This window comes from Biomphalaria glabrata, chromosome 6 (genome assembly GCF_947242115.1).
Source record: "Biomphalaria glabrata chromosome 6, xgBioGlab47.1, whole genome shotgun sequence".
Classification (NCBI taxonomy): domain Eukaryota; kingdom Metazoa; phylum Mollusca; class Gastropoda; family Planorbidae; genus Biomphalaria; species Biomphalaria glabrata.
In genome coordinates this window covers 30,930,965-31,003,053 of record NC_074716.1, presented here as the reverse complement: position 1 = coordinate 31,003,053, position 72,089 = coordinate 30,930,965, and the positions used below count along the sequence as shown (strand labels likewise).

Below are 72,089 nucleotides of genomic sequence, written 5' to 3'. Positions count from 1 at the left end.
TATCGACCAGTGACGTCATTTGACATGGACAAATATGTCATCGGTGAAAGCATTCTTTCCTCCTCAATAATCTCGAGATCAATACACTTCAATCAATCTAGAGTTCAATCAACTCTCGTTTAGAAAGGAAATATGCAAGTACTTTAGAAAACTGTTCGATCCAATTTTCTTTGAAAGTTTGTATTACATGATTGCGTTTACATGGGAGCGGTAGGCTGTTAAAAGACGTTTCCATGTATAGATCTATTATGTGACAGCATTGACATCTGAAGTGCTTTCCTTTGGGTCATGACAAACAACATGCTACAGCTAATCAAGTAGATCTAGACAAGTAGTCCCCTAGCTTCATGGGCCTGCACGCTCTAATAGGACATCCCAGTATAGTCTTACAATGTTACTTATCGTCGATGTGCAACGCTGAAGTTGAATCTTCCAAAAAGTTTGTGTTATTCAATAGCTGTACAATCTTAATGTAATCCATAAAGTCTGAAAGATTACAAAAGAAGTTGGCCAAGCGCCTTTTTGTTTTCTCTTTTAAAAAAATAATTATATTGAACGGTTTCGTGTTTTTCTTTTCATCTTATTTCGATGTCAATTTGTGGTAAACGTAACACATGAGAAGGAATAGCCCGCTGGGGGCTGCTTAAGTTGCCTTACTTTATGTATGTTTGTGGCGTACCAACTAGGGCGCTATGGGGCTCATTGCGCCTGCACCTATGTCTAATATTTGTTTTCTAATTATATTTTCAATGTTTAGGGTGCTCTTTAAGAATAGAAGATTTGTGTATATCCTAGCACAAACCTGTCACAAAACGGCAGCGGATAACAGGGCCGCCTTTAGGCCCCACTCTTTAATAGGCCCCGCGCTAAATCTAGGTGTACATTATCACATTAAACTATGAAATTGCAAAATATACGAAAAAATCCATAAAATCTCATGAAAACTCATACAAAATTGTCATTTAATATGGAAGACGCCAACTATACGCGCGAGAGAAAAAAATGTCATTGTCAGTTTTCATGTAATAGAAATGTTTATAGAAAAAAGTCTAACCAAAAGTTCTCGCGCCTTATCAACAATGACTTGAGGTCAACATTTCACGAAGATTGATTGAATAATTTGGCAATTCTAGCTATTGAGCGTGATTTAGGAGGAAACTGAAATTTGATTATATACTGTATGACTTCGCTACACGCAAGGCTCATAAAGTAAAATTAATTTGATCATGATTTTGTGCTTAGTAAAGATTGAATAAAACGCATAAGCGAAATTATTGTATAATACAAAATAACTTTTTAACTTATTATTATCCTTATTCCTACCCAGACTGGGCCCCGCGCAATTCGTTTCGCATACGGCCCCGCAACTGTTAGACCAGGCAACCATCCATTTGTGACAGTGCAATCAAAGCGTCATGAATGATTCCACTGGTATTAGGAAATCAACCTGTTCAAAGATATCCGTTTCTCGTCAGTCCTGGTACCAGTGTGATCGTTACTTGCTAGCTGCACCCATTTCCCAGATACACATTGTCCTAGTCCATTACAAGTATTGAATATTGTTTATTAAATCAAAATACTTATCCAAAAAGAGATATCCTTTAAATCAAAGCTAATTGGCACACCTTAGGACTTCTTGACACAGTTGACCTGGCACGAAATGTTTAGGGTACCATTGTACATATTAGGTCATACATACATGCTTAAAAGTAGGCTACAGGTTACCTGCTCCAAGTGCAATCCTTACAAAGCCAAGCCTCCGAATACACACGCTGGACTAGAACAGTTACATCGAAATAAGTTTAAAAGGAAACAAAAGCATTAAATGAGAATAATTGTCATCCTGTAATAGACTCTATGTACACTATAGAAAATAAATGATGCAAGAGTGAAGTGTGCGATACATTGAAGCTCCGGAGGGTCCAACCAGCATGCCCATAGTTGGACGCGCTTCAAGGTGCAGAGCATACACTAGCAGCATTGGAAGCAACATCACCTGCTCTTGTTTAACGGTCGTTGACTTATAGCACCAGACTGCTGGTAGACAACCTCATTGCTGTTGGCAAATTTTATTTTAACTTATCACCTCCACATTGGTTTGTTCCTTAGTCTGTTGGGGCACCACATAAGATCTGTTGACCGTCATTCTCCATTCCTTTCTGTCTTTTGCCTTGGACAGACTCTCCCTCAATGGCAAGCCTGTCCATTCCTTTATGTTGTCTGACCATCGCTCTGTCTGTCTGCCTCTTCTTCTTTTTCCTGGTACTGTTCCCTATAGGAAGGTCTTTGCGAGCCCTGAGAACCTTGTAAAGTTTGATTTTTGGAAGTAGTTAGCAGGTCATCGTGGGGTCCAATCGCTGTACTAATCCTGTCTCTTCCTTTGTGATGCGGTCTTTGTATAAACTTTTTTTTGAACAAAAGTAACTACAAGGTTTAGGGCAATATGGCCTACTAACAAAGTCTACTTGAAATGAAATGAAACAGACTGAGATTTAGGGCAATATGGCCTACTAACAAAGTCTACTTGAGATGAAATGAAATAGACTGAGATTTAGGCCTAAACAAATCTAACCCACAATAAAATCGCGTCCTTACGCTCTGGCAACCTGGAATCGTCTGCTGCCTTTCTTAACACAGCTTAAGACGGCGCCGCTTATCTTGCATAACTCTACAAGTCTAACAATAATTAATGCGCTCTCTCCACAACTAACAATAATTAATGCGCTCTCTCCACAACTAACAATAATTAATGCGCTCTCTCCACAACTAACAATAATTAATGCGCTCTCTCCACAACTAACAATAATTAATGCGCTCTCTCCACAACTAACAATAATTAATGCGCTCTCTCCACAACTAACATTAATTAATGCGCTCTCTCCACAACTAACAATAATTAATGCGCTCTCTCCACAACTAACAATAATTAATGCGCTCTCTCCACAACTAACAATAATTAATGCGCTCTCTCCACAACTAACAATAATTAATGCGCTCTCTCCACAACTAACAATAATTAATGCGCTCTCTCCACAACTAACAATAATTAATGCGCTCTCTCCACAACTAACAATAAATACTCCATTTCTATACAACCTAGGAAACACACACAGACATACTTCATAACAAGCTTCCAATACAGACGATAAATATTTAAATAACCGTAACAATGTTCTGTGCTAATGCAAACCAAACTACATGTTAGTTCTATTTGGTGTTTGTTTGTTTTTTAAGCTTTATCCGATCGGGACTAAATTACTCTTAGTTTATAATATATTGTTTTAGAAGAATGAAATGAAATCCACTGGCGACCTAGGCAGTAACAGATGAAGGCCCACGCCTCTAAATGATACTTCTGTTTATACTTCGCATCTAAAAGTGGAGGTAGTGCTGGCAACACATCAGCATGTTCACTCTGTAAGTCACTAGCATAGGTCTCTGGCTCAGTTAGTCGTTTACAGTAGTTAACTAACCCGTTGATAGTTAAAAGACGTTCTTTATTATCACAATGTATAAAAAAAAGCCTTTAGGTTGTCTTTAGATTGTGTCCATTAGTTAAATACAATATTTGATATTGTATATTTTAACAATTTTTTTTTAAATTCTGTGTCAAATATAATTGAGCTTCAGGTCAGAGAAAATACACACGCGGAAAAAAATCGACAGAACCGCAAAGTTAGACTGCCTGTCTGTCCATATATCTATTTGCCTGTCAATATTTATATTTATTATATGTTGTTGAGGTGGTTGTTAGAGCCATTTCTGTTGAGGTGGTTGTTAGAGCCATTTCTGTTGAGGTGGTTGTTAGAGCCATTTCTGTTGAGGTGGTTGTTAAAGCCATTTCTGTTGAGGTGGTTGTTAGATCTAGCTGAGTGTAAATGATGTTGATTGCTATAGTTATGTGAGATGTTATATGCGAGCTCGTGAATACCAACCTCCAACAGAACACAACATTTCTTAAATAAACAGTTTACTACAAAATAATGGCACAATGGATGCTACAAGCTGGCCTCTTTCGCCGCCCTGCGTCCGTTGATCGTTTCTAATCTATTTCCTTCTCACTTTTAAAATGTCGCGTCACTAAGGAGACACTCATTTAAACCCAACTTCTACGCGTACTACTATTTGTGTCATTACCATGTATAATATATACCCAGTACAAAGACCATAAAATCGCTCGTTTTCTTAAACGTGTTTACATATTCCCTAGAACCTATGATCGAACAGTACCCATATCTCAGAGAGAGATCACAGACTTGAGTTCCGAACCAAAACCGAGACATTTCGAGTGCGTTCTACCAATCAATCTAGATGACTTCAAAGAAATAGAACAATTGTATCTACGCGTTATGTTTCAACCAGAGAGCTAATTGGCCTCAATATCTTGCAACTGCAATGAAGGTCTATTGTTCAGCTGGAATTGATCGTGTTATGTCAATAGAGAGTCGATCTCTAGACGCCCAGCTACGTACACTTTTCCTTTTATTGTTCCCGTTTTTGTTTTTTTTTTTGTCAGGCCACAAAGTCTTGTTTGTTATCAACACTTTCTACCCCTAACCCTCCACAGTCCCACCATTACGTTGTAATGTTTGTCAATAGTGTGGAATGTTATACTATAAATAGCCATGTCCTCATTTACTATATCAAAGGGCGACAACGCTGTGTATACCTTTTTCACATACACACACACTTTTCTATCCCACAAAATATTGATATATTTATTAGACGCACACACGTACATATATACACGCAATCAACATTGACCTCTTTTTGTCATGCAGACACGTCTGGTCACGTCTGCTACGCTCTACTCCGGTTCGTCGCCATTGTGTCCGAACAGCCAATCCGCTCTGACCTCCGCCGACGGCCAATCAATTTCGCTACGTCTTCGATCATTTGCATATAGATCGAACGTGCATAGTCTTGTCTGCTCTCGACTCGCCCCAGCCCTCAAGTAAACACAATGTACTATTTGATAGAGGGAGCTTTTAATAGGCCCGTAAGCTATGGCCATTAGTTTTTACCCCTACAATCTTGACCTAAATAGTTATTTGTTGTTGGGAGGGGGGGGAGTGAGGATTAAAGCGTTTGATAACACAGATCGATACCACAGATTTAAGGTGCAGTACGTCATATTTGATTAAAGGCCCTGATAATAAGATCTTTAGCCTTCCTGAAGTTCGAAACTTTCCCTAGAAGATTGGTGGCATTTTAATGATTCATAGTAAGCATTCTTTGGATAATGATTATTGGGGTTATAGTGTTTACCTTGCCCACCCCTCACATTATCCTCGTGCAAGCTATAATGAGACAATGACGTTAGTAATACAATGACGTATGGGGAAAACGACTTGAGCGGCTTACCTTATAACCAACAACAACACCTATCCATTAGAATGACTAGAAAGCAGGGCCGGAGTTAAGTACGTGGAGACCCCGGGTAAGAACTGTAGTGTCCCATTTTCGCAAGCTTTAATAACAATTCATTTATTAATAAAATAATAAGAAACATCGAATGTGTAACACCGTGCTATATTATAAAAGAAAGTAATTTTAAATTAATTTGAATCTTTCATATTTAAAAAAAAACGTATTTATATCCATATTTTACTTTAAACTAATGTAAATTTGTAGGACCTACGCAATGTATTTGTTTTAGTCGAAGTATATTACGAGAATACGAGCACCCTGTAAGCGGACACTTTACAGCCACGACAGTGTTGCCAACTGTAAGAGTTGAGGTACGGTCTTGGTAAAAATATGAAAAAATATTTTTACGAAAAAAAAAGTAAAGTTTCAAAATATATTTTTTTCTCTTTTGTGGAGGTGCTTTTTTGTGGAAAGACCTGGGCTGTAGCCCCGCCTGCCCTCCCTTATATCCGACCATACAAGAAAGCGTACTTGTATATATGTATATTTAACTTGACTCTTATCTTCATTGTCTCATCCTGTTTGGACGAAATCACCAGAGGTGTAGACGTTTGCTCTGCTCAAGGAGGAACCCACCCACGAGTACAGTTTGCTAAGACATTTAAATTATTTAAAGGTGACCCTCAACACGAGCCATATTTAGGTTAGTGTTGTACATACTCAAAAACAATGAGTTACATAGAAAACTATAAATAGATCAGATGCTAGTATGAAATGGTGTGCAGATTCTTGAAATAGTTGCGAACCAAAGTTTGTTTTTTGGCTAGTTTAGCTTCTGAACCTGAGTGTACCGAGTTCGAATCCTGGTAAAGACTGGGATTTTTTATTTCGGAATCTTTCCAGTTCTAATGAGTACCTGACATTTGTTTGGGAAAAGTAAAAACGGTTGATCGTTTTCTGGCCACGCGACACCCTCGTTAATCGTGGTCCACAGAAATAGTAGAAAAGAAAGTCGGGCTGAACTACCATGAGTGAAAGTCAAGTTCAAGTTGTGTCCCATTTCAGACCTTGCGACTTATAGAGCAGATGATGTAAAGGTCATCTGTTTCTGTGGCCCAAGGTTAACGAGGTTATCGTGTGGCCAGCAAAATGTTCCATTTTTTAAAATCTATCATTCATTAGTTATGAAGTATATGATAATCGCTTTATAAAGGTTGATATCTGTATAAAGGAGGAATTGTTGTTTTTTAAAAACTTTATAAAAATATTTTACTTGTTTTAGGCTACGCCACTCATTTCTGCACACACATATTATTTTTTTAAATTGATTGATACATTATGAGACTAGTAGAATTTACAGCAATGCACTGTGCGTCCGCCCAGGGACTCTTCCTTAAAGAGGGAAGAAAGGGGAGCCTCAGAAACTAGAAAATATACATTTGTATAAAACATATATTGAAAGAGAAATATAAAAGAATAAAGCAATTTAACTTCCTTAATTATATTACTTGAGAGACTTGATAGATTTGAAACATTCAGATGAGCGTAGACGCAGAGTCATAAAAAAAAATCCTGGCCACTATCTCCGTTAAAATCCGGCCCCGATTCAGACAGTGAAGTAAAGGGCAGTAGCCACTTATAGACCTATTATCTAACCATTATAGTGTGCCTATTTTGCTAGACACAAATGAAGATGCACCAGAAGATAGATATGTGTAAAAGCTTGTACCTCTAAATAAGAAATGACGGCATTGGCTTTGTAGACGTCGTTTGTAAAAAAGTAACTTGGCCGGCGTCTCATTGGAGACTGCACACAACAAAACGGTAACCAATTCGTGGGCTGCCTCACAATATCATCGGTCTACATGTCGAACTATTGTTGTAATGGTCACTAAAGAGACGACCAAAAGACGGAATGGTGTTCACTTTTAGTATCACGAATGTTGTATGTACTAAATACAGAGCTATGTATTAACAGTTGGGCTTTACAAAGTAAGCGAAGTAAAAAATTACATTTTTAACATTACTTTAAGGAGGAGTGCAGTATTTGTGGGGGTACGACGGAGGCGCGGTGGCTGAGCGGTAAAGCGCTTGACTTTCGAACAGGGAGTCCGGGTTTCGAATCCTGATGAAGACTGGGATTTTTATTTCGGGATCTTTGGGCGCATCTGAGGCCACCCAGCTCTAATGGGTACCTGACATCAGTTGGGGAAAAGTAAAGGCGGTTGGTCGTTGTGCTGGCCACACGACACCCTCGTTAACGTAGGCCACAGAAACAGATGACCTTTACATCATCAACCCTAGAGACCACAACGTCTAAAAGGGGAACAAATGGGCACGACATGACCCGAAAACAAGAAATAAAAAAACAACAAAGACAATACCTCCTTTATAGAACTTACAGAGCGGTTTTTTGGCTCTTAATCACTCAGGAATTTATTTTTTTAAATGGAACATTTTTTACGTCGCTCTTTCACCCCCCCCCCCCCAATCTAACTGAGAAAACTATTGACTAAACGAATGTATTAATCTACTAGACTTTATAATATTCGTATGATAGGCCTTTTGATGTAAACTGTGAGAATTATATTACTGAACACTAATTGATGAGACTCTTGAAGGAATAATGCCTACATGCGGAACTACTTGAAGACGTTCAAGATAAAAACTCTGCACTCATCCTTAATCTTCGGAATCAAAGACACTGCCATTATTGTAAACATCCCGTCGTGTCGTAGTAATATAACCATGGGCGTAGCCAGGTTTCTTTTTTTTTCTGGGGGGGGGGGTGACCCCCCACACCCGCAGGGGGGATCGGAATTTAGTGACTGATTTTTTTGCTTTGATTGTAATTATTTTATGTGAGATTTTAATACTAAACCATTACTTGCTCCAGCGCAGCCAATGGGGTTTTGATTTTAAAAAACCCTACCAGGGGGTTTTGCAGTTAAATCCCCCTATTCTATAAAACAAAAAATAAATAAAAAAATAATACAAACGTCAATTCTCATGCATATTCCAAGAGCATAAATAAAGAGATTTTGATTTTAAAACCGACTCCGAAATAAATGATAAAACCCCTCTCTTCAATATAAGACTATTCATTCCATGGGCGTAGCAAGCATAGAGGTTTTGGGGTTCAACCCCCCCCCCCTCAATGAAATCCCCCCCACCACAAGGGGGTGGAATTTTATGGCTGATTTTTTGCTTTGATTTTCTTTATTTAAGGTGAGATTTTAATATTAATGCATCACTTACCCCAGCGTAACCAAAGGGGGGGGGGGGGTTTGAGTTAAATATCCTCTTCAAGGGGGTTTTGCGATTAAACCCCCCTCTTCTATAAAACAAAAAAAAGTGCAATCGACAATCCCCAAGTTTCAGGAGCATAGCTAAATAATTTTTTTTTAACGATAAAACCACCTATTCAATATAAAAATAAAGCATACATCAGTCACCAGATTCTATGAGCGTAGTCAAGAGGGGTTTGTGTGGGGCTTGAAGCTAAAAAAAAAACCTCTTCAAAATTAAAAAAAAAAGCAAATTACTTACTCAAAATTCTATGAGCATAGCAAAAAGGGGGAATGGTGACTTTAACCTCCCCCTCCTCCAGAGGGCTTTAAGTTTAAAACCCTATAGATGGTTTTGTTTGAAACCCCCTTCCAACGGGTTTAATGCAAAAAACCATCCCTACAATGTAAAAAAAAAAAAAGCAAATTACACACTCAAAACTCTATGAACATAGCCAAAGAGGGTTTCTGAGTTTAAACCCCCCTCCTCCAAAGGGCTTTAAATTTAAAACCCCTCCAAACGGATTCTAGTTTAAAATCCCCCTACAGATAGATTTTGAGGTTGAAAACACCCTCTTTAATATTATTCTAAAGCACAAAACTACAGTCACTAAATTCTATGAGCGTAGCTAAGGGGATTTAGTTTGTTTTAATAAAAACTCCAGAGATTTTTTAGTTTAAAACAGCCCAACAGATGATTTTGACGATAAAACTTCCCTTTTCGATATATATCCTAAAGCAAACTACAGTCATTAAATTCCAAGAGCGTAGCCAAAAGGGTTTACACATTTCTACCAGTCGCTGGGCTCCATTAATAAAGTGCATGGGAATAGCATGGAAATTGAAAAAAAGACTAAATGTGGCTCAACAAAAATGGCTTAGACGGATTTTAGGAGTCAATTATAGAGATCGTTCTCAATCAAGGAAATCCTTTGCCGAACTGGGAGTCAACCACTTAGTGAGGTTGTTGTGACAGAGCGTGGCATGAAGTTTGCGGGACATGTTCTCCGACAAAGTAAATTACGCATACCAAGAGGTGCGATGGCATGGAAGCCATTACGAGGAAAGCGCAAACAAGACATCCTAGTACAACTTGGCGCTACATTTTCATGGAGGTCCTCAGAGCAGTGGACACCAGGTGGGAAGAGGCTTTAACATTGTCAGTGACAGATTGTTGTGGAGAAAGCTAGCCACCCAGAGCGCCGAACGGCGCGGGAGGCACTAAGTCCTTAGTAAGTAAGAATTGCAGTTTAGGTTTTTGAACTAAAAGTTTTTAATACAAGGATAATGCACTGTAAATACCTTAGAATATGCTTTTTTTTTTTCAATTACCGAAAAAGTGCCCGGCGGCGGAGCTCCGCCCCGATCCCCACAGTAGAACATCTCAACGCTCCCCCAGACACCATTGCTGGCAAATGCGGGATGTGTACAGTTTTTCCACTAACCCCAGGAAGAATCTAATCTATGGTACAATAATGGTTATCCTAAAGAATGAAATGTCAGATTGTAAAAAAGATTATTTATGTTGAGAATATATATATATACACACACACATATATATATGAAAAAAAAAAAGGGGGGGGGGAAGGGAGGACCACCGCCACGAAAAAAATCCTGGCTACCCCCATGATCCATTCATCAGTCACTAGAGTCTATGAGCGTAGCCAAGAGGGGTATTTGTGCTTAAAACCCCCCTCCAGCGGGGTTTGCAGCTAAAAAATATCTCTTTAATTAAAAAAAAAGCACATTACGCACTGTCACAGTCTTAGTTGACATTGCATGATCTAAAGTTCACGTCATGTTAATAGTTTAAAAGACACGTGGAATTCCTGATGTAGAAAACAGGAAGTAGAATGAAAAGTTGACTTTGAGTTCAGTCAAGTCAAGTCAGTAAGGTCTTGCTCCCGGTCCAGGAAGGTTGGACGTTTCTTCCCGGACACTTGTATATGTATGCATATAGCATGAGAGTCGAAGGACTAGTCATTGTTGATTAATAATATTTGAGAGTTGATTTCATTATGTGCTTATTGAATATTAAGGTATTATTCGTATTTCAATGGATATCTATAGTTGAAGCTCCAGTGTCACTAGTAGTAATTGTTCTTATTGTTACCCGCTGAGATGCGGACGTGATTTGTTGTTAACGTATTGGATACTTTTGATACCGCTGTTATGCGGACATGATTATTATTTCTTGACTTGTAGCACTAACAAGGAGTGCAGTATATTATTATTATGTTGTAAATAAAATCTTCATGTTGTCTGCTGAACGGACTTGAGTCAGTCGTATAGTGTTTGTCTCGTCACGTGTCTAGAGCACTTCAGGAAGTAAGAACCCAGTATTACACCATTCAATCAGTCTCCAATATTCGTCTTGTCATTCATTTACATTTTTGGCGGCCAGTATGTTGTGTGCTAGACACGCACGGACTCAACTCAAACACCACTCAAGCGAAACCAGTCACAAGTATTCAAGTAGATCACCATTGAACTAACCTGAGCCTGCACTTTTTCACCGGTTGACCTGACCTGTATTTACTAGAGTCCACTTTATCATTGACCAATTCGAAATTAACATCTATAGCTTGTATATTTAAACCTGGTCAATGCTTATTTCTCCACTATTGTCGACATCTTGAGATTTAGCACGGCGTGACATCACCATCGGCAGAAACCGAAGACAGTTGATACATTTGTGTGGATGAAAAACTCAAGGCGTCGCTCGAAGACAGCTGATACATTTGTGTGGGTGAAAAACTCAAGGCGTCGCTCGAAGACAGCTGATACATTTGTGTGGGTGAAAAATTCAAGGCGTCGCCTGAAGACAGATGATACATCGTTTCCACGTGAGCGCTCGTCACCAACTTTTGACACGCTCTTGCATTGTCGAGGTCTCACCTTACATTGCTATACAGAAGGTCCTCCATTTAGACCTCTGTTCACTTATGGTCATTCTAATTTTTCAGAGACGTTACGTATTTGGATTATCTAAGCTGAAGTCTTCCACTTAAGTACTGTTGGATTTATTGGATTATTTATACGAATGTTCAAGTACTTTTGGATTATTGATCTTTGACGTTGAAGTTGGACTAACTTGTACCTATTGGCGCTCTCCTAGTCATCGTTGTACGCCGAAGAAACACGTGCCTGCATTACTACACTTAACTCTTGGATAATCTTATTGGATTATTTGGATTACCTGTTGGACTTGTGTTAATTGTAAAGGTCAAGCGGAAATATTTTTTGACATTACTTGAGCATTTGAGCCATCTTATGGCATATGACTGGATTATTTTACTACTACTTTGATGCTCACATTGATGTGTATTCTCAATCGGATTACTTAGTTACCTTACCCATGGATTATTACTGAACTACTAAAGCTGTATTTGTATTTGACAAGCTACAAGAGAGAAGGGGATGAATCTACACTAGTCTACAAAATAAAGAATCTGTAAGTAATAATTAAGAATTGGATATATGATTAATAAAGTACATTGATTTTGCTGTGGTATAGCAGTAATTGAAGTTGATTATATACAGAGTTAGTGATTGATAACTCTTGGAATCATATTAAATTGTTTTTCATTTTGATATTTGTTACCTTAAAGGGCGGTCGGCGTGGGTCTGTCTTATGTTTTGAGACTGGGGCGGCACAATTTATTTGTTCCGTTCCATTTCACTTCATCTGATAGGGATCTTTAGGGATTTTCTTTTTGTTCTCCTAGTCCTAATAAGGTCCGAGTAGACCAGCCTTGTTCGGTAGGGACTTCTAGATCATCTGGAAATTTTTTGTTTAGTCGTATTTAGTTTTGTTTGTACAATCGTAGTGTGATTTCTCTTCGTATTCATATTGTTTGTTTGTGTAAGTCTTGTATTTACACATCTGTGATTCTCCTGTCAAAGTCTTCTATTTATTGATTTCTTTTAAAGCAGACTGTATTGTTATCTATATTGTTTTTGTGTTCGTCACCTATACTTTAATTTATCTCTTTATTCTCTTATTAATTTATTTTTTTCATTTTATTTTTTCACTGCACGTATAACATCTTACAAGAATATATTTGATGATGTGTGATGTAGACACTGATTTTTTTGAGAAGATTGTATTTAATATGAGAAGTATTGGAGCATTATTGATGGCTCATGAAGTAATATATATAATGTGTGTTGTAGACACTGATTTTTTGAGAAGATTGTATTTAATATGAGAAGTATTGGAGCATTATTCATGGCTCCTGAAGTAATATATTTGATAGTGTGTGATGTAGACACTGATTTTTGAGAAGAATATTGTATTGATATGAGAAAATTATTGGAGCATTATTGATGGCTCATGAAGTAATATATATAAAGTGTGATGTAATCACTGATTTTTTGAGGAGAAGATTGTATTTAATGAGAAAACTTTTGGAGCATTATTGATGGCTCGTGAAGCAATATATTTGATATGTGTGACGTAGACACTGATTTTTGAGAAGATTGTATTTAATATGAGAAACTAATGGAGCATTATTGATGGCTCGTGAAGTAATATATTTGATGATGTGTGATGTAATCACTGATTTTTTGAAGAGATTGTATTTCATATGAGAAAACTATTGGAGCACTATTAATGGCTCAAAGTAACATATTTGATTTTTGAAAGAACATTGTTTTTGATTGATGAAGACTATTAGAGCACCACTAATGGCTCGAAGTAATATATTTGATGTTACATAATGTGAAAAGCTTATTCATTTTTTGAGAGAAGATTGTAACTTATACATATGTTAAAGCAACTTGAGTTCACAGTAAGACATATGAGCCAAATGAATATCATGATAACGACCTTCACGCTTTAGTATGCTTATGACTTTGATGATTTAAACATGTTCTTCATAAATCATTATTGAAGAATATATTTTCTTGACTTTCATGATTTAGTTGCATTGTCAAAACATTGTCATTATTTTCGTACACAAACCATTGAGACAACATACATATTTATTCTAGAGATATTTCACTTGCATTGATTTATTTTAAAGAACATTGTCAATATTTTTTCATTTGACCATGTAACCATTGTCAATATTTTTCATTTGATTATGTAACCTGATTGGATAAACTAGGTATATTTGTATACGAGCATTTTTATGGCTGCTCACTCTGTTGTAAAATTAATATTGAAAGCATTCTACTGATGAATTGAGAATTTACTTTGAAATTTTGTGTAAAAAAAACAAAAACAAGACAACTTTCTTTTTCAAATAATGTTGACAACTATGAGTATTGTCTACACAGACAAATTTTTTTTCAAATATTGTGAAGTCAAATGAGACCATATATTAGTCTCATCAAATTTGTGATAGCATGATAAGACATGTGCAAGAGATTGTAGAACACATTGTTCATTTGTATATATTATTTTTTCTCTCAAAAGATGTGACTATACACATAATTGTATTGATACTTAGATTTTGAAAGATTTTTGGCAAAATCTTTGTTGAGGGAAAGGGCGTAATGTCAGTCTTAGTTGACATTGCATGATCTAAAGTTCACGTCATGTTAATAGTTTAAAAGACACGTGGAATTCCTGATGTAGAAAACAGGAAGTAGAATGAAAAGTTGACTTTGAGTTCAGTCAAGTCAAGTCAGTAAGGTCTTGCTCCCGGTCCAGGAAGGTTGGACGTTTCTTCCCGGACACTTGTATATGTATGCATATAGCATGAGAGTCGAAGGACTAGTCATTGTTGATTAATAATATTTGAGAGTTGATTTCATTATGTGCTTATTGAATATTAAGGTATTATTCGTATTTCAATGGATATCTATAGTTGAAGCTCCAGTGTCACTAGTAGTAATTGTTCTTATTGTTACCCGCTGAGATGCGGACGTGATTTGTTGTTAACGTATTGGATACTTTTGATACCGCTGTTATGCGGACATGATTATTATTTCTTGACTTGTAGCACTAACAAGGAGTGCAGTATATTATTATTATGTTGTAAATAAAATCTTCATGTTGTCTGCTGAACGGACTTGAGTCAGTCGTATAGTGTTTGTCTCGTCACGTGTCTAGAGCACTTCAGGGAGTAAGAACCCAGTATTACACCATTCAATCAGTCTCCAATATTCGTAATGTCATGCATTGACACGCACTCAAAATCCTATGAGCGTAGTCAAGAGGGGTTTTGAGTTTAAATCCCCTCTAGCGGGTTTGAAGCTAAAAAATACCTCATTAATATAAAAAAAAGAAAGAAATTTACGCACTAAAAATGCTATGAGCGTAGCCCAAGGGGTTTTGAGTTTAACACCCCCAACCCCCTTTAGCGGGGTTTAAAGAAAAAAAACAACCTCTTCAATATAAAAGAAAGCAAATTACTCAAAATTCTATGAGCGTAGCCAAAGGAGTTTTGAGTTTAACCCCCCCCCCCTTTTCAACTGGGTTTAATGCTGAAAAATACCTCTTCAAGGTAAAAAAAAAAAAAGCAAATTACACACTAAAAATTCTACGAAAGTAACCAAACCAAGGGGAGTTTGGAGTAAAAATCCCCCTCCTCCAGAGGGCTTTTTTTAAAAGTTTAAACCCCCCTCCAGATGGTTTTTAGTTTAAAATCCCCCTACAGAGAGTTTTGAGGTTGAAAACCTTTCTCTTCAATATTATTCTAAAGCAAACTACAGTCACCAAATTCTATGAGCGTAGCTAAGGGGGTTTTGAATTTGTTAAAAAAAAAACTACAGATATTTTTTTAGTTTAAAACAACCCAACAAATGATTTTGACGATAAAACTTCCCTTTTCGATATAAAATCTAAAGCAAACTACAGTCACCTAATTCCAAGAGCTTTCAATACCGGAAATAGTGCTTGGCGCTCACAGCGCTCCCCCACACCCCATTGCTGGCAAGGGCAAGCACGATTTTTCCACAAACTCCAGGAAGAATATCTTCTAGGATACAATAAACGTTTTCCGAAAGAATGAAGGGTCAGAATGTAATAAAGATTAATTATGTACACACACTCACACACACCCAAAAAAAAAAAATCCTGGCTACGCCCATGAATATAGCTATACAATGAATGGAATGAGTAGCAAAAGCAAAGTAGGCATGGAATGATGGAGCATGTTAACTATTCTTATTTCTATCCCATCTGAGGGAAAAAAATTGCTTACCCTACCCTACCCTACCCCCTCCAAAAAAAAAAGGCTTATAGTTGTGAGTGTAGTACTGTTATCTTTCCTTTCCTTCAGTTTCACATATCGTTAAGTCTACAGGTGTACAAGTCTACAGATGTACAAGTCTACAGGTGTACAAGTCTACAGGTGTACAAGTCTACAGGTGTACAAGTCTACAGGTGTACAAGTCTACAGGAGTACAAGTCTACGGATGTACAAGTAAGTCTACAGATGTATAAGTCTACAGATGTACAAGTAAGTCTACAGATGTACAAGTAAGTCTACAGATGTACAAGTAAGTCTACAGATGTACAAGTAAGTCTACAGATGTACAAGTAAGTCTACAGATGTACAAGTAAGTCTACAGATGTACAAGTCTACAGATGTACAAGTAAGTCTACAGATGTACAAGTCTACAGATGAACAAGTCTACAGGTGTACAAGTCTACAGGTGTACATGTCTACAGGAGTACAAGTCTACAGGAGTACAAGTCTACGGATGTACAAGTAAGTCTACAGATGTACACGTCTACAGATGTACAAGTCTACAGATCTACAAGTCTACAGGTGTACAAGTCTACAGGTGTACAAGTCTACAGGAGTACAAGTCTACGGATGTACAAGTAAGTCTACAGATGTACAAGTCTACAGATGTACAAGTCTACAGGTGTACAAGTCTACAGGTGTACAAGTCTACAGAAGTACAAGTCTACAGGAGTACAAGTCTACGGATGTACAAGTAAGTCTACAGATGTACAAGTCTACAGATGTACAAGTCTACAGATGTACAAGTCTACAGATGTACAAGTAGGTCTACAGATCTACAAGTCTACAGGTGTACAAGTCTACAGAAGTACAAGTCTACAGGAGTACAAGTCTACGGATGTACAAGTAAGTCTACAGATGTACAAGTCTACAGATGTACAAGTCTACAGGTGTACAAGTCTACAGAAGTACAAGTCTACAGGAGTACAAGTCTACGGATGTACAAGTTAGTCTACAGATGTACAAGTCTACAGATGTACAAGTCTACAGGAGTACAAGTCTACGGATGTACAAGTAAGTCTACAGATGTACAAGTCTACAGATGTACAAGTCTACAGATGTACAAGTAAGTCTACAGATGTACAAGTAAGTCTACAGATGTACAAGTAAGTCTACAGATGTACAAGTAAGTCTACAGATGTACAAGTAAGTCTACAGATGTACAAGTAAGTCTACAGATGTACAAGTCTACAGATGAACAAGTCTACAGGTGTACAAGTCTACAAGTGTACAAGTCTACAGGAGTACAAGTCTACAGGAGTACAAGTCTACGGATGTACAAGTAAGTCTACAGATGTACAAGTCTACAGATGTACAAGTCTACAGATGTACAAGTAAGTCTACAGATGTACAAGTCTACAGATGTACAAGTCTACAGATGTACAAGTAAGTCCACAGATGTACAAGTAAGTCTACAGATGTACAAGTTTACAGATGTACAAGAAAGTCTACAGGTGTACAAGTCTACAGGTGTACAAATCTACGGATGTACACGTAAGTCTACAGATGTACAAGTCTACAGATGCACAAGTAAGTCTACAGATGTACAAGTCTACAGATGTACAAGTAAGTCTACAGATGTACAAGTAAGTCTACAGATGTACAAGTCTACAGATGTACAAGTCTACAGATGTACAAGTAAGTCTACAGTTGTACAAAAAAAGTCTACAGATGTACAAGTCTACAGGTGTACAAGTCTACAGATGTAAAAGTCTACAGGAGTACAAGTCTACGGATGTACAAGTAAGTCTACAGTTGTACAAGTCTACAGATGTACAAGTCTACAAATGTACAAGTCTACGGATGTACAAGTCTACAGATGTACAAGTAAGTCTACAGATCTACAAGTCTACAGGTGTACAAGTCTACAGAAGTACAAGTCTACAGGAGTACATGTCTACGGATGTACAAGTAAGTCTACGGATGTACAAGTAAGTCTACAGATGTACAAGTCTACAGAAGTACAAGTCTACAGGAGTACAAGTCTACGGATGTACAAGTTAGTCTACAGATGTACAAGTCTACAGATGTACAAGTCTACAGGAGTACAAGTCTACAGATGTACAAGTAAGTCTACAGATGTACAAGTCTACAGATGTACAAGTCTACAGATGTACAAGTCTACAGATGTACAAGTAAGTCTACAGATGTACAAGTAAGTCTACAGATGTACAAGTCTACAGATGAACAAGTCTACAGGTGTACAAGTCTACAGGTGTACAAGTCTACAGGAGTACAAGTCTACAGGAGTACAAGTCTACGGATGTACAAGTAAGTCTACAGATGTACAAGTCTACAGATGTACAAGTCTACAGATGTACAAGTCTACAGATGTACAAGTAAGTCTACAGATGTACAAGTAAGTCTACAGATGTACAAGTCTACAGATGAACAAGTCTACAGGTGTACAAGTCTACAGGTGTACAAGTCTACAGGAGTACAAGTCTACAGGAGTACAAGTCTACGGATGTACAAGTAAGTCTACAGATGTACAAGTCTACAGATGTACAAGTCTACAGATGTACAAGTAAGTCCACAGATGTACAAGTAAGTCTACAGATGTACAAGTTTACAGATGTACAAGAAAGTCTACAGGTGTACAAGTCTACAGGTGTACAAATCTACGGATGTACGCGTAAGTCTACAGATGTACAAGTCTACAGATGCACAAGTAAGTCTACAGATGTACAAGTCTACAGATGTACAAGTAAGTCTACAGATGTACAAGTAAGTCTACAGATGTACAAGTAAGTCTACAGATGTACAAGTCTACCGATGTACAAGTCTACAGATGTACAAGTCTACAGATGTACAAGTCTACAGATGTACAAGTAAGTCTACAGTTGTACAAAAAAAGTCTACAGATGTACAAGTCTACAGGTGTACAAGTCTACAGATGTAAAAGTCTACAGGAGTACAAGTCTACGGATGTACAAGTAAGTCTACAGTTGTACAAGTCTACAGATGTACAAGTCTACAGATGTACAAGTCTACAGGAGTGCAAGTCTACGGATGTACAAGTAAGTCTGCAGATGTACAAGTCTACAGATGTACAAGTCTACGGATGTACAAGTCTACGGATGTACAAGTCTACAGATGTACAAGTAAGTCTACAGTTGTAAAAAAAAAAGTCTACAGATGTACAAGTAAGTCTAAAGATGTACAAGTCTACAGATGTACAAGCAATTCTACAGTTGTACAAAAAAAAAGTCTACAGATTTACAAGTCTACAGGAGAACAAGTCCACGGATGTACAAGTAAGTCTACTGATGTACAAGTCTTCAGGTGTACAAGTCTACAAATGTACAAACTTAGAAATTAACCTAGCCCAGAAAGACAGTGGAAATGACCAGGAGACCAGACTCCATTGCTACGCCCCTTTCACACATTTTGACCTTAAACACGCCCACTACACAACACCTCCACTTTGAGCACGCCCATATGCGCATTTAGGAACTTTGGTCACGCCTACCTAACCACCGCACAGTCACGCCCCCAACATTTTCTTAAAATAATTCTTAAAAATATTAGACCTAGTAAATGCCCACGCGCAAATCCATCTCCAAGAAAATGGCCTACTTACATATCATTATTTTTTTTCTTACATAACCCTTAGATCTCAAAAACAGTTTTAAAAACTTCACTTTAGCATGTAGTGTGTTCAAGTAAAAAATATATTAATTTAACGAATCAAACATCTCCTAACATGTTAACTGAATTAATTACATCATTCTTATTTATACGGCTTCAAACAGAAACACAAAAAAAAAAAAAAAACACTGATACTTTCAAAAAATCAATACTAACATTGCACTAATCAAGTATTAGATCTAAATATAGATCTTTTCATTGGATCTAGCTTTTCAATATTATCATAGGGATCAATATACATTTATTATGTCAGTGATATAAGCTGACTAAACTTCACTCTTATAAGGTGACATTCACTTGTCAATATAAGAACAATGGCGCAGCATATACAGCACAGCAACAACATTACCAAACTCTGATATGATATAGATCTAATAGTAACAAAAGGAAGATAGCGAAACAAAATTGCTTTACTCTCGAAACCGGGTGAGAGCAGAAAACGGGGAAAGGGGAATAACACAGCATGGATGGTTGGATGTTACGGCCCCTTTTCTTCTGCAAACCCCGCCCCAACATCCCCCGAATCTGCTTCCACTCCCTTTAGCATCAAGATGGGGTGGGCTCTGTCACAGACGAATCAGACGCAGCCTGCTATTTTTTTTCATTCATGTCTTGCTACGCAAGCGCTATTCATTCAGAGGGAGACGCATTTGTTCTGGACTCTCTGTTGACCTCGTTTTTCTGTGTTAGCATAGCCCCCCATTCACCCCCCTTCCTACCCTTCCACTTCTCTTTCTTCTCATACCGTGGTATTCTAAAAATAGATACGCAACTGGTACCCTGGCGGTGAAAGAATGAAAAAAAAAAAGGTTTATATCTATATATAAGTGAACTTTCGATCATATATATATATATATTTTATAGAAGCTAGCTTTGATCTATCTAATTACCTATCTTATTGTTTAAAAGCTACAAATTGTCTAACTAGTTGCGATTATATTTATAACAAATATAACTAGTCCAATTATTCTCTAGATTCTTAATCCCCCACCCTTTTTTTTAATGGAATCACACACCCCTCTACACACACATTTTTTTTTTCAATTTTGTTTGACGTTTAGAAAACAAAAAGTACATAAATAGCTCTACATCTAGTAGTCACTTTCTGCTGTTCGCGTAGAGATATTAAGGTATTGGTTTTGTCTGGCAGTCATTTGATCTCAAAAACTAATGCGCTATTGAAAATCTAATTTCACTACTATCTCTGTACTGTGCTCTAGGTACTATATACATTGCCTAGTTTTGGTCATCTGAAAGAGAATCCTCTTTTTTCTTAATATACAAGTGGTTTTTACAAATACATATTGGTACAGTGGTAGAAAGACTATCGTTCACATGTATAATAGTCTAGGTCTACATTTTAAAACAAGATGGTAATAACCTTATATAGCTGGTCTACACTACTTTGTGTAGTGGTTTAACAACAGGGTAGTCATCCATCTGATTTCGTCTTCTTGGAATCCATGGACAGGAATTTTTAAGTGTCCCTCTACTCTCTTCGATATTTATGCAATTAATAATATAAATAGATCTAAAGGCATGTCATGTTGGCTACGTGTACATCTCGTTTCCATTATTTTGTTTTATTTAATATGCATAGCTTGTTAAACTTTTTTTTTTAAGTCGGAGACCCCTTTAAGGACGAGGTTTAGGCGGACACAGTACTGTATACAATACATACCCTGATATATGTCGATTGAATGTATTATATATATAAATATATTCTACCAACTCGAGCATCTAACTAGGTCCTACTCCTAGATCTAGCTAGCACTAGATCTCTAAATTTATTGAAAGTATGCATGACACTTAACAATTACCTTACAAAAAAAAAAAAAAACTAACAAGATTCAGATTGATTTATTAGAAGTTTGCGTCATTCCACAATCGTCTATGTGATGTGTTAAGTGTGTATTAATGTGTAAGTAGGCTTTACGACATATACTTTACTAGATTGAACCTTTTTAAAAAAAATTATTATTATTGCTTTACATTCTACATTCCTTACCACCAAGCACCACTAGTTCTAGATTCTAGATCTACATTGCAAGTTTGTCTATTTCTCAACATTATCATTTTAATTTTTATAGAGAATGTTACATTTTTTCTGTTTTTATCTGAACTAGTTAGACTCTCTCTCTCTCTCTATTTTTTTTAATGTAGAATCTACAAGATCTAGTGCTCATCTGCTCCCCAGTCGGATTGACTGAAACTATGACTGCAGGTCGTGCCCGCTTTGCTGAGCCTGTGATGAAGCCCTCCTGCGCTAAGCCAGCGGGCCACCCATGTCTGCCACACACAGCACAGATTTCTACTCCCCCCCCTTCTCTCTTCTTTTTTTTTTAAACTAATTTTGTGCAGAAGAAAGTCGTTTTTAATGCTTTATATGCATCTATTTATGCAAGTTTTGCATGTAAAGCATTATTTAATGTTCATATTTACGTATGCAATCTTAAAATCACTTAAAATTGTGCAAAATACGTTAAAAAATGCAAAATTTTGCACCGCAGAGAAATTTTCTCATGTCTCGCGCATGCGCAGACGACCCCTCCTCATTGAAACATAAATGCTGAGCACCAGCATTTGCAAGTATTAAGAACCTAGCTTCGATAGAGGCAGTGTCGGCTGTCTGAGGCCTAAACTGAATTGAAACAATTTCTACCTCATATTTATTTTCTTTCACCTCTTGGAGTAATATTCGTGAACATTTCTAGGATTAATATCAGCGATTCTGTGTTTTTTCTTCTGTTTTGCGATTCATCTGCAACTTTTATAATACAAAATGGATCACTTTTCACTGGTTTGTTGCGAAACTGATATCGGAGGTAAAGCACACAGGGCCATCAAGGACCCCGTTTTATTGAATGACAGCAGAGTGTTAACGAATTTGCTCTCCACAGAGGATAAATATCTACCCCATACTTGCTATTTCAACTGTGTGCAAACTGACATTCAACCATACATGAGAAAAATGGTCACTGAATGGATGGCAGAGGTAAATTTCACTCAGATTCACTGTCTGATTTTAATAGACTAGACTAACACTAATCAAGAGTCAACTGTCTATGACATTGCATATAAATGATATATTGCCACATCATCAACATTGTTAATCATCCTTACAAAAATCTTGTTCTAGATCTAGTCTACGTGTGTAAAATTTCACTTACACTTTTTTTTTTTAAATACCTGTAGACTCATTATTTAATTGTATGAGACAAAATGACATCCTGCCGGTTGCAATATGGCCGAACCAGCTGGGAGGCCTTGAAATTCCACGAGCTGTATGAATCATGGCCAAATTTTCATACCGGCTTTGCAGCTAATTCATTTTGCAGCTTGCCCTTGGGTAGTGCACAGAGTCTAGATCTGTCTTATTCATCTGTATGTCTTTGTCTTTAACTTGAAATGACTTACAGCAATTTTGCCATTTTCAAGCTCAGACTGACATTGTGACTGTGTGACTATGTATGACAGTAAATGAGTAATCAGTAATGACTAAATGAGTTATCCAGATTTATATGAGTCTAGATCTAAATGTAGACTAGAGCTAGGACAATTATTCATTCTAAAACTAAGGTAGATTCTAGAATCTATATTTAGAATATCCGATCTAGATCTATCTTCTTCTAGTCTAGATACAATTTTTCAGATAAAAATATAGACTATCTCTAAATTCAGATTTAGATAGATCTACCATAGAATCTAGATTTATAATTAATCAAACCAAGTTATTCAAGATTACCATTAATTCATTATTCTTTTAGTATTAGATGTAATTTAAGAATGCCTTTTTTTTTTTTTTTTTTTTTTTTTTTGCATTGTTTAATGCATCTACATCTAGAATCTAGATATTGATTCTATTTTTCATTTCGTATTTAGACGTATTATTGAAGTATGTATACAATTATCTAGATTTTATAATTATTAAAAAAATGTGCTCTTGATTCATGTCATTAAAATTGACTATTATAGCCTTTGTTTTTCCATTTGTTACAGGTGTGTTCAGAACAGAGGATGGAAGAAGAGGTGTTTCCTTTAAGTGTAAATTATTTGGACAGATTTCTTTGTATCAGGGATATTAAAAGAACACGATTGCAATTGTTGGGGGCCGCCTGCATGTTCCTGGCATCAAAGTTAAAAGAGACCACCCCTATCAGCGGTGAACAGCTGGTCATGTACACAGACAACTCCATTACACTTGAAGAGCTTACGGTGTGTACACATGGGAATTTTATATTACACCTACATATTGCTATAAGATTTTTCATTAAAAAAGTAAAATGTTGGTATGTTAAAATATTATTGTCACAATGTGATAAAACTCTTATAGCAAAGATGTTGACACAAAAGCATTACATAATAACATTCCTATTATACGGGAGAAGTCATGCAGTATACTGATCTACATTAATAGCCTGCACAAACATATCACTTGTCTTTTTTTTAAATTTACTAGTACCAAATAACACTGAACACATCCTTAATATTTGGAATCGAAGGCAATGCCATTATTGTTATCAAACTGAAAGTATATGGACAGCCTAGACACATAAGCTTGTGTAAACCTATCATGGTATAGAAATAATGACAAATTATAATACATTACCATTTAAGACTAATACACATTTTGTAGTCATGAATAGTGAACAACAATATGAATGTACATTAGCTTATCATCATTGCAATTGTTTTGTTTCTTCCAGGATATGGAATCTCAAATATTACATCTTCTAAAGTGGGACCTGTCTGCGATTGTACCCAATGACTTTCTCGACCATGTACTTCATCGGATGTCTTACAACAAGAGCATTTTAACTGCAGTCAAAAAGCAGGCCCAAACATTTGCTGCTTTGTGTGCAACAGGTAATTTTTTTGTTCTTTGGACTAGATGTACTAGTCTTTAAATAAATTTGTTTGGTCAAGATAATATTTGATGTTCATACATTAAATAAAAAAACATTTTTTAGTTAACCTTTTTAACCAAAAACTTAAATTTTTAAAACTTTTTTTTTAACAATTCCTATTTTTGAAAATAATAATAATAATAATAAATATTAGTTTAAATGTAATTTTTTTTAGCATTAGTTTTTATTTGAATATAAAAGTCACCTTAGTAAAGATATGCATTCCACCTGTGACAGCCAGTAATAAATGACCTTTCTTTGTTAGGCAAACTTGCCCTACTTTTCCTGGCCTTTTATACTGCCATGTACATTAAGTTAGGGCCATATACTAGTCTGGCCTTTGTCAATTGTATACAGTTAATTATATAATAATATCTTGAACATTATTTCTTCTCAGATTCTAAATTCATGATGATCCCACCTTCAATGATTGCTTGTGCTGCAATAGGTACAGCATTTAGGAATTTGAATTGCGAGTCAGGAACTGAATTAATGACATTGCATGCCATCACAGGCAATGATATGGTAAGGATTTTCTTAAAGTAAATTCCTAACATTCTTTTCATTTCTTAACTGTCTTTCTATGTTGATTCTTTCAGTTGTTTAACTTTTAATTTGTCTGTTTTCAGGATTTAATTAGAGGTTGCGTGGAACAGGTAGAGCAGACCATTCGTAACTGCATGTCTGCGTACAATCAGAGCCAGACTCCAACAAAGCAAGACTCTCACAAGCAAGAGCAGCCCACCACTCCTACAGACGTCAGGGAGATCAACATAATGGCTGTAGACAGTGTTCAGAAACCAGTGCCAGTTATGTATTGACCTTGGTGGCAGTAATGAAACTACTCTAGCATTGTGACTTGCTATGGTGCGTGATCCTTCATTGAAAGGTATCTTGTCGCTGCTCCTTGAGTCTCTCCTGATTGGCTTCTATGCCTTGGAAATGTTCATCTTAATTTTAAAAAAATTGACCCAAAAAAATGAGCTCTCCAATCAAGGATGTACAAGCTTCTTCTCCACTTCGTCAAAGAAATGCATACAGTGATTTTAGTCTGTAGCATCCTTATGTGGACTTAACAAAATTTAAAAGTATTTAAAAATGATTAAAATACCTTACCGCTGGAAATAACAATGGATTCGTATGGATAATAAGACTTTTTTTTAACACCCAATGCGGGTGTGGGGTAGCTGTTGCCAAATTTGTACTACTTTTCTCCCTCTGAGAATATGGTTCTTTGTTGTTCTATTTAAGTCTTCCATGAAGATGTATATTAAAAACTAAATGTGGCCAACTTCAATGGTCATAATTTTTTTTTAAATCATTCTCTTTGACCATCAAAAATAGTGAATGCTGTGTCTGCATAAAAAAAAAAAAAAAATTTGTATGGCTTAAAGTATAAAATGCAGTCATGAAAAACACGCTAATTTGTTTATATGTGTAGCATTATCTTATTATAGTTCTGTTAGATGCTTATTCTGCAAATGGAATGGCTAGCAAACTTGTTGATGGGGATATTATCTTTTTTGTTTATGCTGCCATCTTGTGGGTTGCACAAATTTCACAAGTTAGCATGGATATATTATCTTAAATTTTAGTTACAGTAGTTTAGCATTGAACAGAAACTTCTTATCTTTGACTTGAAAACTAGACGCTTGTCTAATCCTGTGTTCAATTAATGAAGCAACGAAATAAATTATTTATTGTCTCGTGTCTTAAAAGCTTGCCGAAGTAAGATCACATTCGGTTCTTTAGAATACGTACAAAAATGTAGCATCCTAAATGTGTATAAAAGTATTTATATTTTAACAGAATGTGTTCATGAAATATTTAAAATATACTTTTTTTAATAGATCTATTCTATATAATTTTTTGTATAACCACAGTTTTGTCAGTGAACCAATTGCATCCATCAAAAACATGTTGACTTCAAATCTTGTGTAGAAACCAAGCTTTGACACCAATGTAACTGACCTGCATGTTGTGGTCTTGGGAGGTGTTGTACAATATACAATGTGATAGACCAGATCATTGCGACTGAGCCTCAGGCCTTCCCAGGACCACAATAAACTATTATTTATCTGTGATGTGGCCAGTGGTCTTTTTTTTTTTTTTTTTTAAAGTGGGGCCAATTCTTTTTTCTTTGGTTTATATATACATATATGCATGTGTATGTATAGATTTACATATATATGTGTATATGTATAATAGAATTATGTGTTCATAAGTTTTAAATTTCGTACTTGGAAAGAAACTTTAAAAGAGAGAGGTGATTCAGACATGGTTTTATATTTGTGAGCTAAGATAAAGTCCTTTTTTTTTTTGTTCACTACCAAGTAACAAATTCATGTACGTCATTTTTTCTAATCTAAATATGTCTCATTTGCATATGTACAATCTAATTGTCTTACAGTTTGATTTTATTGTGAAATCAATAATAATAAATCTTGTGGATTGTTTATTTTCAAATATTTTGTTCTGATTGGCTTATGCACAGATATGTGTAGACAAAAACCATTTTAAGTTGTTTTTTTTAATTTTTATTTTGGTTTTGATTTTTGAAGTGTCAAAAAAAAAATAAAAAAAGTCGTAGCTCAATGAAAACATCAAATTTAATTCCCTATTGAGATAATGTTGACAGCCTTACTATAGTCATGAAATGTTCCATATATATATATAGTTAGATTTCTATATCAAATAGATTCAATCTGTAGTTTGTGCATTGTATCTGTCTATCTCTGTGTACATAACTGAAGCTTGCACCATTGTTTTTTTTTGTTTTGTTTGGTGTATAGATTTATTAACCGGCTCATTAGCTCCTTAGTAATCACACGTAATTGTTTAGTACCTATGTACAGTGTGTGTTGAGTGCTATTACATGTCAACACTGGCTTTCAATCTGTATTAATAAAAACAATGCAAGAGTCTCCTGTTTCTAATCCTTCCATTTGGAAAATGTGAGAAGCACTGCTGGGAATGGCTAATGTCTAGGTGTGGCTTCTTCCTTTTCTTTCTCGTTTCTTGACATACCTCAGTTGAACCTGTCATTGACATGTCTAATATAGCCTTTATATGTACCGGTATATCCATGTCAAATGTCTAAAGCTGCATGCTTCTAAGTTGTTTTGGGTTTTTTTTATATTGGGGTTGACACAACTAATTGGGGGATCTGGGTGTAAACACACTTCCCTAAAGAAAAATGAATAAAATTTTGGGGCTGGGGATTGCTTTTTGACTTTGGAATTGATATTTTTGTTTATGAAAATTTCTTAGTCCCTGCTAAAGTATTGTGATGGTTTGATGAACTATTCAGGGTCTTTCAGTACACCATGGGTTCCTCTGGATGCTGTGATAACAAAGAGGTTGGTGAGGACATGCACACTCTTAATTCCACTCAGAAGCTATTTTTGTATTATTTGTTTTGCTTTTAGTGTAACATTTTGTTCTTTGTGACCAGTGAAGTACTTGAGTTTTGGAAACATCTCCATGAATATTGTAGTCATGTCAAAAACATTGTCCTTTTTGTTTTTTTTTGGTTAGAAGTTGTGAGTCAATAAGCATAGTTATTATTTTTCTTTTTAGTTTTTAATGTCTTCATCATAATGAGTAACCAGCTCATTTAATGTAAAAAGCCAGGCCACTTAATAACTGGGTTTGTCTTGAAGGGTGATGACCAATGTGATACTGTATTATAAAACCTAATCTGACCCTCCTGACATTCCTGTGTATTTGAAGTGGTCTTTTTTTCTTCAGTTGCAATATGTCGTTAGATGTACGTCTTTTATATATATACATATACCTCGTCAGTTTGTGTGTGTGTGTAAGACAGAATGAATGTATGAAATGATAAGTGGGGGGTCTAATCAAACCCTTCAATTTTTTAAATGTAAAATATTGTGAATGAATTGGAAAAGCCTTATTGTACCATTTGTATATAAATCTTTAATAAAGTAAAAAAAAATGTTTTTGTGTTTTGTTTTGTTTCTAAATACAATGTCCTGTTTGAATTATTGAATTTATAATAAAGATCAAATAAATTGGCTTGCTTTGGTTGATATTATATCTGATTTCCAGATGAGTTGTCTAGTTATAACAATTAATTTTATTCGACTGTAGATTTTATACTAGGCATTTTGTTAACTAAGTAGAAGAGGCCTAAAGGCAGTAATATAGAGGAATAGCCTGGCCTTCATTTATGAATATCTCCAGTGTGCTGAATAAAACAAAACCGTAAACTGTCTCACTGCAGAAATGTAACTATAACTATATATCCTTTCAATAACTCCTCTCAACACTAGTATCATCACGATAGGGTTTTTAATTTGGTAGCAAGCCCACACTCAGATTGTTGCGGCTAAACCTTTTTTAATTTGGTAGCAAGCCCACACTCAGATTGTTGCGGCTAAACCTTTTTTAATTTGGTAGCAAGCCCACACTCAGATTGTTGCGGCTAAACCCTTTTATAAAAAAATGCTGCCAGATCGCAGAATGAATACCGACAGCTTGCAGGATTTGACTTAACATTCTCCATACAGTCTCCAAGAGACCTGAATACTTAACATCCACAAAAGTGACTTACTCTAAGAGGAAGCTAGAAAACAAATGTATCTAGTCTGTAGAGCAGTGGTCTTCAACGGGAGCAATAATGCACCCGGGGGGGGGGGGCGAGTTCATTAAAATGGGTGGCGCTGGGAGCCAAATGGTCGGTGTGGGGGGGGGGGGCGATGAGCACAAAGAAAAGGAGAACGCAAAGATGAAAGAAGGAACTAGAGGTGCTTTGAAACAAAACGAATACAACAATTTCTTCAAAGTTAGCGCTGGTGAAGATAGACAAATTCTAATTTGTTTGTTTTTAATTCGGAAACAACATTAAAGATAGCGTTTTGGGGGGGGGGGGATATTCCGTTGTTAATTTTTGTTTCTAACTGCAAGCAGGAGGGGGTGTTTATTTGTGTAGGTATGCCTTACACACGAACACGTTTATTAATGTATAAATATGAATCGTAATCATTATAAATTATACTTTATTTCACGTACAGTATAGCTTCCCCATAAACAAAACTATGTTGATATATTTATATGTAAATCTTGATTATTCAGATGTATAGAGTATCATAGGAATAGAACAATTTCACGTTAAGTGAACAATGAAAACATTGACATTGTCGGCCAAGCGAAACACTCCTCAGTATGCAATTACCTATCACTCCTCAGTATGCAGTTACCTATCACTCCTCAGTATGCAGTTACCTATCACTCCTCAGTATGCAATGTATTCCATTGAGTCAAATCTGCATGAAAACATTTTCCAATGAGCTAGGAAACCATGTCGGCTTATAGAACTCAGAGCAAGTATTCTGACCAAAACAAATCGAACAGAGGAGGCGCAACAGAGATATGGCTGCATTTAAGTATTTTTTTCTTAAAAACCAAAACTGTGGTCATAACTGGAATTATTTTTAGCATCATCCATAACATAGGTAGGCCTAGTACAAAACTGGAGGGAAGGGTGCTGTACCAAACTGAAAGAGTAAGAAAAGACACAGGCTGGTTGTAGCCGCTAGAGGAGAACAGTTTGAATCTAATTTACTAGATTTATTTCGGACACACGGTACATGTTGTTACTACACTGATCGATGCTTTGTAATATAAAGAAGAAGAAGAAGATAGGCCAACCTTTTTTTACTTCATTATTTAGTCCATTGGTCTAATCTAGATATTGAGTTTACAAATATATTTCTAAACTCTAGCTCTAAACAATTGTCTTAGTTTATTCATTTCTTTATGATTCTTAATAGTTTAATTTTGGAAATAATTCCATTGTAATGTCATTTTTAGCGGCCCCCGAAAGGGGAAAAGACGCTATTAGTTTTGTGCGAAATGTCTGCCCGTCTGTCCGTCCGTCCCGTTTAGATCTCGTAAACTAGAAGAGATATTGAAAATCCGACTTCACAATATTTTAGACCATTCAAAGTTCTGATGCAACGGCTACTTTTTTTTTCCTGAAAGCGAAAATTCTAATTTTAAAAAATCAATTATGCAAGAAGTTTTTTATAAGAAAAAGCTAATTAGTATGCATTATATGTTACACCTAATTTAAAACAAATAGTAATCTTAAAAAATATTATTTTTGTGAAAATTTTTGTATATAGCGGAATTTTTTTTTTTTTTTTTTCTTTTTGAGAATTCGAAAATGAGATTGAGCCTTTTCAAAGAAAATAATTTATTTAGTTCGAACCGAGGGTCCCGGGTTCGAATCCTGGTGAAGACTGGGATTTTCAACTTCTGAGTCTACCCAGCTCTAATGGGTACCTGACATTAGTTGGGGAAAAGCAAAAGCGGTTGGTCGTTGTGCTGGCTACATGACACCCTCGTTAACCGTAGGCCACAACGACAGATGAACTTTACATCATCTGCCCTATAGACCACAAACTAGTTAGGCCAGGTTCACATCTAACTTTACATTCACTTTCACGTATCCTTTGATCTGCGGGACGGTTGGGGCACTACACAAGATCTGTTAACCTTCTTTCTCCATTCTTATCTCTCATTTGTCTTTGATATAATTTCATTCGGATGTTCTTTCTGAAAATATTGAAGCCTACCTGGGTGGACCACTGGTCGTGCGGTTTGCGCGCTGGACTGTCGTTTGGATTTATCGACGATCGAAGGTTCAAACCCTGCCTGCTCCCATCCCCCGTCGTCCTGCGGGAGGTTTGGACTAGGAAGTAAACTATCTTCAGCTCTGAAGGATTATCCGAATTATGTAAAACATTTTACTTCGGGGGCCGATTTTGAGTTTGTGTTTCCACACAAACTGTCTTTTGTAACCTTGTTTAAAAATAAGCTAACCTTTGTTTTCTACGAGTTTTTTTTTAACTAACTAGTTAATTGTAATACTGTAACGTAAACAAAATGATGAACAGTGCTCAAAACTGACTAGTCTGGCTGGCGCCTCAAAACCCTTTTAAGCTCAGACGGAGAAATCGGCATCTCTGGTTCTGTCCGGTCTGTGTAGTCTATAAGGGCCCCATACCCAGATCTATCGGGGTCCCTCATTACCGACCCATCGGTATAGCAGAAAATGGTATCTGATGGGTAGGACTTTAGTGTAGCTGATGCCAAGTTTTGGAGTATGGCAGGTTTTAATCGCCTCTTGGTGGCTCCCTATTGCCCTATAAGGGACATGTTTTTTTGTGGGGCCAGCAATCTCCTCCACGGAGGGCAAGTATTAATCCTTCTAATAGGAATTCAATCAGTGGAGAGCCCATCTGATTTTGAAAAATTGGCCACAATGTGGAGGAACGATCGCATTTTTATGCGGTTCCTCTCTCTCCACTGTTGCACTAAGATTGTGGTGGGTAGCGCTCGTAGGCCGTAAGTACCGCCCTCTCCCTCCTTAAATGTAAAGGGGCCAAAGATGGATTCAATGAGTGGTGGAGGTTATCCCAGAAAATAGAAAAACATGAGACCAGCAGAGCTCCCATTCAGTCATCGCTTGCTTGGAAGGAACTTGAAGTTTCCATGAGAGTAGGGAACAGTATTGACAACAAGGCCCAAGATTTGATTATACAAGAGACGAAAACCTGGAGAGGTAGTAAAATTACTATCAACGTACGATCCACTCTTGAGGGAGCATGTGCTTCGAACTAAGCTTTGTTCCAGACCGAATACATACATGTCTCCACAAATACAAAATGAATTTATTACAATATTGGGGGATCACGCTAAAAAAACAAATCATACAGCAAGTAAAACAAGCCAAACATTTCTCTATTATTTTTGACAGTACACCTGACATCTTAAAGCTGGATCAAACTTCCCAAATTTTACGGTACGTTGTACTGGATAATGACGGGGTGCAGGTTCGTGAGTCTTTTATTGACTTCATCGACACAAAGGACATGCATGCTGCTGGAATCGCTGAGATGATTGTTGAGAAACTGCGTTCGGATGGCTTAGACATAATGGACTGCAGGGGTCAAGGCTGTGATAATGCTGCGGTCATGAAAGGTCAAAACTATGGTGTCCAAAAACGTATTCTAGAAGTCACTATTCATTGCCTGCTCAAACTCTGGAGACATTAACTAGCAGAGATGAAAATTCATCGACTAGATCTGAAGCAGGTGGATTATTGGTTGCTGTTCAGTCTTTTAATTTTGTCACCTATCTTGGATTTTGGGCTCCTGTATTAATTTAACTGAAATTAATGATGCGCAATTCTACCTTCAAAAAACAAGGATTGTCTATTCGAGACTACACACTCAAACTAATAACATTAGAGACATTTTTAAGTAGTAATCGAGAGGACATCGCTGAAGCCGGCATTACCTTTGCCGAAAGCGTGTGCTCAGATCTGAGAATCAGTACAGAACCTCAAAAACGTATGGGCCATAAGAAAAAGATGCCTGGTGAGAAAAGTGACTACTCTGTACTTACACACAAAGAAGAGCTACGAAGGGAAATTTATTCTACCTTGGACAGGATTGTTCAAGAAATAATCACCCGATTCGAGCAACTTCATAATGTAGCAGATAGATATGAATTTTTGTCGCCTTCCCAGCTATTAAATCCTCAGGTCGAAATCAATCTCGATAGTACTCCTAGCGACATTGATAAAAACGAATTTCTGCTGGAGCGAAAGAGGCTTCAACGGTTTGTCACAGTTTCATCAGAAGCCTCCGAATTTCCAAAACAAAGACCTGTTGAGCTCTTGAATTTTATAAATAAATATCAGCTAGATGATTCAGTCCCGAATATCGTCATCATGATTCGCATATTTTTTACTATTGCGGTAAACGTCGCTACATGCGAGAGAAGTTTTTCCAAACTTATAACTGATCAAGAATTATTTGCGATCAACGATGACAAATTTACGACTCAATAATTTGGCCATGGAAAAAAATGGATTTCGATACAATTATTGATACTTTTGCCAGCAAGAAAGCGCGTAAAATTCATTTGTAGTATGTTTATGTAAAAGTGATTTTTTTTTGAATTAACAATATTTGATTAATGAATACATATTATTTTGAACAGGTTTTGCAATGTTATTAATTAGTTGTTTTTTTTTTGGGGGGGGGGGGGATCAAGATGAGGTACCGCACCAGGCATCATATACTCTAGCTACGCCACTGCAGAATTGTTTACTAGGCTACTAATTTGAAAAGTAATGCTCCAACGATAATGACATACAGGGCCGCCGCGAGGGTTGTGACCGCCTGCGTGCGAAATTAAAAATGCCGCCCCTCCTCCTTTTTTTTCCTCTAGAAAAAAATGTCCATTAAGACTGAACAAGACACTTCTAAAAGTGCCCTTTGCTTTAAATCCATTTTTTTGGAGACCATTCCAATTTTTCCTTTCATATTCGGACCGTTGTTGTATCCCTCAAGTACAACTATGAACCATGCACCAGGAACAATTTCGGATATACAAACCTACAGAAATCTAACATATTGGTTATTTGTGGTAAACATTAAAAACTGATCTCGTTCTGACAACTGGCTTATGCTCTTGTATTTGCGACGATTATAATTGATAAGCTATTGTTCTCCAATAGCAATGAACAGCGGAAATAATCATGATCTATATACAATTTCTCGATACCTTGATATGGTCTGGACGTGGATATGTTAACTTATTGTATGTTAAAGCACAATCCACACAAAAATCTCGAAATACAAAAACCATTGACAGTAGAACTACTTCAACGGTCTGTACACTTTCATACTAATTATCACGATTGTATTTTAGAGAGATGTGCATTGAATCCACAATCATCTGACATACACAGATTCATACACAGATTCAGAATTGCCTAAAAATTTATCCAACATATGAAGCAACTCAGTGATGAATATTTTTCTTGAGTTTAAAACAAAGTAAATAATCCAAAGTACAAGTCAACAATGACTTGAAATAAAACATAGTAAAAGTGTTTCTCACATTCCCGGGTGGCGACTCCCTAGATAACAACATTTTCGTTCTAGCCCTCTTTAGAAGCTGGAGCCCAGAGGAGCAATGTAAGCTTACACAGTGAGGTCTGTGAGTGTTTTAGTTTTTTTTTTTTTTTTTTTTTTTTTTTTAGAATTTCATAAAAAAGAAAAGAAACTTAGTCACAATTTTTAGGTTTTATTTTTAGCCTATATTAATTGAACACTGTATAGAATCCAAATTAAAGTCATGAAAGTTCACTGTAATTTTTAAGCGTTGTAAAAAAAGTCTTTCCTGGAGGTAGAGTTGAAGTTACGGCAGGTTTCCGGTCAAGTCTGGGGTCTGAGCATTTTTTCGCCGCCCCCCCCCACCACACTGTTGTTGGTTGGTTGTTGGCTTGTAGCTCAAGACAGCTAATACATCTGAACCAATGTAAGCGTTTTATATTTTTTAATAACTAAACTTTAAATAACTTGAACAAATTATTTGTGAACAAAAACTCAATACCATTGTTATTATTTACGATTTAACTTGAGATAAAATATAGCTCTAATAGTAATGAAATAAACTGATATTTAAAGAAAATCTAGCTCACAGCAAAAATAAAGTCTTTACTCTTTCATAACCCCCAATCAATCGCTTAAACTCTTCTTACCGCCGCCTAGGAAACACACACACTCCATAACACCCCTTTTTGTCAGGACGTTGCGCCATTCCCCCCTTCCCACCTGTGAATATATTTTTTAAATTGACTTTTTAATTACCAGTAATAGATCTACTTACAGTGCGGGCTATTCGACTTAAAACAAATATTACAAACAACCCACGAAAATTCAAGGCCAGAAATGAGTAGGCGCCCGCCTATGGAAAAAAAAAAACCCGTGGGAATTCCTCGTACGCTGCTCTATTTTTTTTTGTTTCTAGTTTCCGAAATAATTTCTCATGTACGAATATAGTTTATACTTTAAATGGTAATGGAATAATTAGAATTTATATAAAATATTTAAGTTTTTTTTTTATTTACCTAATTTTTTTAAACTAACCTTGGAAAAATGATTTGGTCGCCCCCTAAAGTCGGCCGCCTGCGTGCAATGCATACATTGCACAATAGGTAGCGGCGGCCCTGATGACATAATTTTTTACTAGGCTACTAGTTTGAAAAGTAATGCTCCAACGATACTGACAGCCTGAAAGCCAAGAAATAAATGACATTTTATTTAAATTTGTCTTCTCACGTGTCTTTACAAGTAGTATTCTGGGGGGGGGGGGGGAATAAGGCAGAAGAACAACATATTCAAATTACTAACCACACGTTTGAAAACGTAGAAACGTTGAAATATTTAGGAAGCTTGATAAGGAATTGCTAGCAGCAGGCCATAGCGCCTTCTATAACACACATCACAAACTAAAAAGAAAACTTATATCTAAGAAAACAAAGAAAACCATTTACAAAACCATCAGACCTGTAGTCATATATGCAAGCAAAACTTGGACGCTGATAAAAAAACATAAAAAAATCTTCTAAGTAGTTGGAAAAGAAAAATCCCCAGAAAAATGTATGGTGCCATACATGAGGAAACTGGATGGAGGATTCGAACCAACCAAGAAATAGACAAGCTCTATGAAGTGACCCCTCCATAGTGACGGAAATAAAACGGAACAGATCTGTTGGGCGAAACCTACGAAAAGCGGGACGGTGGGTAAAGAACGAGTGAAGACCACCGCTCTAGAGGAATAGTTGGAACAAGCTTCGAGGATCAAAACTGCCACTGAATGACCACCTCCATTCACGAGACTGGACGATTGCGTCTGATGAAACATAGGCAAATGTTTCTGGTAAAGTTGCAAGACGCCACTATCAAAAGTTACAAGCGATGGAAACACTTAACTATATATAATTAACAATGTTACCGGTATACTTCAGAAACTGACTTGTATATTATGTCATGTCAAAAGTCACCATCGCAACCTTAATGTTTGTTCAAGCCGCGCGGTATGCACGCTGGACTGTCGTTCGGTCCTCTCGATGGTCCCGTGTTCCTATCCGCTGCCATCACCCCGTCTAAACATTTTTAGGAAGTGGTCCAACAATTTTAGCGGGTCATACAATTAAATATCAAAGCACAGAAATGTTGTGTGAAATCTATGGCTTTCAAAATAAAGCGAATACTGTGTAAACATTTATGTTGCGAGTGTTCGACGTAATTTGGTTTAAGCTGGGACGTAGTTATTTTGAAGTGTAAAGTGTGTTATCTATTTTGGACACAGAATTTATTTTCTAGGCTGCTCATAAATATTTCGAATTAATTATGTAAGATGATTATTAGGTTGAGTACAATTAATTCATGCTACAAGCATGGTTTTAGTACTTATCAATACACATTAAAAGGCATTATGAAAATATCTTATTTTTCAATAGCACAAAGGGCTTACATATTGGCCTGAAGCTACCAAAGTATTTTCATAATCCCTAAACTTATCTTCACATCAGTCAGTGAATTAAAGTATCAAAATAAGACAAATCCTTTTAAGCTAGATAATGTGCCTAAATAAAAAAAGTTGTATTAGCTGGCAATAAATGGATTTTTTCCTTAAATAAATAAATTAAATTATGGCTTTTATATAGCGCTACTTTCATGCTTCTAGCATGCTCAGAGCGCTTTGGTCCAATCTCAGTTGTTGTCCAGTGGGGGTGGGGGGGTATCTAGGAGAAGGTTTTTCCGTGTTGCCTTCAAGGCGCTCACCAAACACAACTCTGCCCGAGTCGGGTGTCGAACCTCGAGCCTCCTTCATAGCCAAGCCAATAAGCGCACTTATTGGACCACGCTTCCCACCTAAATAGTTAATTCGTACAATCTGAAAGCCCATGCAGAGTCTTCAAATATTCCGCAGACAAATTGAATCATGAAAGACACTCTTCCGTTTTTTTTAGCTCCAAATTCGCTCAGAAATGTGTCCGGAACTAAGTTTTCTTACCTTCGAGTAGCAAAGTACACAAGTGTATTCATAACGCATAGCATTGACTTTTTGACATTGTGTGACAGTAAGCCCAGCGGGAGAGGGGGGAAAATGGATAAACAAGCATTACAGTTATAACGAGTCTGGTTGTACATTTCAGGCAGTATGACAAAGGATGTCCTGATGTGTGATGCAGTGTAGGATAAACAACATTATTCTCTGGGTGGTTTTGTCGGAAAATCTCAACAAATCCAAATGTTTTCTTTATCATATTTGGAACTGCATCTATGGAAACATTGCTTATTTTGGATGTAGGTATTTTCGAAATTCTTAGACCTTCCATAAATTCAGGAAAACGTTTTTGTTCTTTCTCTCTAATAACGCATGCATAGTAACCTGTCGTCACGCAAAGTACTTTTTCTTACAAAAAAAAACAACAAAAAAACAACCAGTTGCGCAGTATCACTCACAAAGTTACTTTATTTCATAGCAAAGGAGAAGCAGTCCCATGTTATCTGTAATGTATTGATTTGACTCAAGCTGTTCTAGTTTTTCGAGATGAAATTACAGAATTAAAATCATTTTGACGTAATAGGACATACAACTTGAAAAACTTCAATCAAATTTTTTTTTCTACAAAGTCGCCATCAGAACTTAAAAAAAATTACTTTTAGCAATACATATCTTGCATATGTAGCGTTTTTTTTTTTTTTTAGAAATATACACTTTTGATACAAATATTTTGATGGAGTAATTTTTCTTTTTGGAGATTTTCTGATTTTTCTTTCATTTAGTCATCAGATCAGGATGCTAAAACTATTTGTTTAAAAGTGAAGTATTGGGATATATTGTAGCCCTAAGGAACGAACACAGTGTCATGGCCATTGAGACAGACTTCAATGTTTCAACTCGTACTCAAATTATGAATTTAAAAAAATGTGAATAAAATTGTTATCTTTAATTATTATTATAAACTATTGGCGGGCCGGATGAAACTTCTCCGCGGGCCTTAGTTTGCTCATACTGGTCTAGGATGTAGATTATCTTCAGCTCTGAAGGCACATCGGAAACATGAAAGATACACCATTGGAATACAAAAAGTAATAATATCTAAATGGATGGAGAACCCTTGACTTTTGGTCAGATTTTTCACTCTTCAAAATCAAAAAGATAATCAACCGATCAGTGTCATTGTTATAGGAAGTCGTTATTATAGGATGTCATTAGTATTGGATGTCATTATTATTGGATGTCATTATTATTGGATGTCATTATTATTGGATCTCATTATTATTGGATCTCATTATTAATGGATCTCATTATTATTGGATCTCATTATTATTGCCTGTCTGTCATTATTATTGGATGGTATTATTATTGTCGCTTCTAGTATTGATACGTTCTTCAATTTTAAGATATTTTTGTTGTTGTTTTTTCTTTGAGAAATTGAACATTGACATTCATGAAGAACAGACTCTAGTGATGCTTCTGTAAATAAGTAGGTAACTGATAAAATAACGCGTTTACACTTTGGTAAAACACCGAATGCTTTTTCTAAGAGTTTCAATAATCTTGTTATAATGAAAATAAAGTGTAATACAGTGTATTTAAGCGTTTTGTCTTCTGATATAAATACTCCTAACTCTGAATACTAGCCATTATTTGGTTAAACTTGACAAACCACCTCAATCTTATAGCCACCGAAAAAAAAAAGAATCTTTAACTTCGCTTGCTTAGGAGAGAATAAAATCCAGATAACTTCCTAGACCTAACTCATGCAGTGCGGTACTGGATTGCCGCGGATAGAACTCGGGGCCATCGTGATGGCAGTCCGAAGCGCATACACACTACCAGGCAGCCACCCCAGTTAAAAGCCACGGACGGATGCGATTTCCATGTCATGACTTATACGACTTCATAGAAGGATTCAATTATTTAATTGATGCGGTGTTTCTATAAAGTAACAATTATTGTCTTATCATCCTGGAAATGTCTCGTTGCAATAGACAGTCTGTTGTAATGTCTTATATATTCTGAGGCTTGACTTTACTTTCACTCTATGAATCTGTCATTTCTTTGGCCCTCGATGTGAAGTGATGTGACTAACTTCAACGTTAAAGTAGCAACTATTCAAATCAAAGCTGGTGTATCCAAAGCAACGGCACAACCCGATACAGTCTGAGATCTACGTCAGTACTGGATACAGTCTGAGATCTACGTCAGTACTGGATACAGTCTGAGATCTACGTCAGTACTGGATACAGTCTGAGATCTACGTCAGTACTGGATACAGTCTGAGATCTACGTCAGTACTGGATACAGTCTGAGATCTACGTCAGTACTGGATACAGTCTGAGATCTACGTCAGTACTGGATACAGTCTGAGATCTACGTCAGTACTGGATACAGTCTGAGATCTACGTCAGTACTGGATACAGTCTGAGATCTACGTCAGTACTGGATACAGTCTGAGATCTACGTCAGTACTGGATACAGTCTGAGATCTACGTCAGTACTGGATACAGTCTGAGATCTACGTCAGTACTGGATACAGTCTGAGATCTACGTCAGTACTGGATACAGTTTGGGATCAACGGCGTTGCAGGCCCTGTCAGGGTGTAGCACTGACTACTGAAGCCTTTTCCCGAAGAGAAGAAGTTTGGATCTAAAGCTTTCCTTCTCCTAGGCGAGTAGCCAGCAAGGCTTACGAGTCCCTCCTGCTTACTTATTGGCATACTTTGCCTCTTTTCTTGTCCGCGATAATAGTCCGCCGGGCCCAATATCTGAGCCACACGTGAAGGCCACGAGTTGGATTGGTTGCCAGAGGTTGTTTAAAGACACATTCCACTGGAAGCAAAGTGGTGGAGTGTTTATATCCATTAACAAATCCGGCTATAATGGCCTTACGAATACCACTAAAATTAAATACATGTTTAGTATAGACTACTGATAAAAAAAATCCCTGCTCATGACATGCAATAATCTCATTGTTCGTACTTCTGAATGAAGGTGTACCTCTCAAATATACACTGTCACCTAACTGCTTTGTAATTCTCTGTCTTCCTTTTTTTTTTATTACATTCTTGAATGGAACCCCTTCTTCTTGTCCATTCTTCTTCTTGCACCCTACCCCCTCTCTCTACACTGAGCTTGACCTGTTTTCTCCGCCGGTGTTTTCAAGTCTTTTAGATCATGGACTGGAAAGAAATGTGAACTACATTTTATTTTGGGTTCGAAGGTCCATTTAGGGACGTTGACTCTCGTCACAGAGTTGTCCTTGTCAAGCACGAGTTACCTCCCACCAACAGGAAGTTGTCATCGTTTTGTTTATCTTTTTGGGTGGTAGTTTGTCAGAACAGAAGCTGACGGGATTGAAGTCGATACTACAACAGTAGAGTGGCCCTTCGCAGGAATGGGTCCGCCAGGCAGGGAGGTGTCTTAGGATACCACCTAATGATTTACATGGGTCCTATAGACAACTGCTAATGACCCCCCCCACACACACACACACACGCACGCTCTTCTATTAAGTTGTTATACGAGAATGTGGGCGCCCCGCACTGCTTAAAAAAATACTTACTTAGAATGAAAAAGGGGAGGGGGATGGTTAATTCCGTGGGCATGATTGTTTGGGAAGGGGGGGGGGGGACCGTGCCAAATATGCAGTCACAAAACAAACACAGAAACACACACACAATTAGTTTTAATTATTAATTAGAATTTCATTAATAGCTGAATGACAATATTTTACCTGTTGTTTTTTTTCCTTACCATAGAAAACATGTTATTAGTTTAAATCATTTTGTCTACACAACAATAGAAAATAAAATAATAATATTCAAAATTTCAATATTCAGCTACAATAATTTAATATTTAAAAAAAATATTTTTTAAATTTCATATTTAGCTTTGAATTCGAGAGTAAAGAGACAGTTCAGTTCACTCTATCATGCATTGGTGTATTTTGTTGGCCAGGTTATAGACTTGTAGCGGAGCACATTGGAAAACTCATTTTTTACTAAATCTTTTGTAAACAAGCACCGAAATCCCCCCACCCCTACATATAATTCGACGTATTTTATAACAATTTATTTAAAAGAATTTAGAGCTAAATTTAAAGTTTTTTTTTTTTTAAATAACGTATAACAAACAGTATTTGTGTGTAGGCCCCTATATGTACGTTCGAGTCGATGCGATCGTATGACTAGGATTCTATTATTAGACCAACGCTGGATTGCATTGAGCCATTTTGAAAATAGACGTGCGGTGTTTAAAAGTGAAGTGACGACCGAGAAAGAACGTACTCGTGGACAGACTAAATAGCGAGAACACACTAGTGTTCAGGATCATGCAACCTCTTAGGATTTAATTTGTATCATGTATATGACATCGACAGCATGTTAGGTTTTATTTCCACTAAAAATTGAGTTTATTTTGTTTTTATGAATTCTATGAAGTTTATCATTTGTTTTGTTTGTTTTCTTGTTTCGGATGTTCCTTCAGAATTAAAGATTATCACATCCTACTTCTGACCTTCCTGACCTTCCACTGGACGCTGGGGGGGAGGGCGGAGGGCATGGTTCGAATTTCTATCCCTGTACCATCGAGATGACAGTCCAGAGCGCATATCAGATCCAATTCCAATGTGCGTGTCTAGCAGTGGTGTAGCAATCATGGCTCGAAGAGGTTCGTTTCGCATGGGCTTGCGACTAATGGGGACCAGAATGAACTTTTGTAATGGATTTTTGTAATGTGTTGACTGTAAGAATTGAAATGTTTCAAATTATTCATATTTCTATTTATGCTTTCTAATTAGACCGAGGCCTTTTGGGAAAATACCAAATAAAAACAAACAAACAAAGGTTTGATAGAGCTTGTGGATTTTCGCAAATTGAGGCGGTCAGGCTGCATATCTGTAAAAAAGCATTTTAGTTAGCACCTATGAGGTAAAATCTGGTAAAAGGAACCTTTGTACGAAATTTGATGCGGATACGGGCAATAGTTTAAGAGATCTCGTGATAGATCAGTGGTATTTTCGCTTATATATAGTAGCCCGGGCATGCTACCCCTCCTCAGAGTGGCGCCTGGGTGGAAACGATCGTAGGAAGGGCCGTTACATAAATGACGTGTCCTGCAAGGTTAGCCTGGTATAGAAAAGGAAAATGGCGGAGGTCCCAGTGTACGCTGCCTCTGGCCGCGAGTCTGACCCCTGCCAGACAGAATAGGGTACACTGTTCTCATTCAGGCCAGTGAGAGGGAGCTCTTGTTCACTTTTGCTGGCCTAGAGTTCCAAAAGCCAAAGGCTCAACTCTACCTGACAGTTTAAAAAAGAAGAAATATAATAGAAGATATTACTTAAAACATTTTATATTTATCGTTCTTCAATTAAATTTCTTAGGATTAATATTTATGAAAAGAGCAAAATAATATATCGATGTGAAATTTACCAATAGAGTATGAAACAAAAGGAATAGTTCTCACAGACAGGAAACAAGAAATACATGTAAAATATATTTTTTTAAACACATATCTCTCTATTACTAAACTTCAAATATAATAAAATAATTTTAAAATTCTTTAGTTCAATTCGGGTATCGAGCTCGCTCCATATGCTAGGATAAATTAGTAAAAATGATTCTTCTTCCCTAGTGCTATTAGAGCATTGAATGGGTTGCCTGAGCCAGCCAGGAAAACCAGTGACTTAGAAGATTTTAGGTCATTGGTTAATATGCATGACTAAATGCATGACGCGTTGGATGTAATCAACTTATTATTTGAAGTAACGTCTGTATTGTATAAGATAAGATAAGATTTTCATCAAATGGACATCTAGATCTAACACTAGAACCAAAGTTTTGATTTGGAACTCTTAAAATCTATATTAGATTTAAGCAAAAATATAGGCAACTCTTATAAACTTCAATAAAATTGAAGCAACTTCAAATTTACTCAGTTATTGCATTTAGGGTAATACGGTTGATGACGCCATGTTGGCTCTAAACCTAAATTTAGTCTCTAGCCAAATTTACATTTTTTATAGTTATAAATTATAACGGTCAAGCTAGAGTTTTCCCCGTGTGGCCAACGAGCTAGTAATTCTTTTCTCAGCGATAATCATCAACTGCTAAATTTCTAGGAAAATCGTTAGAGCTGTTTTTTGAGATCAGCAGGGAACCACCCAGGTCCCATGAAGGAGTTACTTGAATAAAGGTACTGTAAAAGGGTAAAAGCCAGAAATTGGCGCCTAAATCAATAGCTTTAGACAGAATGGTCTCGTGGCTGGCTACCAGCATATAAGGGAAAACTCTTGGTTTACAACTTCTGCTTCTTGCAGCTATGCCCAAACAAGGATTAGGTTTCAGGAGAAATCCTGAGGAAAAATCAGGAGCCGGCGACCAGAGGCGGCCCTAGCAATGCGTGAGGCTCTGGGTGAGTGTCAGGGCCACGATGATGATCCAAAGTCGCTTCAGGACTAAATGAGACCTACAATAGTACAATGGGAAATGTATATATATATAGTTCGTCCATCGTGGTTCGATGATGACCACTTTGTCATCCAGGGGGCTGAGGGCTTTGCACTGGGGTTTTATGCCTCCCTCCTTATGTAGCTGGTGAGACCTATGTGAGTCCGGAATGTTCGGCCGCACACTGGGCAGGTTATTCCAGCTGGAGCTAGTGTCGTTTGCTTTGCTTTTCTTCTCTGGCGTTTTTCTTCTGCCAGCATTGTTCTTTTTTCCTCAGCAACCTCTGCGCCAGTTTTCACAGCGCGACGCTATGATGCTCTGTCATGTGACTCTGTCTCCCAGGTGCCTGGGTATATGCTGAACGCCTTCATAGAAGCTTTAAGGGTGTCACTAAAGCGCTTTCTTTGACCACCTTGAGAACGCTTTCCTTCTCTTAGTTGGCCATACAAAAGTCTTTTAGGGATGCGGTGGTCTTCCATTCTGTAGACGTGACCTGCCAATCGCAGCTGGGACTGCATCAGGATTGTGTGGATGCTTTGTAGATACGCTCTTCGAAGGACTTCAGTATCTGGTATTTTGTTTTGCCATTTGACATTTAGTATTTTTCTCAGACATGTCATGTGGAAGTGGTTCAGTTTCTTTGCATGTTTTCTGTACACTGTCCATGTTTCTGAGGCATAGAGCAATGTAGGGAAGATGACGGCTCTATAGACCCCTAGCTTTGTATTTGTGGTGATACCACGTCTGTTCCAGACATTTTTAGACAGTCTGCCATAGGATGCACTGGCCTTGGCGATGCGCAGGTCGATTTCACCATCGATTTTTCCGTTTCTGGAGAGTGTGCTGCCAAGATATGTGAATGTGTCCAATGCGTTTATAACCTGTCCATTTATAGTGATGCTTGGATCCGAGTAGGCTTTCCCAGGAGCAGGTAACAATTTAAGATCTACCATCCGTTCATACATTTCATATTGTACTATTGTAGGTCTCAATTAGTCCTAAAGCGACTTTGGATCATCTCATAGTCTCCACCTGTTGATCTGTCCCAATGATCGTCAGTTCTGATACAGTTTGGAAACAGCAGCGTTGAAGCTCTGCCAAGAAAAAGCACCGTGTGCTGCAGAGGCGGCCTTAGGGGGTGACGAGTAGGGAAACCATACCAGGCTCAGCTCCTTAGCGAGGGGAGCACGATAAAGACTATCTTTTGTCACCGTAAGCCCAATTGAAGATCTACCATCCTTTCGTACATTTCCCATCAGAGCCCTTCGAAGTATCAAACGGGGTAAAACAAGGCTGTGTCCTAGCACCTACACTGTTCAGTATCTTGTTCTCCGCTATGCTGACAGAGGCATTCACAGATAGAGAAAACAACGGGATAAATACAACATACAGATTTGATGGTGGCCTATTCAACCCGAGGCGGCTTAAAGCAAAATCAAAAACAAACTCAGCAGTAATCAGAGACTTGCTATTTGCTGAAGACTGTGCCCTTAATGCCTGCACTGAAAATGATCTGCAGAGCATCGTCAGGGACTTCTCAAGAGCATGCTCAGACTTTGGCCTTACCATTAATACAAACAAGACAGAAGTCTTATAATTACCTGCTCCTGGGAAAGCCTACTCGGATCCAAGCATCACTATAAATGGACAAGTTATAAACGCAGCGTTTTATTAAGTTTTAACGAGTCACATTGTTAATGGTAATAATAGTTAATAATAATAATAATTTTAGTTATAATCAGTGCTTTTTTTGTAAAGAAATAGGTGCCGGTACTCAGTGATGGATTGCCTAACTTTTAACTACTAATAAATTAATAATAAACTTTAAAATACAAGGAAAGTAATAATTTTTCCCCACATTGAAAAAAGTGCCGGTACACCGTACCGGTGCGTACCGTCACAAAAAAGAACTTGTTCTAATAATCCTATTTATGCAAGCAATGTAAACATATTCTAATCAATAAAATTATGCTCGTTTTTTTTTTTAAATTTGTCTTTCTTGAATATTACGGAATGTACATACCAATTGAGATAATTATTTGTAAGAGTAGACAATGACACTATATGCGTTGGTAATCCGGAAGTGATAATGCCGATACTTCACTGTAATTATCAGCGGAAAATATGTAACATTCCTCCCCCACCCCTCGAGGTCGTGACTATGACTCTTTTTTAAAATCATTCCATGCATCCTCTAATTGTAAACTTGAGCTCGAAATCCTCCCCCCCCCTTTTTGACTATCTATTGAGTAGGATAAACAACGACCTTAACAAAGATGCTTCCAAAAGTTGTGTTGTGTTTTAGTTGACCCCGTGAGGAGCACAGTGTACTTAGTGTGTTGTCTGTCTTAAGTGTTGTTTTCTTGGAAATAGAATCTCACATTAGATATCTCAATTAGTGTTCAGTGTGAACCAACTTACCTAACGTGGGATTTCTGAAACCGGGCTGACGAGTACCTGGCTACACTATTGTTGTCGAGTTAAAACAAATGCCTACAGATTAATTTTAAATTAGATATCTGGATCTACATCACAATATACAGGCTCCACGAGAAATAGTTCACCGACAAATTGTTCACCTACAGGTGGTTTACAGACAACTGATTCACCTACAGATGGTTTACAGACAACTGATTCACCTACAGATGGTTTACAGACAACTGATTCACCTACAGATGGTTTACAGACAACTGATTCACCTACAGGTGGTTTACAGACAACTGATTCACCTACAGATGGTTTACAGACAACTGATTCGCCTACAGATGGTTTACAGACAACTGATTCACCTACAGATGGTTTACAGACAACTGATTCACCTACAGATGGTTTACAGACAACTGATTCACCTACAGATGGTTTACAGACAACTGATTCACCTACAGATGGTTTACAGACAACTGATTCACCTACAGGTGGTTTACAGACAACTGATTCACCTACAGATGGTTTACAGACAACTGATTCGCCTACAGATGGTTTACAGACAACTGATTCACCTACAGATGGTTTACAGACAACTGATTCACCTACAGATGGTTTACAGACAACTGATTCACCTACAGGTGGTTTACAGACAACTGATTCACCTACAGATGGTTTACAGACAACTGATTCACCTACAGATGGTTTACAGACAACTGATTCACCTATAGGTGGTTTACAGACAACTGATTCACCTACAGATGGTTTACAGACAACTGATTCACCTACAGATGGTTTACAGACAACTGATTCACCTACAGGTGGTTTACAGACAACTGATTCACCTACAGATGGTTTACAGACAACTGATTCGCCTACAGATGGTTTACAGACAACTGATTCACCTACAGATGGTTTACAGACAACTGATTCACCTACAGATGGTTTACAGACAACTGATTCACCTACAGGTGGTTTACAGACAACTGATTCACCTACAGATGGTTTACAGACAACTGATTCACCTACAGATGGTTTACAGACAACTGATTCACCTATAGGTGGTTTACAGACAACTGATTCACCTACAGATGGTTTACAGACAACTGATTCACCTACAGATGGTTTACAGACAACTGATTCACCTACAGGTGGTTTACAGACAACTGATTCACCTACAGATGGTTTACAGACAACTGATTCACCTACAGGCGGTTTACAGACAACTGATTCACCTACAGGTGGTTTACCGACAACTGATTCACCTACAGGTGGTTTACAGACAACTGATTCACCTACAGGTGGTTTACAGACAACTGATTCACCTACAGATGGTTTACAGACTTAGGTTTTTTAGGAAGAATGTAAACAGAATACTTCTGAAGGCTTTAGAGAGAGGCAGTTTTCAAAGACATAGAGACTTGGCTTGGCAACATTCGACAGTTCCCTTCGTTATTATTACACGTCTTACTCTTGTTTGACCTTCATTACCAGCGTCGACTCTCTTATATTTTTGGCCTCTCGCCTGTGTTATTGGATTTCGTTATTGAGTATTACCTCCATTTGATTTATCTGCATAAGACAACAAGCATCTAACAACAAGATAGTAACATAATGCTCTTTTTCTCGTCGCGTTTATAACTTATTGACATAGAAGACACATCAATAAGGAATGTACACATTAAATCTTTAGCTTCCATCATTTCCAAGAAGTTTCGATTTCTCACTCGGCACAAGAATTGGGATAGACTTTGAAAGGTTTGAGAGCATGGGACACAACTTACACATTCCTTAGCTTTGGTGAAGGAAATTTTTATGCAAACCTTTGGCGACCCTCCCAACAACATCAACATCGTAGGTCACGTGATCGTTTTCACATGTTTTACATATAGCCTCTCTCATCCTACCCCCCCCCCCCCTTTGCGCATTCTCCTTTCAAGAATGCAGGAGATAAATCCCATGACTAAATGTATCTCAAGTCCTCCTTTGTTCATATAGTGACAATTTGTGAAGCGAATAAGAAACATCCACTTTGTATAGTTAGTCTATTTTTAGCAAGTTTTCATTTGCTCCATGAGCACACTGGCTACTATAGACAACAAATGCTGAAGACTTCACTCTATAGTGAACCAAATGAATATCTCGTGATTGTATAATTAGTACTAAACACATTAGCAGTACGCTATTATGAATAAAAAAAAATATATAATCTAATGACTGTTTTTGTAGATTTAAAAACCAGCAAAATAAAAATTAAAAAAACAACTTAAAAAGAGAAAGAACCGCAAAAATCACTGCCATATATATCAATACTGTAAGGTATAGCTCTCTTTTTCTATATAAATAAAAAATCTATTCACTACCACTAATTGATATTAAATAATTGATTACCCGCCTTATAACGCTACACCACCCCCTTCGGACATCTGCATTAATGAATTCTAGTATCACATTTACTTACCCCCCCCACACACACTTTTTTTTTGTTTCCGCTCTCCCGACCACCCAAAAAAAAAGTACGTTAAAACCCGCACCCCTCACACACACACACACACATCCGACTTTACACTTGTCGGCCATTTTTGTTTATTACAATGACAACCCTTCACTTTTTTTTAACCTCCTCCGATTGACCGACCGTTTACTACACACTTTATCAGCGTATGAAATTGCATTAATACAGCACATTTTGTTATCTTAACCTGTTTTATTTGCATCCTTTCATCATAAGGCAAGCAGTTTCTTTGGACTATCAGTTCCTGGCCTAGAGGAAAATGCGTTTCCCGAAGGTCCCAAATGAATGCCTTATTCCCGTTCCCCACAGTATATTTTTTTGATAATCTTTCTTCTTAATATAAGACAATATTAATTTGGTTTTATTAATTAATTCTAATAGTTTTTTTCTTCATTCTTTTGAATGTATAGTAATGTGAGTGCGACAAAGTATTATTCAAACTCAAGATTTTTTTTCTTATGGTATTAGCATTAGTTGTTTTTTTTTTATTTGTACCGCGACTAAAAGAAAGCGGAAATGACCTAAAGTATATTGTTAAAAAGTTGAATTAGAGAAAAGAAATAAATTGCTTTTAGAAATACGGACTTTGTATGCTTTTTCTTTTTATGCTTTATATATAGACTGAACCCTTTTAGGGAAGTAACGAAAATAAATTATCGATAGAAAGCTTGCGGTTGTTCGTGAATTGCGGCCGTCAGGTAGTGAATCTGTCAAAAACGTTTCTTATTGAGCGCCTAGGAGGTGAAAGAAACATGTGTGTGAAAGTTTTTGACAATCCATAAAACAGTTGATGAGATCTCTTGATCAATCAGTGAATGGCATTTGGTAAATATGTTATAGATTTAATTGCTGAGGAAACAAAAGAATTCTTGTTTCTGTTTTTGTGTTCGTTGTCTTGTGAGGGAAGAATAGTTTCATTAGGACCCAGACGTTTTTTGTTCATCTTTAAAATCTTTCAAGCTTTCTTAAGAATGTTTTTCTTGGAGAGTTGTCTAAGCGCTGTTTGTTTCGTTGCCAATGATTACACAAGCAGCTTCTAGGAATTAACGAAGCTGGTTGGTGAATCTTATAGAGCTGCGCAATAATAACGCGAACTTTGTGGGTTTAAATCGCATACTGGCCATTTGTTTTTCTTGTTTCTACCTATAAATAAACATTGAATGTTTAGCTTCATATATTATTCGAACATAAAGTAGGAATTGCTTACATTATTTATGCATTTTTCTTGTTTGCAATGAAAAATAATTTACGGTCTTACACATTGTAACTTTCTAATATGTTCTGTTTCGTTGAGAAATTAATGATGAGAATCATTTATTTTCTGACATGACTCTGATCCACCAGTGTTCTAAATGGAAACGATGGAAAACTCTGACTATCAATACGTTTTTATTTCTACAAAACTCACTCTGTCTGTCTGTCTGTCTGTCTGTCTGTTCAAAAGTTTGTACACATTATTTCTCCCACACCCATTCTCGGATTAAGCTGAAATTTCGTACCATTATTTCTGTTACCTGACAACAAAAGAATCAACTTTAAAATATTAACCTATAAGTTTAACTATTGGTAATTAATTGTTTTGTTTCATATCTTGAACAACGGAAAGAAGTCTTACTTGACAAATACGGTGGCATACGTTGAATAAGTCCCCTGAGAACTCTTGAGCCCTGAGTGAATTTTTTTTTTATGAATTTAAAAAACGATCATGTAAACATTCACAATGATACGCCCGTCTTCCGTCCCTCTGTTACAACTGGTCCAGACAAGAGTAGGATCATAGCCACTGAGAAAGCTAAAAGCTAAACAAAAACAATTGGTAAAAAATATTTCTAATCGCACAGATTTATTAAGTTTGATTGACAATGTATGGAATGACAAGACTGATCCAAACTAAGCAGTGATTTCAAAAGATGTATTTAATATAAAAAGTCATTAGTCTTCAAGCTGCTATTAAGTTTAATTTTTCATTCGATTATTCATTTAAATGATTTGTCATTGATCAGAGTTTCTCAATGCATAAACTATATATGTGGTTTTATTAAATCATTTGTACTTAAAGTAGTCATAGATGCATGGGCAACCTTACTATAATAGATACTATGACAACTTTGAAAAAAATATTGATACAATAACACTTAATATAAGCTTTTTTTTTAAAAAAAGAAATGTATATGTTTTTCTTGTTTACAGTCATTAGTCATGCACATTTCACTGATGTGTCTAGTTAGAAGGAATACTTAATGGTTCTGTTCTTTGGATACCGTAGCGCTATGACTTCCATTTTTAGCGGCCCCCGAAATGGGAAAAGACGCTATTAGTTGTGTGTGGATTGTCTGTCCGTCCCAACTAATTCTCGTAAACTAGAAAAAGAGTGAAAATCCGACATCATATTTTAGACCATTCAAAGTTCTGATGCAACGGCTACTTTTTTCTTTTCTGAAAGCGAAAAATCTAATTTTTAAAATCACTTATGCAAGCAGTTTTTTCATAAAAATACACCACTTTTACAACTATTCACTATTAATAGTAACAAACACGGGAGACTCTTTAGTGGAGGAAATAATCGTCTGCCATATTTTCAACACATTTGTGCAAATGTTTTAAGTTTTTTTTGGTCAAAATTGTTTTTTAACATTCGTATTGCTAAGTTACGTAAGTTTTGTCATATTAACCATGATATTAACTAATACATTTGAAAATAAAAATGTTTACTTTTTTTTTTAAAGTGAAAAATCTATTTAGTTTGCATTTAAGTTGGACATAATTTAAAACAACAATTAATAATTAGTTTTTCATATTATCTCGAGAACTGCAGAGCTACTTGCTATTAAAGGAAAAAATAACATTTTTTTTGACGGCAATGTTTTCTTCTTGAAGCTTTGAATAAAAGATTCATTACAAAACAATTAGATCGATTAAATATTCATTATGAGACATCAGTTAGGCCAGGTTCACATCTTTACATGTACTTTCACCTATCCTTTGGTCTGCTGGACCGCTGGGGCACCACACAGGATCTGTAAACCTTCTTTCTACATTCTTCTCTGTCATTTGTCTTTGATAGAATTTCATTCTGATGTTCTTTCTGAAGACATTGAAACCTGCCTTTTTACCTGCCTGGGTGAACCACTTAGGGGGCCGATTTTGAGGTGTGTGCAAACTGTTTTTGTAGCCTTGTATTACTTAAAACTGTAGTGTTTGTTACTACTCTAAAGTCTGCTAGGGATACATAACTAAATGCTAAAGCCTTGTGTAATACTCAAGATAGCTTTGTATTTTAAAAGTTTTGAAATATGATTGGCTTTTATATCATATATTGTTATTTCCTTCTTGTAATGTATTACTTGATGATTTTAATTAAAAAAAAACTAATTGATAAAATTACATTTAATATAAGCTTTGTTTTTTAAAAGTATTTATTATGTTTTTCTTAATATTTAAAAAAAAATAAGGTCACATTCTACTTGAGTGTTTTGAAATGTGACATGCTTGACAAACAAGTTCTCTAAACGAGTGTGTGTGTTTCAAGTCATGGAAGAATCGAAACGTTGAGACCGGAAATCAAAGGTTACGACGCTCTTCTGAGTTTAAAATTAAAACCTACATTTCCAAATAAACTGACACGCTTCACTACGCAGATTAATGATGGTTTTCTTACAATCCTTGGCAAGATATCTTTCCTAGAAAAAAAAAAGAAAGAGAAGATTGGCTACTGTGGACATTACTACAAGTTTCTATATAGTATATACTTATATACAGTGCTTTTTTTATGTAAAAAAACATGTACCGGTTACTCAGTAGTTGATTGCCTAACTTTTAACTACTGTTGTGGCTCTTCCACCGTGTCATATACAAACAATGAAATAAACAGGAGGTAACCTTCAAACACCGGCGAAATGCCAAAACAATAAAGGTATGTAGTCGACGCTGATGTTGGTCAACAAATATGTTTAATGATCAAGAAGGGAATCGTCTGATGTCAACCAGGTCCGTAAACTACTTCTTATTCTTGCTGTGATAGGAAAAGTGTCTTGTCTCTATCAAATCCTAGAGCGTTTTTCTTTTTTAACAAACTGCACGTCATCGTCGCTAATTAAAACTTTTCCCCTATTCCCGAAACAAATAAATAAATCCTACTCATGTCATAACACTACTAAAAATTAATAATGTACGTTAAAATACAAGGAAAGTAATATTTTGTTCATAAAGGTGCCGCTACGCACCTGTACAAAAAAAAATCCCTGCTTATATATCATGTAGTAGGGGGTCGTTAGGACACCAATGTTGATTTTTGCTTACTCTCACTCTTATTTTATGATCTGTTGATCTCAATAATTTTCCGACGGACTGGGCGCTCAGCTCATCGTTTATATCTACATAATACCTCGCCTAGACTTCTGCTCCGTTTATGTAGGAGTGCTTCTGAAAGAATGTCTGTTCTTGTGAATGAATGAATGGCAATATCTTCAATTCCAAATGTCTTCTGCTCTTGTGAATGAATGAATGGCAATATCTTCAATTCCAAATGTCTGCTCTTGTGAATGAATGAATGGCAATATCTTCAATTCCAAATGTCTTCTGCTCTTGTGAATGAATGAATGGCAATATCTTCAATTCCAAATGTCTTCTGCTCTTGTGAATGAATGAATGACAATATCTTCAATTCCAAATGTCTGCTCTTGTGAATGAATGAATGGCAACATCTTCAATTCCAAATGTCTGCTCTTGTGAATGAATGAATGGCAATATATTCAATTCCAAATGTCTTCTGCTCTTGTGAATGAATGAATGACAATATCTTCAATTCCAAATGTCTGCTCTTGTGAATGAATGAATGACAATATCTTCAATTCCAAATGTCTGCTCTTGTGAATGAATAAATGCATGGTAATGTCTTCGAGTCGGATTGTCTGCTCTTGTAATGAGTCCATAAGCGCTAAGCTTTTATGACTTTGACTAAGCTCACCAAATCACGGAACTTTTGCAGACGTCTACATCGCATATGACTTTCGTTATAAAAGCAAAGTTCACAATACTAAGCGAAATAAAAGTGATTGGAATATTTCAATGCTTCTAGAGTGACCTAGAGCATTTTCAGTGAAAAGTGGTATTTGGGATGCTTTGACTTATGGTCGCTTGGCAGCCACAGCTCAGATCGAGTCAAATTACTGGTTTATATCAGGATTCCAAGTCAAATCTTCTCTAAACATCTAAAATCCTTTGTTACCTTTAACTTTTGTTTAATTCAAAATTTTAAAATCTATTTTTTTTTATTACAACTGCCAGAAATTTAAACTATACTCTTTAATTTTGGTAGGCAGGGGAAATAATTTCATAGTGTGGATCTAATAATGAAACAAAATATGTATTTAAAGTATGTGTAACACACAAATGAAACTCGCAGTGTTTTCAATGTTATTAAATAGAGTTTAATAGTACATGTACTTTTAAATATATTATGTTATTTATCAAAATACTAATACATTCATACAAATACTTCAATTATATCCACATAGTCTAGGGCAGTGATTCCCAAAGTGGTCTATATAGACCCCCAGGGGTCTACGAAGACTTTCGAGTGGTCTACGAAAGTGAATAAACAATTTGGGGGTCCATGAGATGTCCAAGGGGGTCTATGATAATAGATTTCATATAAGCAGGTCGTGACTTTAATTTTTACATCCCATTAATATAATTCTTCACACTATATATAATTTGTAACTTATAATCATTGAAATATTTATCCTGCTATTCAAACGAAAAATTGTTGTATTTAATTTCAATACTTATTAAAATAACTTAATTTTGTCTTCATGTAAATAATGTTTAACAAAAAGAAATGTAGACTGTCTAGCGTTGACTATATAAAATTGTTCATTCTTTCCTTGTCAACCAAGCGGTTACAGATTGCCTTTTTTATGACGATATGAAACTAATTACGCTTGAGGATAATCTGTGACAATATCACCCTGATAAAAAGATATAGATTTGAAAAACTTTTGAACATTCAAAGATAAAGTTCAGAATAGACCCACAAAATCTCTATTCAACATCATGTAGAGAAGATGTTGGTTTATGAGTCTTACAATATCTGTTCACTTATAGCAAAATAAGGGTGTGGTCGTAGTGGTTAAGCACTTGGCTTCTGTAATTGGGGTCCTGGGATCGAATCTCTGTGAATTTTGAATTTCAGGATTTTCAAGGCTCCCCTGAGTCCACCCATCTCTAATGGGTACCTGAATTATGTTAGTAAAAGTAAAGGCGGTTGGTCGTTGTTTTGTCCACATGACACACTGCTCGTTAACCGTTAGCCAAAGAAACAGATGACCATAACATCATCACAATGTCTGAAAGGGGAAATTTACTTATTTATGGCAAAATGCGGAAAACACCATAGGTTAAACATTGATTTTTACCAGCCGTTGTAGTTTTAAAACCTGTTTTACACAAACCCACATCTGATATTATTAAAAGAATTTCTTTAAACAACAATACAGTTCAAGGTTGCTTAGGTGGCATGAGTAATAAAATTAAAAGCTTCATATGTAATTCTTTGCAAACTACATATTTTTTTCGCTCAGCAGCGTCACAGGTTCTGACAGGATATAGTGGTGTGTGCTGCAAACTGCATTATGGTCGCCGGCTCCTTATTTTTCCTCAGGTTAACCCACAAAACCTTTCCCATGTTTGAGTTGCAAGACAGGAGAGTTTTGAATTCAGTTTTACTTCTACTAGGTGGGTAGCCAGCCAAGACTAATGAGCCCTTCATGCTCGAAGCTCACTGGTTTAGGCGACAGTCACTCGCCTTCGCTCTTTCTCCCGATAGTGATAACATCTTCGCGCGGACACAATATTTGAGCAACTCGTGAAACGTCAACAAATACACGAGAAACTGCTCTTTGCGAAAACTCTTACAATGATACTTAAGGCCATTGTGTTTGGAGATTCCAGCAATACATAATTGCTATTTTAATTGGTTTTGAATTTTATCAATAAAAAAGAGAGATCTCTAAAATCTCTAATATGTATCTTTAAATTACTTTTTCACTTTTCAACTCTCTACAGATAGAAAGTTGGAAGCGTTTTGGCTGAGCTGTAAAGTGCTTGGTTTCTGAACCGGGGGTCCCCAGTTTGAATCCTGTTGAAGACTTGGATTTTTAATTTCGGGATCTTTTGGGCGCCTCTGAGGCCACCCAGCTCTAATGGGTACCTGACATTAGTTGGGGAAAGTAAAGGCTGTTGGTCGTTGTGCTGGCCACATGACACCCTCGATAATCGTAGGCCACAGAAACAGATGACCATTACATCATCTGCTCTATATACCACAAGGTCTGAGGGGAACTTTACTTTTTGTTCAGAATGAAATTAGTTTAAAAAAAAAAAGTTGAATTTGCAAAAATTTGAAAGTTAAGCAGGGGGTCTACCGATAACCAGAAAACATGGCAAGGGGTCTACGAGACAAAAAAGTTTGGGAACCACTGGTCTAGGGCTTTGCCTTTAAAAGAATAACAGTAGAGTTCTGAATGTCTTTTAAAAATAAAATTAAATTTCAACTATAAACCATAAAAGTGACTTCCCTTGTACTCTGCAAGCAAAGGGAGACTAGAATATTAAAACCAGAGGCCACGAACTCGTACCGCGCTCGGGCAGACGTGAAATACAGACTGGGTGGGAAGCAGAAGTTGAAGTAGATCGCCTCCGCCGTGACCTTCCAGGCCCCAGTTTACCTCGGGATTCCCGACAGTCTAGATGTAAGTAAACTAGGTCAAGAATGTTACCGGTAGCCCTGGATGTTTCCTGTCCTCTGTCACACTTCCCCCCCCCCTCTCTCAATACGCCGTGTTAGGTAGTTCTCTTCTTCGTTGTTCCTCCACCCTCTCTCTCTCTCTCTCTCTCTCTCTCTCTCGTCCCTCATAGCAGAGACTGCCGTTTTCGAAATCACATAAAAGAAGTTGCTAACGCTAGCGAAAATTGAATGTTCTTGGTCCCGGGTGTGAGAGACAACTTCTTCCACCTACACCTCCCCCCCCCCCCCCACTCCTACCTATCCTCCTATGTATGAGAACATAAAGAAAGGGGGCTGGGCGGTTGTGCCCCATGTACGAGAGTTGAATGAAACTTGACTGTCAGGGTTGGAGAGTATACTCCAGTGGTCCCTTGAACTAGCTGAAGACATCCATATCAGCTGATCTCAAACTGGAAACTCAGTCATTCTTAAAGGAGACGTCCAGCACTCACATCTTTAAACCTTCGCATAATACAGTGTTTCTTAAAGTGGGGTACGTATACACCCAGGTGCAGGACCGGTCTTAGGCCACTGCAACCTATGCGGCCGCTGTAGGCCCCGCGCCAATTCCAGGCCTAAACTGAAATAAAACCATTATAATTTATTTCTAATAGCAAATGTTTTCGTGGCATCCGTAGTTTCCAGGGCCTCTTGGAAATATCCTGGAATTGCAAAATATAGGAAAATGTCCTGGAAATCTCATGAAATTATTAAAATCTCCTTAAAACTCTTAAAAATATCCTGAAAATAGATAAAATTGTCATTTTGTTTAAAAAATTGGAAATGAAGTGTTTATAAACTATGTAAAAGGTCAAACAAGTACACACAATTTTAAAATATTACAAAGCTAGAAAAAGATATTTTGTTCATTCTGAATATCAATAAAATTTAATATTTGACAGTTCAAGGTGCTCTATTGGGAGATGGTATTTTTGTGAGGGAATTATTACAAGAGGCTGATATCTTTTTCTAACTAACCAGTTGACGGCGCCTCAAATGACCCCTCGGACAAAACTATATTAACTCTGTGGCATTTTACTTCTCGAGAGATGACCCTTCCCGTTTGCAACTTTTCATGTGACTAAAGAGGCCAATCATTGATACATAACTGCTTGCCACAGGTTGAGCATCTGTAATCATCAGACGCCGCCGCATTTTCACCCTTCTTTCTACTTCTGATGTGTGTGCCATCTGCAATGCAGCCCCTTCCTTTAGGATTGCTCTCCAGTTTGCATCTATCTCATGCATCTTTCTCCCAACTGTTGGTGTCGATTTTAAAGAGCTTACACTTAACATAAATAGCTTAAATTGCCTTAAAATATCTGTACTATGTTACAAATAGTATCTATTGAGATAACCGAGTTATTCTTCTACAAAATTTTGTAGTCTTTTTTTTTTCTTGTAAATTGTTAGAATTTACAGATTAGTTTAGGTTAAATAATATAATAAAAGACTAGTATGTATTGTTGGATATTCTTTAAAACAAACGTGAACTGTTCGTGAATCTCGTTTAAAACGATATCCAGTTGTTTTGGAAAAAAAGAAATGTTTTCTTAAAGAGATAATGCTTTAATCAACGTAGCTAATGTAAATATAATTATAAGATATTTTACCAAACACATAGAAAAAATACTTACTTAGAATATAATAATTATTTAATAAAAATATATTAAATAGAAAACAATCATATGATGTTTTTTTTTTGTATTCCCCAAAATTTGATGATATTGAAGACCACTTGGCATCTTTCTGCCAGTATTGCCTGTGGCTTGATTGATCCCATTTCTTATTCCCTCCCGCCGATCCCCCCAAATCAAGACGCTACTGTAACATTACATTATTTGAAACCTACTTTTCAAATGACTCGATGTTTAACCAATCGCTACAATCCATTACAGTCACGTGACAATCGTTTTTGGTATCACTCTATTTTAAACTGCTTGACATCCTTTTAACATCTCTAGATAACAACAATTATATACCGCATATATATTTATGTAAACATGATTATAAATTTTAAACAAGGTTACAAAGACAGTTTGTGTGGAAGCACAAACTCAGAATCGGCCCCCGAAGTGGTTTCAATATTCAAAGACTAAATACGAGACACTATGTAATACAAAATATCGACAACTACAAAATATCAACAACTACAAAATATCAACAACTACAAAACTAACTCCGTCGATAGAAAGGGAGAAATGTGCGCGTGTCTAAAAGACTTGCCGATACTGTTGCATTGTTAGTTCGACTAACGACTTGATACCACAGGCACTGGCGGATCCAGAACTTTGGAGTTTGGGGGGGGGGCGATTTTTTACAAACCTTAACCCTAACGCCTAGTAAACCCTAACCCTATGCATAAACGCGCGCACAACATACACACACACGCGCGCACACACACACAAATAAAATGTTCCTTAACTCTTTCTCTCCATTATTATTTAACACGTTCTGATGGAATCAACGTTGGTATCGTCAGTTAGGAGAGAAAGAGTTAAGTCTTTAGCTAAGAACTTACATTACTAGACAAGACATCTCAGGGTTAAGGTTAGGGTTAGAGAACATTCTTATGTTATCTTATATAATACAGACGTTACTTCAAAAAAAGAAGATGTTAACGTCCTACGCGTCATGCATTTAGTCATGCATATTAACCAATGACTTAAATTCTGCCAAGTCACTGGTTTTCCTGGCTAGCGCAGGCAACCCATTCCATGCTCTTATAGCACTAGGGAAGTAGGAGTATTTGTACAAATCTGTCCTAGCATTCTAAACAAGCACACTCAGAGAGACACGCCCTTTTTCTTTCGTCATCAAAACACCACCATGTGTAGGGTACCTCGGACATCAGTTTGTGAACTGCTGAGCGCAGCAGACCTTGGAAGTAGAAGAAGAGGACGAAGAAAGTGCGGGGGCGGGTTTCGCCCGGTGCACATCTGTTTATCAATCTATCTAAATATGTCAACTTTTAAAGTTCGTCTTATGGTAAACAGTCACTCTTGAAATCTGAGAAATCATTGCCCGGCAGAACACATTTTGCTGCAGCGATCAATGATGCACCTCCCTTCTCTTTTTTGTGTTGTAACAATTCCTGCATTTGACATTCCTTTAGGCTCAGAATTTCAGATGTTGGGACCTTGTGCAAATTGGCAATGGAGCTACCATTATGACGAATTAGGAGCAAGCCATTAGGGTACCTGTAGTTAATAGTCGTCAGCTGATTTTACCAAATGGATGGCAGACAACTATACCGCTTTAGTCGTATTATACTTTAACATGTAAAACTTGAATCACTTCATTGTGAACAATACTAAATATAAACTTTTATTACACAAGAGACAAAATAGACAATGTTAACTTCAGAGATACAATGAAATAAATGTAGTAGCACTTTATTTTTAAAATATAAAAACAGTATTTGAACAAAATCCAACTTACTACTAAAACACGTCTTTCCACTCTGGCAATTTGGAGTCGTCTGTTCAACCCAAGACAGCTGACATCATTGTCTCTTATCTTGCGTCATTCACACTGCGTAGCTAACCTCTTCCCACATTTATTATCATTAAATTAGTATGCTAAGAAAAAGAAATGTTACTAAAGCAATATGATTATATTATCAATGACATTGAATACACCACGACAAGAGAATCCAAAACTGCATTATTTTTAATTTTAATATTTTGTTTTGATTTAAGTTTTTAAATATTCGATTTGAAACCAAAACTTTTGTATTTTCTTCATCTGAAACAAAACATTGTTGAAATATGAGCTGAATGTGTAGCCCAGCGGCAACTTGTTCATTAAGCTATCGGCGCTCTTTGCTGCTTGTAAAGTACATAATTTTGACAGTCCAAATATTCGTGATGATGGTCAGGGGGTTCAGGGAAAACTTCTCACAGCTTCTTGACCAGACACTCAGCATTTTCTAAAAGATTCGGTGGGAAAAAACAACAAACAAACTGGTAAAATTAGGATTTGAACCCAAACCACATTCTTGACAAATTTAAAAATCATTGCACGTGTTTGTTTAAGAACAAAATGAATAGCCTGTATGTGCTCTGTCAGTCTGTCTGTCTGATAGCCTGTATGTGCTCTGTCAGTCTGTCTGTCTGATAGCCTGTATGTGCTTACAACTCTGTCAGTCTGTCTGTCTGATAGCCTGTATGTGCTTACAACTCTGTCAGTCTGTCTGTCTGATAGCCTGTATGTGCTTACAACTCTGTCAGTCTGTCTGTCTGATAGCCTGTATGTGCTTACAACTCTGTCAGTCTGTCTGTCTGATAGCTTGTATGTGCTTACAACTCTGTCAGTCTGCCTGTCTGATATCCTGTATGTGCTTACAACTCTGTCAGTCTGTCTGTCTGATAGCCTGTATGTGCTTACAACTCTGTCAGTCTGCCTGTCTGATAGCCTGTATGTGCTTACAACTCTGTCAGTCTGCCTGTCTGATGTTGTACTTTACCTGCTGGAGTACTCCCCCCCCCTCCTTTCTTTTTCTTGTCTTACACGCACACTCACACACACTATCCTGACACAAAATTAATTACATCTTCATTAGAAACGTGCGTGTGTGTGTGCGTGCGTGTCTGTGTGTGTGTGTGTTAAATTTCTTGCCAGACGTCATGTGCATGTGGAATAACGTCACATACCGTCATGAGTCATGTGAAAATATGTAAAGGGCTGGGCCAGGCATATTCAAGTTTAAATAGGTGTCATTTTTTTTTTTTGGGGAGGAGAAGGGGGTCGTGGATTAACATAGACCAGCCTCCCAACAAATTGAAAGGAATATTTCAAATTTATATACATTTTTCACAGCTTAAGCTCTCGCTGTATCAAGCTTATATATATATATATATATATATATACTTGATCTATTGTTCTGCAAGCGAGACCTGAGAATACATCAATGGAAGAAAGTGGAGAAGAAATGGCCACCTGGCAAAATGAGTATGACCATTGCAGAAAGTCAAAGGTAGAGAAGAAATGCTGCCCTATTGGAGAGTCACATGACAAACATAGTCACTATGTCCCTACAGATTCTGAGTGAACTCAAGAGGAAGAAATTTGCGCCAATGACTTATCTTACTAAGCTCATACATTGCCTCCCTAGACAAAAGCCTTAGCTATTATACTATTAAACAGTCAGTAAAAGTCAACTAAGACCCAATGAAGCTTTTGTCACGTGGTTGGTTTGATATGTCTAGTCTTATTGTTATAGTCTAAATGCTGAGGAGGACACTTGTAATCAAACTGAATTTCCAGTGGTTTGGACCAATACAATCATCTTATCTTATATTAAATAAAAAAAATATGCTGATAGTATTTCTCTACTCTTGAAAAAAAAATGAAACTGATAAAAGCACTTTATTTTGAGTTCGAAGATTGTATTCCTTTGCTTTCTCCAGGCACGGCCCATTGCTCCGTGGTCGCGATTCGGCCTGACGTCGCGATGGTCACAATTCCGATCCATATACACCATTATTATTAGCGTCCTGTAAAAAGTTTGGACTAGGTCCAATTTATCGTCTTTTTGGGAAGAACGTCTGATACTTGAAAAAACAACAGAACAGAGAAACATGTTTCCACTGTGGCCTTGCACTTCTCTGTTTGGAACACAAGACCTCCTTCGTCTTTAACTCCGCGCTCTGTTGACTTACTGTCCCAGCAAGGTTCTAATTTGATTAACTGTGCATTTATGCAAAGGCGACATGCCATCCAAATTCCTGAATCACATGACACCTTTCTTTTGTCAGCGTGATCTTGGGCACATTTGTCTGCGTCTCGACCACGAAGTGCACCTGTCACTGGAATTGGTTATGGAATACAATTTAACATACATATTCGCTAAAACCTTTATATACTAAAGCATAACTATATAACATAAGTAAAAAAAAATATTAAACAGTAATGACAATGAAATGCTGAAAGTTTTGCGGAAATATTAATTAAAAAATCCTGCACCGATAGGACTTAGTTGAAATTGCAAAATGTAAATTAGAAATACCATCTAGTCAAGATAAAACAAAACAAATACATAGTTCATTTCTTGTCAGTTGAATGCATTGCACATTATATTCACAGTGTTTCTCAAACCTTGATTAGTGACCCTCTTCCCCATTCCCAAAGACAATTTGAAAAATACGTTTATACTCCATCGCTATTAGTTAGCTGTGGGGTCAAAGGGAGCGGGCGCTTCAATTCCCAGCGCAAATATTTTCGAGTATTTAGCTTCAAATATAAATTCTTGTCGTGTCTAGAACTCACTATTTCTACTAATAAAGGGAGAAAATTTCTATTCCAGTTGCACAAATTATAAAAGGTTGCGAAACTAGTCAGAAATGGCAAATAAACCACTGTAACACTTAATGATTGCGAACATAAAGTTTATTTTAACTTAAGATTAACGAAATATAATGGAACAACTCTTCTGCTTCTATACTATTCTCTAATCATTGGTAATAGCATCGTAATTACATGATTACTTAAATGTGGTTTATAATATTTGTCTTTGAAAAAAAAACAAATCTACATACTAAACACCACTATTGTGAGCGGATTGCGCCTCCTTTGATTTCCACACAAACTGTCTTTGTAACCTTGTTTTTTCAGTTTTTTTTTAAATTAAATTTTAGATAACTAATGAAACAACTCCTCAAAGAAAGAGTAGCAAAGTTTAAGCATGTGTATCTGTACATGTATACTGTGCTCATTAATTAGTTTCAACGAGTTGTTGGTTTTTCTTGGTAGCTCAGTTCATGCACAATTCACTGTTTACGGTAGCCCTTTCATTGTTTTTCCTCGTTCTCATTATTTTGCTGGAGTGTTCAGATGAAAATACCAATATACCAGATGAACTGCGCAGTGGTTTCTAAATCAGGGAGCTCTCCATATAGTTTTCTTTCAATTGGGGGTGTTTTGGGGCCAGCGTCTTGTTCGGGCCTCTTGGTAATGAATGCACTTTTGATGGACATGGTCAGCATTTTCTGTTGACACTCCACATGGGCAGATTTTACTGGTTCCAATTTTGAGCTTCTGGAACATATGTTGTCTCATTCTGATCTTGTCGGGATAGCTTATAGTAGGCGTCATCTTTCTTGTGATTCGGATGAGAGCTTGTCTATTTCTCATGTATTCTATTCACAATTAGTTTCTGCATTTCTTCTGGATAGAGTGCAATGTTTAATTGTGTTTTTGTTCTCCCCTACTCTTGGCGAGTGTGTCAGCCTTTTCCGTAGCCCTTTCAGACATTGCGATCTGTTTCTATGGTGGACGGTAAACGAGGGTGTCATGTGATCAGCACAACGATCAACCGCCTTTACTTCCCTAACGTAAGTCAGGTTCTCATTAGAGTGGGGGGGGTGTTGGAATCAAAGCCCAGTCTTCACCCAGTCTTCACCGGGATTTGAGCTCAATTATTATATGCCTCAATTGCCATTGGTTCGGAGGCCAAGCGTTTTAACACGCAGTTACCATAGCCCGCATTAACACTCAGTTACCATAGCCCGCATTAACACTCAGTTACCATAGCCCGCATTAACACTCAGTTACCATAGCCCGCATTAACACTCAGTTACCATAGCCCGCATTAACACTCAGTTACCATAGCCCGCATTAACACTCAGTTACCAATAGCCCGCATTAACACTCAGTTACCATAGCCCGCATTAACACTCAGTTACCATAGCCCGCATTAACACTCAGTTACCATAGCCCGCATTAACACTCAGTTACCATAGCCCGCATTAACACTCAGTTACCATAGCCCGCATTAACACTCAGTTACCATAGCCCGCATTAACACTCAGTTACCAATAGCCCGCATTAACACTCAGTTACCATAGCCCGCATTAACACTCAGTTACCATAGCCCGCATTAACACTCAGTTACCATAGCCCGCATTAACACTCAGTTACCATAGCCCGCATTAACACTCAGTTACCATAGCCCGCATTAACACTCAGTTACCATAGCCCGCATTAACACTCAGTTACCAATAGCCCGCATTAACACTCAGTTACCATAGCCCGCATTAACACTCAGTTACCATAGCCCGCATTAACACACTTGTATGTATTTACCGTTGATTAGGTAAAAACGTAGATTTTCGGACTTGGTCATCTGTTTCTATGGCCCACGGTTAACGAGGGTGTCATATAGCCAGCACAGCGATCAACGACCACCTTTACTTTTCCGCAACTAATGTCAGGCACCCATTAGACCTGGGTTGTTACTTCAATAAAGAAAATAATCACGTCCAACGCATTTCAACTGTTCATCTAGTCATGCAAGTTAATGAATCATTTCAACTGTTCATCTAGTCATGCAAGTTAATCAATGATTTCAACTGTTCATCTAGTCATGCAAGTTAATCAATCATTTCAACTGTTCATCTAGTCATGCAAGTTAATCAATCATTTCAACAGTTCATCTAGTCATGCAAGTTAATCAATCATTTCATCTGTTCATCTAGTCATGCAAGTTAATCAATCATTTCAACTGTTCATCTAGTCATGCAAGTTAATCAATCATTTCAACTGCTCATCTAGTCATGCAAGTTAATCAATCATTTCAACTGTTCATCTAGTCATGCAAGTTAATCAATCATTTCAACAGTTCATCTAGTCATGCAAGTTAATCAATCATTTCAACTGTTCATCTAGTCATGCAAGTTAATCAATCATTTCAACTGTTCATCTAGTCATGCAAGTTAATCAATCATTTCAACTGTTCATCTAGTCATGCAAGTTAATCAATCATTTCAACTGTTCATCTAGTCATGCAAGTTAATCAATCATTTCAACTGTTCATCTAGTCATGCAAGTTAATCAATCATTTCAACTGTTCATCTAGTCATGCAAGTTAATCAATCATTTCAACTGTTCATCTAGTCATGCAAGTTAATCAATCATTTCAACTGTTCATCTAGTCATGCAAGTTATTCAATCATTTCAACAGTTCATCTAGTCATGCAAGTTAATCAATCATTTCAACTGTTCATCTAGTCATGCAAGGTAATCAATCATTTCAACTGTTCATCTAGTCATGCAAGTTAATCAATCATTTCAACTGTTCATCTAGTCATGCAAGTTAATCAATCATTTCAACAGTTCATCTAGTCATGCAAGTTAATCAATCATTTCAACTGTTCATCTAGTCATGCAAGTTAATCAATCATTTCAACTGTTCATCTAGTCATGCATGTTAATCAATCATTTCAACTCTTCAAAGTCTTTACTGTATGATTCAGGCAACCCATTCCATTCTCTAATGCCGCTAGGGAAGAACTTGCACGACTTTGTTCTAGAGTATGGAATAAGAAATGTGTCAACTCACTGCAAACCGATACGATTTTACAAAGCTATCCAAATGTATTCTAAATGTTGAATGAGTTTGTGGACCAATTCTTTGTATGTGTGTGTATGTGATTTAGGATCTACTTGTTTCTCCCCCCCCCCCCCCCCGCAAAAAAGACACTTCGAATATTAAGTCCGCTATAGATAAAAAGACATAAATAATAGTGAATCAAACAAATGTAGCTGAAATGTTAGACCCAGAAATACACATTCACACACCAAACAGGCACATGTGGAGATTTTTCATAATTGTTTTCATGGTTATTCTAGCAGGTTGAAAATTAGGTCACAATGACCTTATCTACAAACGTCAATACAGACACACACACACACACACACACACACACGCATACATCAAAGCATAACTCTGTTTACAGATAGTTTCGAACTATTCCAGTGTTTATCACACCCTGATTTAGTGCTTGTTAACATTGATAAGAAGACAAAAACTTGTAAGATCTAGATCCTTTGTTGCAATGGACTGGTCTAAAGGAAAGTGTTGTTAGGATGGACGTCGTGCACCGCTAGTCAAACACGACATGCATCACAGACTTCATAGGTTGCACTCAATGCATCATTGGTCACAAATGACGTGTTTTAAAGCTTTATCAATAGGGCCGGATTATGGTCGTTTGACACTCCGTCATATGGATATTTTTCTTCGCAAACTGATTGACTGTAAACGTCTGGGTGGGTGGAAGATTATGCTTTGTGATTTATTGCGATTCATGAATATGTTCATTATGTAGTAGCTCTATGTTCATTATGTAGTAGTTCTATGTTCATTATAGTGTAGCTCTATGTTCATTATGATGTAGCTGCATGTACATTAAGAAACATCTATATGCTCATTATATAGTTGCTAAATTTTCATTACGTTATAGCTTTTCAATATGTAGTAAACAGATGTATAAACGTCTTTAAAATTGCATTATATGAGACAACATTTCAGAGACAAAGAGTGTTTCTGTTTCTCCTGTTACCTACAAATTATGCATGCTTCTTTTAATATCTTCTTAGTACATAGTCATCGTCTGTCCCTGGTACATCATCTGTCCCTGGTACATCATCTGTCCCTGGTACATCATCTGTCCCTGGTACATCATCTGTCCCCGGTACCTGGTTTAATTTATAGGACGTGCTCATTCTCTTACTTATGGTCCATTTTGGTTAGTTTTGTTGACTTTGCAAAAACTAAACGTTTTGCGTGTATAAGATATAAGATTGACCAAAGGTTTTACTGACATAGTATTTTATTTAGGCTCTTGACCAAAGGTGTACTGAAGTAGGCTAAATAGGCTCTTGACCAAAGGTTAACTGACAGAGTGTTGATATGCTCTTGACCAAAGAATTACTGACAGAGTGTTGATATGCTCTTGACCAAAGGTTTAATGACAGAGTATTGAATGCTCTTGACCAAAGGTTTACTGACAGAGTGTTGATATGCTCTTGACCAAAGGTTTACTGGCAGAGTATTGAATGCTCTTGACCAAAGGTTAACTGTCAGAGTGTTGATATGCTCTTGACCAAAGAATTACTGACAGAGTGTTGATATGCTCTTGACCAAAGGTTTACTGACAGAGTGTTAATTTGCTCACGTTGGTTACTAGCTCCAAACAGCTAGTACAAGTAATAGATATTAGGCGTATTAATCTTGAAATACCTGAAATTGAATGAAGATTGAATAAAAATTCTTTATAAACAAAAAATGAACTTAATTATTTATTTACATTCATAACTTTCAACTTCAATGTAGACGTGTGCAGAAATTCAAAGGCAATAATGCTACTATAAAATCACTCTAAAAAACTACATGTCTTTCTGTCACTCGCCTGCACACTTTCCACTTTCACTACCTCAACTGTGACAGACTTCCGCGTGGTTACATCAGAATCTATTGAGCTAATAGAAACAAATAGGCTCACTTACTTTTACTCGTGCTTACATCATCATCACTCAGGCATGTGACACAGAGACAAGTGCGTGTTTGTTGTCGTGTTGATTTTCTGAACTTTGATTTTATCTTTTCAAGTTTTGACGCTCTTCCAAAAAAAAAAAGTGTTACGTTAATTGCAAGTCTATATGTGCCAGTAGTCGTACATGTTAATTAGAGATGTTACATTCTACCAAGTCACTCAAGACTGAGTCGGACAATTTGTTCCATGCCAATGTGGCACTTGTAAAGGAGGAGCACTTAACGACATTGTCCTAAACTATGTCGTAAGAAAATTATGACATAAGAACACTGGCGGATCCAGGGGGGGGGCGGTAGGGGCGATCGCCCCCCCCACTCGGCCGACCCCCCCCCCCGAGGGGGGGGGCGGACGAATTTTAGTATAGAAGTCACACAATTTGTATACGAATTTATTACTTATGTTAATAATATATACTAATTATTTATATTTCAAACTATTTTTAGATTGTTTCGCCCCCCCCCCTCTAGTATGTTGGCCGATTAGGTGGGGTCGGGAGGGGGCGATAGCATCAATCCGCCCCCCCCCAACCATAAACTTTTGAGTTGGGGGGGGCGGTCCAATTTATTTGTAGAAATCACAGCTTGCCAAAAGAATCCATTAAATATCTATATGATTAAAACTTGTTATTGATATTTTAACCGATCTTTATATTATGTCGTTCCCCTGTTGTCCGATTGGTGTGTGTGTGTGGGGGGGGGGCGAAACCTCTACTGCCCTTCCCACCTAAACCCTTTGAGTGGGGGGGGGGGGCGGTCCTACTTTTATGGAGAAATCATAGTTTGTGAGCAAGATTAGTTGCATTGATATATAAATTTGATATTATGTCGCTCTCCTTCAGGTATCTTGGCCGATTCGGTGGGGTAATGGGGGGGGGGGGGCGATTGCATGTACTGCCCTCCCCGCTCTAGCCCTCTGAGTGGGGGGGGGGGCGGTCATATTTTTATGGAGGAATCATAGTTTGTGAACAAAAATAGTTAAATTTCTATATAATTGATATGTGATACCATTTGTATATTATGTCGCACCACACTCTAATCTCAAATTTTATGATTAGTAAATATAAAAGGAAAAAGGTGGCAGGGGCGATACATGCCATCTCCTTTCCCTTATCGGACAAAGCAATAATTTTTCTTTTTGTATTATAGTTAAGAAATTACAAAATGTAAAAAAAAATCAGCCACTAATATAATTTATTCTTTAATGCCAAATGCAATCATTAGCAGAAATTATAAAAAGGATCAAGGATAAATCGTTTTCATTCTACCGCCCCTCCCATTTCCAGACAGAGTTTATGTAATTTCATATGAATTTATCATAATTATTTTAAGAAAGACTTTGCTTTGGAAAAGTTAGAATTCAAACAAAAATTTTCAGTATAAGAGTCACGATTGAGATGAGTAGCCTTTTTTCCAACCTCTACTCAATCTAATATTTTTCTTGTTAAATTTGGGACTATAACTCACAATTTATGCTTGAATTTTATTGAATATTATTTATTGCATTTTTTTTCGGCGGCGATCCTCAAAGCCTTAATTTAAATATGTGGGGTATCTGATCTTTTTAAGGAACAAATCGGTTTTATTTACAATGTATTAAGGGCGTATACATTCAAATTAGAATATTTTTCAAGTACAATATTATTCAAAATGTCCTTTTTTAATAGGATGAATAATGAGCTTTAGGTAAGGAGAATGTGTTTCTTCAGCGAAGAATGCAAGAAAACGCTTTTAGCGTCGGGGCTTCGCCCCGAAAATCACTGATAAATAGTGAGCTGTAGTTGTCAGGAGCAGGCGTTTCTGCAGTGAAAACGCTTTTTGGAGTCGGGGCTTCGCCCCGGACTCCACTGATTAATAATAAGCTGTAGATGTCAGGAGAATGCGTTTCTTCAGTGAAGAATGCAAGAAAACGCTTTATGCGTCAGGGCTACGCCCCGAAACTCACTGATGAATAGTGAGCTGTAGTTGTCAGAAGCAGGCGTTTCTGCAGTGAAAAATGCAAAAAAACGCTTTTTGACGTCGGGGCTTCGCCCCGAACTCCACTGATTAATAATGAGCTGTAGATGTCAGGAGAATGCGTTTCTTCTGTGAAGAATGCATGAAAACGCTTTATGCGTCGGGGCTACGCCCCGAAACTCACTGATGAATAGTGAGCTGTAGTTGTCAGAAGCAGGCGTTTCTGCAGTGAAAAATGCAAGAAAACCCTTTTTGGCGTCGGGGCTTCGCCCCGAACTCCACTGATGGATAAAGAGCTGTACATGTCAGGAGAATGATTTTATTCAGTGAAGAATGCATGAAAACGCTTTATGCGTCGGGGCTACGCCCCGAAACTCACTGATGAATAGTGAGCTGTAGATGTCAGGATCAGGCGTTTCTGCAGTGAAAAATGCAAGAAAACGCTTTTTGGCGTCGGGGCTTCGCCCCGAACTCCATTGATGGATAAAGAGCTGTAGATGTTAGGAGAATGCGTTTCTGCAGTGAAGAATGCATGAAAATACTGAGAAATACTGCTTATTTATTGTTATATATATATATATATATATATATATATATATATATATATATATATATATATATGTGCTGTACGCACGTTTATGTATAGGGTTAGGGTTTACTGGGCGTTAGGGTTAGGGTTTGAAAAAAAATCGCCCCCCCACTCCAAAGTTCTGGATCCGCTAGTGCATAAGAAATACCGCTTTATTAACGATATCGTTACTATGACCAACACTTCTGAAAAAGTAAATGAACAAGGGAGTTCGTGTTTTCCAACAAACTCGATGATATATGTCTATATCGAGAAGATTCTAGATAGTTATAAGATACAATTCTACGCAAACATATATATATATATAAATATACACAAAAATTCAAGAACAAAACGGATAGCAGTTATTTCCCTTTCGGGGGTACGTTAAAAATGTAGAAAAACAAATAACGATAACTTGAGATGAAGCTAAAACTCTAGCGGGCAAGTTAATCCGTTGGAAATAATGAAACAAATATATTTATAACAAAATGTAAATAAAACATTTGACAAGTTTAAACGTTTCATTTATTATACTTATCAATGAATTGTTAGTTATCTCCCGTATAGATACATTGTAAGTGAATTTTATTTAATTCTACGAGTAAGAGGGACGCACAGAAACCAACAAACTAAAACAACTGTTTTACTCCTTATGTTGTTGTATTACTCGCTATACATTCACACAATAGTTATATTCAAACAAAACAAAACACTAATCCGCTGTTCCACTGTCTTCGATGTCATTGCTGTACTCTTTAGGACGACTGGAACATTCATAAAAGAAAGCTAAAAGATGTAAGATGGTCTTTGTGTGTGTGTGTGTGTGCTGTACCTTGGTGACACTATAATACCACCTCTCTCCTACCTCCAGGTCACGGTGTGGGGAACCAGTTCAGGAATCACATGCATCATTGACTTCTGTCACACGCTTTTCATCTTTCGTCGTCTGTCCACAATTGATTCATTCTTTCACTCCTAACGTCTGCTCAGTGCCGCTCTCCTGCTAGTCCCTTCAGATTACTTCAGATATAACCTTGACTAAAAATACTCTTTACAAAATAGGCTTTAACTCATTATATGAGTTCTTATATGTGTCTGGTTTACCCTTCTATATGTATGTATGTGTGTGTGTGTGTGTGTGTGTCTGACTGTCATTTGTCTAGACGTCTTTTTTTCCTTGTTCTGCTTCTTATTCAAGTGTGTGTGTGTGTCTTGTCTGAATGTGTGTATTGTCTTTCTTTTCCTTGTATGAATAAATTGAACTTAAATTTGTTCGAATTGTTTGGTGATTATAATAACGGGCTTTAAGCTAAAGGGACAATAGTCACACTATACAGAATACACCAGGTTTGTGCTTGACAAGAAAGACCGTCTGCGTCCTCAGATTTTGTGTGTGTGTGTTTTTCTTTGTGCTCGTTACAGTTTGTTGCAAATGTGCGTGCGGGCGTGTGTGGGGGTAGAGGTTTGAATACATAAAGAGTTACGCCCTTTTACGGGTGCCTGCGTGTTTCACAGCTGTAACGGCATCTGCGATTCGAGGACATTCCCTCACGAGGACACAAAAGACCCTAAAGAAAGAAGAGTACAGCTATGTTATAAGATAAAATGTGTGTGTGTGCGAGTGTGTGTGTGTGTCGGAATGAGCGACTGAAAGGAGAACGTCACACAAAGAGGCGACAATGAGAAAGATGTGTGTGTGTGTGTGGGGGGTATTGAGCAGAGAAAAGATGTCCCCA

At 37.0% G+C, this 72,089-nt stretch overlaps 2 protein-coding genes across 2 annotated transcripts; both read left to right on the top strand.

Moving 5' to 3' along the window:
* Window positions 1-22,091: 22,091 nt before the first annotated feature.
* Window positions 22,092-28,456, top strand: LOC106059492 (G1/S-specific cyclin-D2-like). The gene is made up of 5 exons (XM_013217116.2): window positions 22,092-22,505; window positions 23,510-23,725; window positions 24,217-24,376; window positions 24,815-24,942; window positions 25,047-28,456. Exons 1-5 carry the CDS (start codon window positions 22,293-22,295, stop codon window positions 25,236-25,238), a joined length of 909 nt encoding a protein of 302 aa, XP_013072570.1. The 5' UTR covers window positions 22,092-22,292; the 3' UTR covers window positions 25,239-28,456.
* Window positions 28,457-43,718: 15,262 nt separating this feature from the next.
* Window positions 43,719-47,541, top strand: LOC129926860 (clumping factor A-like). Its single transcript, XM_056033327.1, has 2 exons — window positions 43,719-43,734; window positions 46,313-47,541. The coding sequence occupies exons 1-2, from the start codon at window positions 43,719-43,721 to the stop codon at window positions 47,539-47,541; spliced, it is 1,245 nt and encodes a 414-aa protein (XP_055889302.1).
* The last annotated feature ends 24,548 nt before the right edge of the window (window positions 47,542-72,089 follow it).

What these genes read in the sequence shown, in the direction of transcription:
- LOC106059492 (XM_013217116.2), top strand. Translation starts at nt 22,293, where the DNA reads ATGGATCACTTTTCACTGGTTTGTTGCGAAACTGATATCGGAGGTAAA. An exon ending in TTACACTTGAAGAGCTTACG is followed by an intron (nt 23,726 to 24,216) that starts GTGTGTACACAT and finishes TGTTTCTTCCAG; the next exon opens with GATATGGAATCTCAAATATT. An exon ending in TGCTGCTTTGTGTGCAACAG is followed by an intron (nt 24,377 to 24,814) that starts GTAATTTTTTTG and finishes ATTTCTTCTCAG; the next exon opens with ATTCTAAATTCATGATGATC.